The following is a 67,192-nucleotide window of genomic DNA, read 5'->3' on the forward strand; positions in this document are numbered from 1 at the left end:
AGAGGGAGAAGCAGGCTCCCTGCTGAGCAAGGAGCCCAATGCAACGCAGGGACTCCATCCCAGGACCCTGGGATCATGACCTGAGCCGAAGGCAAACACTTAGCCGACTGAGCCACCCAGGTGTCCCAAGATTTTATTTATTTATTTGTCAGAGAGAGAGAGTGCACAAGCAGGGGGAGCGTCAGGCAGAGGGAGAAGCAGGCTTCCCACTGAGCAAGGAACCCGATGTGGGACTCGATCCCAGGACCCTGGGATCACTACGGGAGCCCAAGGCAGATATTTAACCGACTAAACCACTCAGCCATCCCTATTTTTCAAGTTTTTAAGACTTAAAAATTGTCGACCATAGGGGCGCCTGGGTGGCTCAGTTGGTTGGGCGACTGCCTTCGGCTCAGGTCATGATCCTGGAGTCCCAGGATCGAGTCCCGCATCGGGCTCCCTGCTCGGCAGGGAGTCTGCTTCTCCCTCTGACCCTCCCCCTCTCATGCTCTCTCTATCTCATTCTCTCTCAAATGAATAAATAAAATCTTTAAAAAAAAAAAAATTGTCGACCATACTGTCTCCTATAGCTTTATACATTTTAGATCTGGATTTAAATTCAGATTTGCAATTTGCATTAGTATATCAAAAGCTATGAGAAGACTTGCAATAAAGCAGCAGTTTTCAAACTGATCTTGGAAACTTTGACACTATCAAAACTTTTTGAGGACCCCCCAAATCTTTTGCTTATCTGGATTATATCTATCAATGTTTACCATGTTAGAAATTAAAAGTGAGAAAATTAAATTACTGATATATGAGTCCATTTAAAAAAGACTTATTATATGTTATGTTAGCCAGGGTCTAGTCAAGGGACAGAGATCACACCAGTTATTTGAAGAGGGCAAATTTAATAGAAAGAATCATTAGCTAGTAGAAGGTAAGTAACTGCTACAGTGTGTAGAAGAGGACTCTAAGACATCCAAGAGTAGCAGGTGCAAAAAAAGCCTTTACTCCCTCCAGCTAGAGGGAGAGTTAACATTGAAAGAACCAGAAGAGGGACTTCCCTTTGGCTGAGATTCAGGCCTCCTTAAAGAGAGCATGGAGCACACAGCCTAACAGTGAAGCAGAAACTTGCAACAGGAAATGGGCCATTCATTGCTGGTCTATGAAGCCACTGACTGTGGGGTAAGCCTGGCCTGAGGGTGTGACTGGAGTTCATCTGCACTGAGTAATAGTAATAATGGAGTACCAGAATCTGTAAGCCAAGCGTCTACCTGCCATATGGCTCAGCAGTATCACTTCAGTGCCCTCTATTGACGAAGTGTAGCATGTCACCAGCTGGCAAAGGAGAAATGTTTTCAAAGTCAGTTCTATTATCACAAAAGAGGGCAAAGAAAGGTGGATTTGTGGCTGAGAGATAAGAGACTAGCACATGTATTAGTATAAATATTTTAAATAAAAAAACAACTATTTTTTTTTTAAACAGTGAATGTATAACATTGTTTTATATTTTTACAAATATCTTTAATGTCTGGCTTAATAGAAAACAGCTGGATTTTATATCTACTTTGTATTTAGTTTGCTCCAATATGTTATTTTGGTTCATGTCTATGAAGAAAATCTGGCCTCATACAGATAGGGAGTTGGAAAAGGGAAGAGTATTTTAATAGTCTTTTCAGATTGTTGGGGACATTCTTCTTTGATGCTGCATCAAACTTAACAAATAGCAGTTTTTAAAGTTCAGTTGCAATGTGGAAGTCAAAATCATATCAGTTAACTTCTCATACTTTCTTATAGTCAATTCCATTGATTGCATTGGACCTCTTCGAATGGATCTTTTACCTGTGTACCATGTTGCTATATTGTGCATGTCTTTGGAGAATATTGGTTCTTTGAGTTACTCAGATCTTCCAAATGTTGACATATTTCATTATACAATATCAAAAAGTCTTATTTCTCAATAACACCACCATCTCATCAGCTTTATGTATTGGGAAGCTGTCAATCTCTTAGTAGTGTATACAGGTCTTCCAAAATTCTAATTTTTGCTTGAAAGTTGAACTTTGTCATTGGCAATAAATGCTGTCAATTGTTTGTCTTGAAGTGACAGGTTTACTGTTTTCATTTTTGAGAAAATGGTTGCTAAATACCCAAGTCTGAAAAAAAAAAATAGTTTGCCAGTATGTTTCAGACAAAACACAGTTTGTTTGTAAAACATAGTTTCTTCCTCGAAAGAAATGACAGTCCATGAAAAAAAGTGGTTAGTTCAGCTGGCAATTCAAACAGTTGAACGAGTGCTTTTTCTCAAGTCAGTTATCTTACTTTGGTAAATAGCAGAAGTACTTTATGTGTAATTCTTACTTTATTACACAGAATATTTAAAAAACATGCAATTTTTACTGCTTCATCAAGAACATTCTTTTTAAAAAAATATATTATTTATTTATTTGAGAGAGAGCACAAGCCAGAGGGAGAGACAGAGGGAGAAGCAGACTCCCTGCTGATCAGGGAGCCCGACACGGGGCTCAATCCCAGGACCCTGGGATCATGACCTGAGCTGAAGGCAGACGCTTAACCCACTGAGCCACCCAGGCGCCCCTCATCAAGAACATTCTTAAGGGAAACTCCCTTGAAAAAAACAAAAGCAAAATGTAAGTGTATGGCAGTAAAGAATACAATGACTAGGTATAGTTTGGTTTCACTGCCCTGATTTGTAAATGCTTCAGCAGGTTTACCCACCACTACTTTTGAACCATCAGCAGAAATGTCCACACTGTGAAAAAAGCAAGCATTTTCTACTTCAATCAGGTTAAAATCTTTTTAGAGACTTTATTTAGTGATCATTAAATTTTGGCCCCAAACTGTAAAGTTACAGTTCTTAAGCCAGAGATGCTCACACTCTAGTAGAAGTTACAAGTATGAAACGATTACTGAACAGTATGAGACAGGTTGCAATAAAAAGCTATGGAAACACAGAGGTAGGTCTCTAATCAAGCCTTAGGAAGGGCTTCTTCGAGAGGACTACCTGTGGTAAGTCATAAGAAACTTCCAGTGTCAGCTCAATCAATGAAAAGGAGAAAGACAAAAGTCTTTTCAGTGAGCAGAAGCCTGTGTGTGCTACCCAAGCCAGTCTTGATGCTTATGGTGGTCACTGGTCTGAACAGTTACTCTTTGCAGTATTGAAATTGGGAACCTTGGAAAAGGAAGGGAAGTTAACTATGGAAGTTAAAGCTACAAGAGATCATAATTGAAGCGAATGCTAGAGAGGCCATAATGCGCATGTATAAGCTAGAAGTTATGAGGGAAAAGGAACCATGAGTTAACATAAGCAATGAGTTAAAGAAATAAAATGAGACTGAGAGACAAAAGAGGGAGAAGAACATAACAGTTGTGCAGAAAGGAACTGATCCACTTACTGCTTCAACATTAGAGTTAAGACCCAAAAGTTCTTGATGTGGACATTTCTAAGGCTGCCATTCCTAGGAGGCAAAGTGATGCTATTGTTCTGAGTTTGGTACTCCCCCATGAAAGCCCTAATTTCCTTGTATCCTTCTGGAGTGAATCTTTGTTTCTTTTAACCAAAATATCTCAGCTAAAATGGGCATAGACAAATCATGACACAATTGGCAAAATCCAAGTATCATGTTTGAATAAAGTGCCCTTGAATTATCCCTGAATTTCAGTGCAGCCAGGCCGACCTGAAATGAATGATACTCACATGTTATATGCATTTCAAAGACAGAATTGTAATTTACAAACAAATACATCATTTGGAGAGCTTTTCAAAATCTCTTTCTTGTTGTTTTATCCATTATCAATAAATATAACATTATGCTAGAATAAGATAATTTTAAAAATATATCATCTTAGCCAGTAGTTTCATTTATTTTTTAAGTAAGAAGCATGGAAACAGCTAGTAGTTGACTTGGGATTTTTTAAAAGACTTATTAATTTACTTTAGAGAGAGAGCGTGCACATGTGTGTGCGTGGGGGGAGAGAGGCAATAGTAGAGGGAGAGAGAAACCCAAACAGACTCTGCTGCTAAGCTCAGAGCCTGATGCAGGGCTCAGTTCCATGGCCCTGGGATCACAACCCAAGCCAAAACCAAGAGTTGGTTGCTCAACTGACTGAGCCATCCAGGAACCCCATTTGACTTGGGATTTTAAAGTTTTAATTTAAATGAATGGCTCTATACTATTTATTAAGTATTTATTAAGTACATATGATATGGCCAGCACTGTTATAGGCCCTGGCCATTTACCAATAATAAAACAGATGTGGAACTTACAATTTTAATGGGGAGGGGCAGTCAGTAAACATATACAAAACATATTTAATGTGTTGGGTTTTGGTGGATGGGTGTTCTATTTTATATGTGGTGGTGAGAAAATGCCTCTCTGAAAAAGGTGACATTTGTACAAGTGGAAGGACGTACAGAAGCAGGTCATGCCCATATAGGGTGGGGGTAAAGTGATCCAGGCAGAGGACCCAGTTAGTGCCAAGGCCCTGAGTCAGGAGCCTGCTCAGGGTATATGAGGAACAGCAGAGAGGCCAGTATGGCTACAGCTGAATGAGGGAGGACAGCAATGGCCCAAATGGCAAGAGATGAAGCAGAGAGGTGTGTGTGGGGTGAGGAGGGAGATCGCATAGGCTACATGTAGATTTTTCCTAAATATTAAGCTGATGGGACCTAATGAGTTCCTAGGTGATGCCAGTGCATCCTAGGCATCGCCTGGGAGTGTGACAGAAAAGACTCTTGGGCTCCACCCCAGACCTATTGAATCAGAGCCTGTGTGTGTGCATAACATATGTGCAACACACACAACATATACAACACACATGTAACACGTGTGGGTTTTTAACAACACATGTATATACATATAACATACATATAAATGTTAAAGTATGAGAAACACTTGTTCAGTTTATGTGAGTTAACTGTCTTCCTTAAGAAGAAATAAGAAGCCACAATTAGCGCTTTTTCTTTAATTTCCAGATAAGGTTGAATTTTTTTATTTCTGCAAAAAACATCATTGGGATTTTAATAGAGATTGCATTGAATCTGTAGCTAGCTTTGGGTAGTATTGACATCTTAGCAATATTAAGTCTTCCAGTCTATGAACACAGGTGACTTTCCATTTGTGTCTTCTTTAATTTTTTTCAGCAATATTTGGTAGTTCTCAGTGTGTAAACCTTTTGCCTTGTTGGTTAAATTTATTCCTAAGAATTTAATTCTTTTTGATGCTATTGTACATGGAATTTCTTAATTTTCTTTCTGGATTGTTTACTTTTAGTATATAAAACTCAACGAAATTTGTTTGTTGATTTTTTTATCCTACAACTTTTTTTGGTACTCTAAAGATTCCATAAGAAAAAACCAAAACTGTTAGAATAAACAAATATGTGCAAGCAGGGATAACTTTACTTCTTTCTTTCCAATTTGGATGCCTTTTATACCTTTTTTTTTTTCTTCTTGCCTAATTGCTTTGGCTAAGACTCCAATAAGCAATACTGTGTTAAATATAAGTTGTGAAAGTGGCATCCTTGTCTTTTTCCTGATCTTAGGGGAAAGCTTTCAGACTTTTACCACTGAGTATGATGTTAGCTTTGGGTTCTTCAAAAATGCCCTTCATCATGTTGAGGAAGTTCCCTTCTATTTCTAGTTTACTGAGTGTTGGCTTTTTTTGTTGTTGTTTGTTTGTTTTGTTTTTAATCACAATTGATCCCCCAAACTCTTTCCCTATTTGGTAGTTTAATGCAGATGGACACACAGAAATCTTGGGAATGTTTGAAAATGGCATTTTGGGGCACTTGGCTAGCTTAGTTGGAAGAACATGCGACTCTTGATCTCAGGGTCGTGAATTTGAGCCCCATGTTGGATTTAGAGATTACATAAACAAACAAACAAATCTTAAAAAGAAAATGGCATGTTGAAGGTGGCAAAGCCGGAAAATGGGAAGACTCTTGATTCCTAGATTTTTGCTTGGAGGATTGCTATCAGCAATGGGATTTTTTTTTTTTTTAAGATTTTATTTTTATTTTTAAGTAATCTCTACACCCAACATGGGGCTCAGACTTACAACCTTGAGATCAAGGGTCCCAAGCTCTACAGGCTGAGCCAGCCAGGCACCCCAAGCAATGAGATTTATCATTAAGAAATAAACTTCTACTGTGTGGATTCATCCGTTATAGCAGCCAGCATTGCCCTAACACATAAGCAAAAGGGTAATTTCCCAAATATATAGAAAGCTGTTACTAAAAGAATGAGGAAAAAAAACCCCAAAATCCATTGGAAAAATTAGGCAGCAGATATGAACAATCAATGGAAGGAAATTCAAAGGCCTTTAAATGAACATGAAGATGTTCAACATTGGGGCATCTGGGTGGCTTAGTCGTTAGGCATCTGCCTTTGGCTCGGGTCATGATCCCAGAGTCCTGGGATTGATCCCTGCATCGGGCTCCCTGCTCAGCAGGAAGCCTGCTTCTCCCTCTCCCACACACCCTGCTTGTGTTACCTCTCTTGCTATCTCTCTGTCAAACAAACAAACAAACAAATAAATAAAATATTAAAAAAAAAGATGTTTGAGGGGCGCCTGGGTGGCTCAGTCGTTCAGCGTCTGCCTTCGGCTCAGGTCATGATCCCAGGGTCCTGGGATCAAGCCCCGCATCGGGCTCCCTACTCCGCGGGAAGCCTGCTTCTCCCTCTCCCACTCCCCCTGCTTGTGTTCCTACTGTTGCTATCTCTCTCTGTCAAATAAATAAATAAAATCTTTAAAAAAAGATGTTTGGCATCATTCAAAATAAGAAAAATGCAAATAGAATATTGGGATTTTTTTTAAAGTAAAAATGCAGAAAGTATTGCAATTTCATCTACTTATTGGCAAAAAATGTTTGAAGCACTATTGTATCAGTTTAGGTTCAATTAAAGAAGCAAAACAACTATGATACAGAATTGGCAATTTTCTATATAAATTAGACCCCATGCAATTGTGGGAGTTGATAGAGAAGTCTATGCAAGGCTGTTGCCTCTGTGTTGGGCCTGAAAGCTCTCTGATCCGCTCAGCCTGGTAGTCAGGAAGGAAAGTTAGATGTGAAGAAGGGAGGGTGAGAATAAACTGTAACCCATGAAGGCAAATAGTACCCACATTTATCTTTCACCACCTGCACCCTTGTGATGCTTGTGACCTGCAGGAAAAGCTGGTGACCTTTGCCATGAAGCTGCATGCATGCCTTGCCCAGTTAGTTCCCAAAAAGTCTGAAGGAAAGAACCAGCAGGATCTGGAGGAACTCGAGTAGCTATGGTCCTGGATGCCTTCCCACACTAACAAAGTGGGCCAGTAAACCAGCATTCTTTGTGAGAGGCTACAATGCCTGGTGCTCTACATGGAGTGGCTTCCCTTCTGCCTTTCAAATTTTGTATAAATTTCTCTTGTGGCCAACTCAAGCTGGGAACCAGAAAGGAAAGAGAATTCTGGGAAACAGTTCCGGGTTAGCTGAGTTGACGCCATGCAAAGCCAGCACAACTACAATGGGAAGGTGTAGAAAAGGAGATTCTCACTCACTATTAGGAGAAAGATAAAATTGTAAAATTGTGTAGAATATCTTTGACCCTGCAGTTCCAATTCTAGTGATTTATCCTGTAAATATACTTCCACATATGTGAAATGACAAACAGAAGTTTATTCATTGTAGCATCTGCAATAGCAACACTATGAACAGTTCAACATTATGAACATGTTCATCAATAGAAGACTGGTTGGTTAATAATCTATTGTGACATCTATACATTGGAAAGAATGATCCTCACATGAGAAGATCCTCAAATATAAAGTGAAAAAAGCAAGATGTAGAACAATATATAGTATGGTACCATTTGCATTAAGAGATAGATTTGTTTGTATATGTATAATACATCAATAGAAGTATACTGAAAACATCAGTGGAAACATACTGATAATATGGTTGCCTCCAAGAAGACCTTAGTCACTGGGGGACAAAAATGAGATGGAATATTTGATGATACAATTAAAAAAATTATGTACTGTGTGAATGTATTATTTCTTCAGAGTAATAATTTAAAAGATCCTTTCAAGGAAATTATTACATGCATTTATTTCTTCATGTTGTTTCCGATATATGCCTTTTGAAATCAAGATTTTAAGAAAATTCTAGTCACTGTTGTCTCTATGATACATAAAACACAATGCACCTTTATAACCCTCTATTAAAAACGCAGTGAAAAACCTTGTAACTTTTAATCAGATGGGGCATTTTTCTAACCCCTCAATAACCACTGACAATTTATGTGGAGTTATGATAAAGTAATTGCTGGTACCAGTTCGTGTACCTTGTTCTCCTAACAGAAGTTGGGCTCCCACCAGAAGTACCATACTCCTTCACTGTCCTGAGTTTTGCAACAACCATTCCCTTGCTTTTCTTCAGTTTTACCTCAAATGTTATATCTTTTAAACACTATATTTTGCTTTGTAGGTCTTGAGGCTTTCTCTCTCTTTTTTTTTTAAGGTTTTATTTGTTTATTTATTTGACAGAGAGAGACACAGCAAGAGAGGCAACACAAGCAGGGGGAGTGGGAGAGGGGGAAGCAGGCTTCCCGCAGAGAAGGGAGTCCGATGCAGGGCTCGATCCCAGGACCCTGAGTTCATGACCTGAGCCAAAGGCAGACGCTTAATGACTGAGCCACCCAGGCGCCCCAGAGGCTTTCTATAAACATTACGTTGTGTATCTTTTCTCACAATTGGCTTTCGTTTTTGCTCAATGTGATGTTTTTAGGTCTACCCATATTGATGCATGTAGCTATAGTGACTTTTCCCCTGCTGTATGGTATGCTACCGTATGAATACAGCATAATTTATTCATTCATTTGTTGATGAACATTAGGTTACTTCATATATATATGTATATATATGTTGCTATCACAAACAACATATGATTATTTTTATGCACATATGCTAGAATTTCTGTAGGCTGTATGCCTTGGAGTGGCATTGCTGGCTAAAGGGCACATGCCTTTTTGACATTACTAGATCTTACTAACTTGCTGCCCAGAGTATCTGGCCTAGTCTACAGTCCTGATAGCAGTAGATAAGCATTCTTGTGGCTCCAGGTGCTCACCAGCATTTTATACAGTTATTTTTTTATACATTTTTAATTTTTGCCAGTCTGATGGCTGTAAAATAGTGTCTCACCATAGTTATTTTTTTTTAAGATTTTATTTATTTATTTGAGAGAGAGAATGAGATAGAGAGAGCATGAGAGAGGGGAGGGTCAGAGGGAGAAGCAGACTCCCTGCTGAGCAGGGAGCCTGATGCGGGACTCGATCCCAGGACTCCAGGATCATGACCTGAGCCGAAGGCAGTTGCTTAACCAACTGAGCCACCCAGGCGCCCACCATAGTTATTTTTTAAAAAAACTTAGGGATGCCTGGGGGGCTCAGTCAGTTAAGTGGCTGACTCTTGATTTGGGCTCAGGTCATGATCTCAGGGTGGTGGGATCAAGCCTCATGTCTGGCTCCATGCTCAGTGTGGACTCTGCTTCAGATTCTCTCTCTCCCTCTGCCCCTCCCCCTGCTCTCTCTCTCTCTCTCTGTCTCTCCAAATAAACTCTTAAAATTTTTTTTTATAGAGAGAGAGGGTGTGTGTGTGCATGAGAGGGGGTGTGGGGAGGGGCAGAGGAAGAGGGAGAGAATCTTAAGCAGGCTCCACCCATTTTTCTGATGTATTTTCATTCCTTTGAATCAAAAGTTCTTTATAAATTCCAGACACATAGCTTTTATCAGTTGTATGTATTACAAATGTCTTCTCTCATTTTTGGCCTATCTTTTCCTTAAGTGGTAGCACTTTTTGTATTTTGTTTAAAAAATCTATGGTTTTGTTTTTGCTTTTTGTTTTTTTTAGAGATTTTATTTATTTATTTGACAGAGACACAGCGAGAGAGGGAACACAAGCAGGGGGAGTGAGAGAGGGAGAAGCAGGCCTCCCGCCGAGCAGGGAGCCCGATGCGGGGCTCGATCCCAGGACCCTGGGATCGTGACCCGAGCCGAAGGCAGACGCTCAACGACTGAGCCACCCAGGCGCCCCTAGAAAATCTATGTTTATACCACCAAGGTCTTAGAGATATTTTCCTGTATTGTCTTCTAAAAATTTTATCTTTTATGTTTAGGTCTTTAATTAGTCTGGAATTTATTTTATTTTATTATTTATTTTTAAAGATTTTATTTATTTGATAGGGAGAGACACATCGAGAGAGGGAACACAAGCAGGGGGGAGTGGGAGGGGGAGAAGCAGGCTTCCCGCTGAGCAGAGAGCTGGATATGGGCTCGATCCTAGGACCCTGGGACCATGACCTGAGCCAAAGGCAGCCGCTTAACCGACTGAGCCACCCAGGCGCCCCAGTCTGGAATTGATTTTAATAGAATGAAGTAGAGGTCCAATTTTCTTTTCAAATGGATAACCAGTTGTCCTGTCACCATTTACTGAAGAACGTATCCCTTGCACACTGATGTGCAATACTGCCATAAACCAAGTACCCCAGTAAGGGTGGGTGTGTTTCTAGGCGCTCTGTTGCCTGATTCTTAGTTTGCTTTTATTCCTTATGCCAGTACACACAGGGCAGCACCAGCATCTATCAAAATGCCTTCTCTGATTTTCAGATCCCTTTCTGATTTTGGCCTCTAGGGATTTCCCTTGTGAGCTCAGCTATGCATTTAAAAGGATGTTTGTTAGATTTCATCCAGCATTTCTATGCCTGTAGTGGGAGATTTTTCAGACTGCCTAGTTAACCATAACCCAATGATGTAAAGTGAAGTTGCTTAGCTGATTCCTAAAATCAAATGTTTGTGATTATCTCATCTTGAGGATATGAGGCAGAAAAAACACAAAGTGCTTGCATGTCAGGGAACTTTCTCTCAATAAAAGAAGTAAAAATGACATTTTATTTATTTATTTATTATTTTTTTAAAGATTTTATTTATTTATTTATTTGACAGAGACAGAGATAGCGAGAGCAGGAATACAAGCAGCGGGAGTGGGAGAGGGAGAAGCAGGCTTCCCGCCGAGGAGGGAGCCCGATGTGGGACTCGATCCCAGAACCCTGGGATCATGACCTGAGCCTAAGGCAGACACTTAACGACTGAGCCACCCAGGCGCCCTAAAAATGACATTTTAAATAGCAAACATGTTGGAGTATGTTTTGGTTAAAACCTCACATTAAACAAAAAATTGCATTGTGCAGATCAGTGAAACCTGGTCAAAATAATACTTAGATTTCCAAAGTAATATAAAGCAATTGAGCCAAAACAATCAAGACCCTCATGCCTGTTACAGGAAGAATAAAACCAATGAGATACATACAAGTCCTGTCATGAAACAGCTTTGTGGGGGAGGGATGTGGGAAAATGTGTCCATTTTGATGGACAGCTGTGATGGCAAAGCACTGTAAGCATCAGCACTAAGGACATTGATTATATGTGTCTCATGAGAGTTGTTAAGAGAATTAAATGAGTTAGTGTTTGTAAAGAACTGAAAAGTGTCTCGTATATACTATTATGTGAGCACTTGTTAAATAAAAACAAGGGGTGGAATTACAACCATACCATTTGGATGATGTGTCCCTATCACCCCCAGTTAGGAAGCATGGAATCCACAGAGCTGAGCAGTGGTACAGAGAAGTCATTAACATTTTATCTATTTATAGCCAAATTCATCCAGAGGTATAGACTGTCCTGTCCTCAGATAGGAGGTAGAAATTGGGAGACAATGAGAGAGATCACCACCTTCTTTTGCTTTTAACACACAAAATAGATCTCATTTCCTTTTTAAAAGATCTGTTGGTATGTGCTACATTTACTGGGAAGATTTAAATAAATTACTCCGGAATCATCAGCAACATGCTTCATATTAAATTAACGGATTAGGGACGCCTGAGTGGCTCAGTTGGTTAAGCGTCTGCCTTTGGCTCAGGTCATGATCCCAGGGTCCTGGGATCGAGTCCTGCGTCGGGCTCCCTGCTCAGTGGGGAGCCTGCTTCTCCCTCTGCCTGCCGCTCCCACTGCTTGTGCTCTCTTTCTGACAAAGAAATAAAATCTTAAATAAATTCACAGATTATAAGGGAAATACACTTTTCATTATTCATATAACTTGTCAGAATGGGCTCAATTATTTGGCACTATGACCTCTTCAGTACAAGGACCATATCTTGTTCATTTCTGGTACCCGGCACAAAGGGAATGTTCAATTGGGCGTGAGTGGTTTGGGGAATGTAACTTCAAATTACTACACCTTCTAAAAGGCTTCCCAGGGCCATACTAACACATTCCTCTCTTCCTGAAGTCCTCCCATTTTTATTTCACCAGGGTTAGAATCCTTTCAGGGGCTCTGCCTGCAATACATTCATTGACTATGTGATGTCTTCCCATCACTGTAATGTTCAGCCAGGGACAAAGAAATGAGTAAATTGGCTTCTACACTAAGTGAGAAATTAGATGATTCCTCTCCCTACTCCCAATGTCTGATATTTGCAACAAAGTCTGCAAATTAACACAGTTCAGCAGGCATGTACTGAGTCTTAACCATGGAAAAAAAGATGAAAGAGAGGTAAATCCCAGCCCTCCCTTCCTGAAGAACTTCTAGTTTAGTAGGGAAAATAGACACAGAGCTGCACAGCATTAATCCCAATTGTAATTATAATTATTTTGGTTTAATTACCTGCCTTTTCACTGCATGGTAATGAGGACAAATCGAAGTCTACTCTTTACCACTATATCCCTAGCATATAACAGTGTCTGCCACTTAAAACACTCAGTATTTGTCAAGTATTTATTGTGAAATATTGTATCAAGAGCATCAAGGATTCACAGTGGGCTCACTGCAGGACAGTAGGGTAATGTGAACACCCTGACCTTTATGTTGTATGTTGGGTATGTGTGTGTGTTGAAAGAGATTCCTTCAGGGGGAGCTGATGATTGATTATCAAAGTTGTGGGGTTCTTTTTCCAAAGTGATAAAATTTTATTTAACAGGCCTTCTGCTTGGGATACACCTTTGCTTCTGGAAAGTTAAGAGGGGCCAGGAAGTGACAGGGAACAAGATATTTTTGATTCTAAGTTTTAAAGAGGAAGGGTTTAGTATGACTCAAAGTCAAGAATCATAGTACACCAAAACAAAACAAAGAGGAACATATAGGGAGCCACAAAATTCCATGGTTCCAAGGAAACTAGAAAGGCAGTCAGGGCATAAGTCAGAGTGGCATAGATTGTCCATCTGCCCTAGAAAATGCTCTGCAGTCTTTCTGTCTGAGGAAGTGAAATGCACCAGCAGCAGGACACAGGAATTTGGTACAAGATGAATACCAGCAAGGTGGCCTTGTTAAGGTCTTTGTATCTCTTAAAATTCTGACTCTGCTTTTTACTTTCCCCTTGCCTCAGAGCACTACAACCACCAATGGCTTAGATCTTCTTATGATAGCTATTTGTCCAAACTGATTCTTTTCTTTGCTATCTACCCTGAGCTTTTCATTCCTCTGCAAAAACTCAACCTCTCTCCTTCTTGTTTTCAAAAAGAACATTAAAAAAAGAGAAAAAAAACCCAAGGCTCTAAAATAGTAAGATATATAGGCTTTTGTTTTTATGCCTATTCATATCCTTTGTCTTCAAAAATATAACCTCATTACAGGCATTAAGCACATTCTTTTTGTGGGCCCTTTCTGTGGAAGGGATCACTTTTTATATTTCTTTTATTACTCCCAATAAGCCTAGTTCAATGCTAAGCACATAGTAAACCAAGGGAACAGCCAAGGGAACATGTGACAAACCTAACACACTGGACACTCTTAAGATAAAATAAAAATTGAAACTAAGAATTTTATGTATTCATTTCTCTTGTTTTCCTATATATAGTACCCTATTTGGATGCCCTTATAAGCTCTTACCATACTTTATTTTAACTGCCTATTTAGATTAGGTCTTTAATATTTGTTCCATGAAAAAATAATATGCTGCAACTTAAAAAATTACAAAGGTAAAATAAATATGATAAATGTTTAAAAATGAAGAAGGTTCTGATAAAATTTTGGCAATTCATCAATACAAGGATGTTTTTATCATTCATCTTAGAAGTACAACTCAAGATTCAGTTTATTTTGTAATAGCTATCTCTTTACCTGACAGTCAATACTCAAACATCAACAAATTATTAAATTTTATTTAAAATTTTTTTTTACAAATTATTTTCTTAAATTTACACAGATGAAGAAAAGTAACACATCAGACAAGTTATTAAGTATAGTCTCAGGCTTATGTGGAATTATGATTGCTTTCAACAATTACTGAAATTTCTTTTCAAAGAAAATCTTCATACTAAGATATGTTTGTCCATGTAGCAGACTGAAGACAGCCACAAATGTGGCATTCTCAAAACAGCACATAACTACTAAATGTAATGCCGCAAACCAACTTACTCCTTTAAAACTTCACTAAGTAATTCTAAGGAGTACAACAAAACATTATGGGCTCCTAATGTTCTTCCTAAGAATTAGGTAGTCTTCTTGGATTTTTTCTTCTCTGCTTCTTCCTTTTCCTTTTCTATTTCAGTTACTTGTAATTCAATTTCTTTGGCACTAAACATCTGAAAAGAAAATATTTTAAAAAGCAAATTTCAATTATACCAGTAATTTCTGAATATTTCCAATATGAAGGAACCACTTATATTTTATACATTTATATTTTCTCTTTAAACTTTAAAGTTAAGACTGGGTGGCTCAGTCGTTAAGCGACTGCCTTTGGCTCGGGTCGTGGTCCCAGGGTCCTGGGATTGAGCCCCGCATCGGGCTCCCTGCTCCTCCGGAAGCCTGCTTCCCCCTCTCCCACTCCCCCTGCTTGTGTTCCCTCTCTCGCTGGGTCTCTCTGTCAAATAAATAAAATAAATAAAATATCTTTAAAAAAAACCTTTGATTTTGTATCTTCAAATATATAATGAAATATATATAAGCAAAATACTTGTAACAAATATGGACAAAATCTGAACTCTATTATATTTCCACTATCACTGTGCTAAAAAAGTAGGGCAAAGTGTTATACTGCATTACATACCCTCTATCTGCATATAACTCTGAAAATATTTTAATGCAGGCTTATTCTATTCATGAGCAAGTAACTCATTACTGAACTCCCCCTCTCCACCCCACTGTGTGATTCTCTGATAGGATTTGCCTATTTTATCAGCCATTAGAATAGCCAAAGAGGTAGGGAAACGACGACTTAACACTGCTTTGTTTACAACTCCCTCACTAAGTGTAAAGCAAAAATAGCTTTTCTTTTATATCAATTTTATTATATTTAAAATTAAAGATGGGAGCAACTTGCTCAAGGTCATACAATTAAACATATCACTCTGCTGGAACTGAGGTCTATCCAACTCTAAACTTAAACCCAGGTCTATCCGATTCCAGAGGCCATGCCCTATTTGCCACACAGCATATCCTGAAACAGCGTGTGGGAGGGCAGTCTAACTTTGCTGCCAGGGCACGTACCATCCTAGCACGCGTCACATGACTGCGTGGGTCCATGCACGTGGGTATATATGTATGTGCTGGGGTTGGAGAGGTGACCCTGGCTTTGGTGGTTCTGTGCTCTTGTGGTGGTGGCATGTCTGTCCTGAGACCCTTGACAGCAGGGGTGACAACATGGCCCAGGGGCCATCTCCACACACTGTGCTCAGCACCATGGTAACTCTGAGGGGCCTGTGCAGGGGCGCAACCTATACCTCTCCCCCCATTTCTCTTATTCCTCATATGCCCATCTATTGGTTGGCTAATAAAAGGTGGGAATGTGGTGTCAAAACAGTGCAACAACACAACTCAAAAAACAAAAACCCCACTGCTCCCTCCAACACTGATTTTAACACTATTTCCTCTTGAAATATTTCCTTCAAAACAAATGTGTATGTAAAATAATCCTTTTTAGTATACTTTTCATATAGTTTCCCATGCTTTAAGTGCTTTTTACACTCTCAGCTAGAGAGCTGGTGAACTGCACTGTGTACAGTTCTACCTGAGGAACAATAGTGAGCCACATCTCAGATGTTCTTTAGCCAGTGAATCCTCCATCACAGTACTCTGGATGATTTATTTTGTGGTTCAGCAGTTTGAACCCATAATGACGAACAACGGGTACACAAAGAAAAATGCCAGTCTTGCCACAAAGAAATACGGAAAGGTTATCACACTACGTATTACAATTTAAGTCTTACAGAGGCTCAAGACACTTTTTTTTTTAAAGGTTTTTATTTATTTATTTGAGAAATAGCAAGAGAGAGAGAGAGAGAGAGACCGAGCACAGAGGGAGAGTGAGAGGGACAAGCAGACTCCCTGCTGCGCAGAGAGCCCGATGCGGGCTTGATCCGAGGACCCTGAGATCATGACCTGGGCTGAAGGCAGACGCTCAACCGACTGAGCCACCCAGGCGCCCCTCAAGGCACTTTTAAGTGAGAAGTACAGAAAATAGATAAAAACCAGTAAGCAAACAAGGGGTGGAGGTTTTTTTGACGTAATGAAGGATAATACCATGTTAGAAGCCCGGAGGCCCAATAATTATACACATGATAGCTGAACAACACTGGCTGGAAGCATATCTTGATTTCAGAAGTAGAAAGATAGGGAGATGAAATGCTCTCTATAGGAATACCTTGTTTTAATTGTGCTTTGCAAATACTGCATTTTTAATAAATTGCTGGGGATTTTCATTGTTGTTTTTGTTTAAGTAAAAACTCTATGCCCAACATGGGTCTTGAGCTCACCACCCCGAGATCAAGAGTTGCATGCTCTCCCTACTCAGCCAGCCAGGCGCCCCTGTGCTTTTTACAAATTGAAGGTCTGTGGCAACCCTACGTCGAGCAAGTATATTGACACCATTTTTCCAACGACATTTGCTTACTTTGTATCTGTGTCACAGTTTGGTAATGCTTGGAATACTTCAAATTTTTTCATTATATTTGTTATGGTGGTCTGTGATCAGTAATTATGACTCACTGACCACTCAAATGCTGGCTAACATTTTTTAGCACTGTATTTTTATTTATTTATTTATTTAAAAAATTTTATTTATTTGACAGAGAAAGACACAGCGAGAGAGGGAACACAAGCAGGGGGAGTGGGAGAGGGAGAAGCAGACTTCCCGTGGAGCAGGGAACCAGATGCGGGGCTCGATCCCAGGACTCTGGGATAATGACCTGAGCCAAAGGCAGACGCTTAATGAGTGAGCCACCCAGGTATCCCAGCACTGTATTTTTTTTTTAATTTTTAATTTTTTAAAAGTTTTTTTTATTTATTTGACAGAGAGAGACACACAGTGAGAGAGGGAACACAAGCAGGGGGAGTGGGAGAGGAGAAGCAGGCTTCCTGCGGAGCAGGGAACCACCCCCCACATCGGGGGGGGGTGGTGGGGAGATCAGGACCCTGGGATCATGACCCGAGCCGAAGGCAGAGGCTTGAGGAGTGACTGAGCCACCCAGGCGCCCCCCAGCACTGTATTTTTAAATTAAGATATGTACATTGTTTTTTTTAGACATAATTCACACTTAAGAGACTACAGTATAGTGTAAACATAAATTTTATATGCATTGGGAAACCTAAAAATTCATTTGACTTGCTTTATTGCAATATTGCCTTAATAGCGGTGGTTGGAACTGAATCCTCAATATCTCCAAGGTATGCTTGTATGCGGGGCTCGGGAATAAATCTCCATAAATAATATATTATACTAATCCCATATATGACTGATTCAGTAGGGGTTCCTACTTAGAAGAATATGTACTAAATGGGGTATGCCTACAAATAAATCTCATCTCCTCTAAGTCTTCACAAAGGACCAGGGAGAGGTAACTGCTTGCAATAAGCGCATAGAAATTAGTGAACGTTAGCCTACAGAAACAACAGATGTCATCATAATGTCAGTGGATGCAATGGGTGTTTCAGGCTTTTAATGAAGATTCACAGGTGTCAACATTTTGACAAGATTCAACTGTTGTCAAATTATATTATAGATGTTTTTTCCTCTTTGGTTAATGACTTACTTTCAAAGGCTGGTGTCTTCTTATTATAGCAAGTTCAATGTTTTTTCCACCAGACTGGACAACCTAATGTAGAACAAGCACAATATTAAAAATTATTTCAGCAAATTTTATTTTTAGTAAGGAAATAGATAAGAACAAATCCTCTCTCCCCATGTTCTTCTGAATATGCTTTATTAGATCACTTACTTCTAGCAAAGCTCTTATTGCTAATTTGATAGCCTCACTGTCGTTTGCTATAGCATCTTCCGTGTAATTCTTCTCTAGAAATTCTCGGACAGTTTTAGCACTTCGGCCTATTGCATTTGCCTTGAAAAATAAAAGACAATTATTAATATCATTGCAATATGAATGAATTTATGGTTAGTGAAGTTTAGAGTTTACTGAGCTATTTCTTAGTATAATTACTAAATAAAAATTATAGTTTTGAAAACTTAGCAAACATTTCAGCAGCTCATTTTGTTACTATGCGAATGACCCGTAATAGTGGCGTGACTTATCTTCAAAAATACCAAAGCCTCATCCTGGTCAATGCCTTCTACTACTTTAATGGCTCCCAAGTCCTTGATAACCAAGGAAGACTGAAAGGGTTGAAGTTCAAAAGAAGTAGAGAGGTAAGGAGGTAGGACTTTGCAATATAGTACCAAAGGAAGAAAGAAAAAAGGATAAAAAGGACATCAACCTGAAGAAGAAAGCTGTTTGCATGAATAGGACTGTGTGCATCATTTTCTTAGAACTTAGAAGAAAGTGGTCACCTAATTATTGATTCATTATCTTTGATTCTATAAGCGAGAAAAGATTCTTCTATTCCCCATTTTTCTTTGTTCTTTAGAAATTTTCATCAGATGAAGGAAAGAGGCAAATGACTGCCCTGGCTGCATAACCACGGGTGGTATACGGCATGTTCTTTTAATTCAGTCTAAATATCCAGGCAAGTATTACTGAAGATAATGAGGATGATAACAGTAATTCTTATGTAACAGAGCACTTATGTTCCAGGCACTATGATACGCATTTTACATGGATTATTTCCTTTAGCCTTCACAAAAATAATTGAATAGTTACTATTACAAACCCCAATTCATGAATGAAGAAATGGGGGCTTGGAAAGGTTAAAACAAGCTTTGTCAACCTCAGCACTATTAACATTTTGAGCTGAACAATTTTTGTGCTGGGTAGGGGGCACGTCCTGTGCATTGTAGGATGTTTAGCAGCCTCCATCCACTAGACGCTAGTAGCATCCCCCGCCCCAGTTGTGATAACCAAACATGTCTCTAGATAGTGCCAAATGTCTCTCAGGGGGTACAAAATCACCCCTATTTGTGAACCAGTGTCTTAAATAATCTTGCCCAAGATCACAGAGGGGATAAGTAGAAGAGCTGAGCTTTGAAACCAAGTAGTCTGAATTGACTCCGAACTCTGAACTCTATACACTATGCTGCCGCATGCCCCTTGGCTGTGATGACCTTAGAGAGAGGAAGGAACCAGGAGAAAGGCCCATCCTCTCACTCAAGGATCCCGGCACTGAATGAGGCAATGTCTCAGTTCTAACTGGTTGTGGTTTGTATTATGATTATAGGAAAGAGATCGCAAAAGAGATGTTAGGAAGTGAGCAGGAAGGCATACCTTTTGTACTGCATGACAGTATATTGTTCTGGTTAGCAGAAGATTATTTTTACTTCACAGAACTTTTTCTATTCCTTTATATTTCAGAGGATTAAAAAAACAGCTGTGAAACTTTAAATTTTGTGGCTTTGAAATTTCACTAAGATCAAAAGTAAAGACTTCAAACTGGTATGACTTTCAAGTATTATTTGCTACTAGTTTTTGGGGGGTAACTAGTTGTTGCCCAGAGAGAAAGAATATAAGGTAGGGGTTTATCCAAAAATCTCACCGAGCCCATAGAAGGTTACCTTATAAAGTCCTGGTGACTTTCCTGTCCAATTCTTCTAATTGGTGATGTAAAAATTCTTTAATTCTTACCTACTTGGCTGGTTTCCTAAAATCTTCTTGCTAAGCTTATATCCCCCATCCTTCCTCCAAATCCATCACCCACCCCAGCCCACTTGAACAGACTCTTTAAGTTTTGTGATGTTTGTTTCCTGCCTGTCTATAATGATTAATGATAATTTTCTATGGCAAAGATGATTAGCAGCCAACGCCAATATCCATTCTTCCTTTGTGACAGAACTCTAGGCAATGTGACTGCTGAGAAGTGTCATTTCCTAGCCTTGGTTACCAATAGGAATATACAGGTGGAAATAAATGGGTAGAACTTGTAGAAACCTTTGCTGCCTGGAATGCAGACAGGTTGGCTGGAGATCTAGCAGCCACTTTGAGAGCATGGGCAAAGACTAAGATAATGAAAGAGACAAATAACAGCAACTCTCTACCTTCAAACTTCTCATTATATGAGAAAAATAAATTATTATGTGTTAAGAATCATCATATCTCTGTTGTTAGAAGCCAAAAACAATACCTCACAGATAAATTTTTGTATATCTTAAAGATATACAGAACAAAAATGGATGGGGCACCTGGTGGCTCAATCTGTTAAGTGTCTGCCTTTGGCTCAGGTCATGATCTCAGGGTCCTGGGATAGCACAGGACTCCCTGCTGCTACTCCCTCTCCCTCTGCCCCTCCACCCGTTTCGTGCTCTCTCTCTCTCAAATAAATAAATAAAATCTTTTTTAAAAAAAGATTAAAAATTGATAAACAAGATCATTTTGGCAGGAATACTTTATTTACTATTAGAATTTCTTAGCTGATGAATAATATAATAGTTATATCCTTTGTGTGGTCTTCTACAGAAAGTATGAAAGCCTGATGATTCTTGATCTTTCCTATCTCTTTTAAATCCACTCCAATCAGGCTCTCATCACTATGAGATATTCTTATCAAGGTCAGCCATGACCTGCCCATTGCCATATCTAATCATTTCACTTTTTACCTGACCCATGAGTGGCTCTGGCTCAGCTGATCAACTCTTCTTGGGATACCATTTTCACTTGTGATCCAGGATACCCCTCTCTGGGTTTTCCTTCTTCATAGACTATGCTGGATCCTTCCCCACCTTCCCCTGGTCCAATACTCCTGATCTATATCAGGTCTTGCCTGGATTATTATTGGACAGCCTCTCAACTTGTTTGCCTGCTTCTATTCTACCATACAATCTATTCTCACTACAGCAGCCACACAGATCCTTTAAAAATATGAATCAGATCATGTTATTCTAACATGCCAGAACCTCAAATGGCTTTCTACATCACTCTCCTTATTTTTATTATTATTTTTTAAGATTTTATTTATTTATTTGAGAGAGCACAAGTGAGGGTGGGCATGGGAGGGGGAGGCAGAGAGAGAAGCAGACTCCCCACTGACCAGGGAGCCTGATGTGGGGCTCAATCTCAGGACCCTGGGATCATGACCTGAGCCAAAGGCAGACAGATACTTAACTGACTGAGCCACCCAGGCACCCCTACATCACTCTCTTTAATATCCAAGTCCTATCCATGGCCTTCAGACTCTACAAGATCTAGCCCGCTCCTACCTCTGTTACTCATCCCTCACATCTCTGTTGTTAGGAGCCAAAAACAATATCTCACAGATAAATCTTTGTATATCTTAAAGATATACAGAACAAAAATTAATGGGGTACCTAGGTGGCTCAATCAGTTAAGCGTCTGCCTTTGGCTCAGGTCTTTCTGGATTCACCACAGTGCAGTCATATGCTCCGCATAGAGCTTGGAATCTCATAGATATGGAACATACTGCCACCTTGGAATTTTGCCTTGATTGGTTCCTCTGTTCAGAATACCACAGAAATAACTACCTGGCCTGCTCCTTCACTTTCTTCAGGCCTCTGTTCAAATATCACCTTTTCAAAGGTGCTTTCCCTGACTACCTTACCTACCAATCACACTCTATCCTCCCAACCTTATTCTCGCCCCGCCCCCTCCCCTGGACTTATATTACATGTACACCATCTGTATACTTTTTTGTTACCTCTATATCCCCAAACCTAGAATAATATTTGATATGTAATTCAAATACACATAGACTGAATATTTGTTAAATTATGAATTGTTAATATATTTTACTTTGTAACTTTTGATGGTAATTATCTTTGGGAATCCTACACTATAATATCCCTAAGTACAGTGATTTTAACTCACATGCTTACTGCTCTGGTACTCAATTCTTTCTTCATTTCTGGCCCCTTAGGATTTTGTGTCTTTTTTGTGAGTTCAGCTATGCATTAAAAACATGTTAATGATCATTCTAGCTTTCTGCATGGTTATAGCAGGAGAATTTTTGATTAGTTCAATTTAATATAATGTGCAAAACCCCAGAACATGTTACTCCACATAAAAAAAATACTTTCTGCAATATAAAAATATATTAAGAAGAAAAAAATATTTCAAATAGGGTGTCCCCTCACCACTGGTCTGGATATTGCCAGAACTACTGGGCTGATTTTTTTTTTAAGATTTTATTTATTTATTTGAGATAGAGAGCGAGAGAGAGAGAGAAAGAGAGAAAACGATGGGGGTGAGGGGCAGAGGGAGAGGAAGAAGCAAGACCCTGGGATCATGACCTGAGCCGAAGGCAGATGCTTAACTGACTAAGCCACCGAGGCATCCCTGGGCTAACTGATTTCTTGAGACTCTTCTGTTATGGAAGGGGCATCTGTATGCCCTCACTGGAAGAGAAACTGACGCTGGATATGAGTTTCCCTTCCCTGTACCAAATGCCCCACCTTCTGTGAACTTGCTGAATGCTTTCTTCACCATGATGGTATCTTAGAAAACATTAGTGGTGACCAAGGAGGAACTGAGAGAATACACTTATGCCCATGGGATTCACTGGTCTTATCATGTTCTCTGATCCTAAAGAAGCCAGCCTGATAAAAACGGAATAGCCAACTGAAGACTCAGCTATAGCACTAGCATCTTAGGGAGCCAAGATTCCTGTACGTGCCCTGACGTGGGAGCCAGTAACTAATTTCTTTCATAGCCACAAACCTAGGAATCAAGGGATAGCTGTCTCATTAAACCCCTAATGGGCCACTAATAAAATTTTTGCTTCTTGGATTGTATTAGTTTAAAGGTCCTAATTCCCAAGTTCGCAGAGTAATGGGGAAGGGAGAAGAGGCAGTGTTCTACTAGGGGATATAACAATTTCACTGAACTAGAAGCTGAGACTGCCAGTTGGCAATTTTGGACACCTCATGCCTTTGAACCAATAGGCAAATAATGGGTTACTGTGAGGATGGTATGATTTATCCTGATTATCAAGGGAAATAAAGTTACTATTATACAATGGGACCAGGGAGGAGATGTCTAGAACTCTCATAATATTCTCATGTAAAGTGAAAAAAGCTAATGGAAGGCTCTATAATCCATTAAGGCAGGGTCATTAATGGACCATAATCTTAAAAAAAAAAAAAAGTTTGTGTTAAGTGCCAGATAACCCCAACAAACCAAAGTGCTGGTATCAGCGATTTCTGTTCTCATTTCTGCTACAGGTCATGTGGCCTGTTTATATTTTGAATTTTCTATTTCTCCTGCCCATTTCACATGTCCTTTATCTGCACTATGTAAAACTACATCCTAGCACTGCAAAGTGTTGTCACAACATGGTACCAGAGCTGTGTCCTCAATAGCCTATTGTATCACTTTATCAGGCTACTGGTATAGTAGGTCAGAATAAAAAACAAAACATAGAAATGAAAGAAAAACCAAAGACCTTATCTCATGGCTAAAGTGCTATATATAGTCTCCCCAAAACAGAAATTAAACCAGAAGATTTTATTCTATTTTTCAAGACTAGATATCAGAATTTATGTAACACACATAGAGAACCACTTGGCCTAAGCATGATGTAATGGAAGGAACACTGTACTAATAAAGCAGAAGACCCTGAGTTCTAATGACAGTTTTGTTATTAACTAGTGGTGTGAACTTAAAAAAAAAAATCACTTAACTCCTGAGTCTCACTTACCAAATGTGTAAAATAAAAAAGTTTTCAAATGTCTTTTGTTATATATATTTTTTAAAGCTGCATTTGATTTCAACCAAAATCTTACAAGAAAGTACAATATGTGAAATCAGTTAAATGATGATATATGGCCTTCAGACACCACTGCAATGCATAGTTTCAGACCTAGATGATAAACAAATTCCCAACAATGTAAAAATTCCCTAATTTTGGGGTGGCTGGGGGACTCAGTCGGGTAAGTGTCTGCCTTCAGCTCAGGTCATGATCTCAGACCCCTAGGTTTGAGCCCCATGTTGGGCTCCCTGTTCAGCGGGGAGTCTGCTTCTCCCTCTCTGTCTGTGGCTCCCCCTGCTTATGCTCTCTCTCTCTCAAATAAATAATAAATAAAAATTAAAAAAATTAAAAAAAATAAAAATTCCATAATTTTCCTAACTAGTTGACTTTACAATAAAATAAAAATGCTTCTCTGTATGACCCTAGGGAGCAACCAAATTAAAATGGAAAATTATGTAAACTTGGAAATTGCTATGTTATGATATTGAAATGAAGTATAATGATGTAATGATTAATACAAACAGAAGATGGCACACTTTATTTTATTTTTTTTTAAAGATTTTATTTATTTATTTGACAGAGAGAGACACAGCGAGAGAGGGAACAGAAGCACCGGGAGTGGGAAAGGGAGAAGCAGGCTTCCCGCTGAGCAGGGAGCCCGATGCGGGGCCCGATCCCAGGACCCTGGGACCATGACCTGAGCTGAAGGCAGACGCCCAACGACTGAGCCACCCAGGCGCCCCGAAGATGGCACACTTTAAAATATTTAGAGAAAGACTGAGGGTAGTAACTTGTTTTGTGTGAGGTATAGATTTGGGAGGCATAAGAAATCTATGACATGTAAAAGATATCTTAAATTGGCACAAAAAAGTCTGGTACTTGCAGTAGGTAAATTCATAGTTTCTGATTACCAATTAGTTTGTCTAGTTAGCTTAAAAGAAGATGTACAGCTAACACAGTATCCAGGTCTTGATGGTAAGAATATAATCCACTGTTTTACTAGCCTGGTTAATTGGTTTATAAAACAGTATGAGTGTGGTCAGCTCAAATCAATTCCTTTAGTTAAAATAGGCATAAAGACCAAGGCGATATTTCCCATTAATTTATTTGGCTTTTAATAACAGTAAAATAAACACTTCATGAAATTATTTAAAGCCTAGGTATTTAAACTTTTTTTTTAAGATTTTATTTATATATTTGAGAGAGAGAGAGAGAGAAAATGAGTGAGGGGGAGGGGCAGAGGGAGAGGAAGAAGCAGGCTCTCCACTGAGCAGGGAACTCGATGCAGGGCTCTATCCCAGGACTCCGGGATCATGACCTGAGCCAAAGGCAGAGGCTTAAGAGATTGAGCCGCCCAGGCACCCCTTTACACTTCTAATAAAGTAAAAATTATTTAGATTCTATAATGTACTTCTATTTTTATATATTAAAATATACAAAAATTTGTTTCTGGAAATTGCTACTAGTTTCCCTAGACCCTAGACTTTTGTATTAGATTTGAATGTACCATTAAACAAAGTATTGGGGTAATGAAAGAAGAATAACAACTTACCCAGAAAACAAACTATATTTCAGGAATTATGTAGAGACAATTGTAATGTACTGCCATATAAATAGAGAGTCATAGTTTGGGGTACTCCAACTCTCTTAGAATAGAGAATGCGTTCAATATTTCACTATGGGGTTTAAATGCTCATTTAATTCTATATTAAAAGCAAAGACTAGGGCGCCTGGGTGGCTCAGTTGGTTAAGCGACTGCCTTTGGCTCAGGTCATGATTCTGGAGTCCCGGGATGGAGTCCCGCATCGGGCTCCCTGCTCAGCAGGGGGTCTGCTTCTCCCTCTGCCCTCTTCCCTCTCTGTCTCTCATTCTCTCTCTCAAATAAATAAATAAAATCTTTAAAAAAAATAAATAAATAAAATAAAATAAAAGCAAAGACTATTTCTACTCAAAGCAAGTATCTGTATGATGCAGTACTTATTTGGAAGAATGAATGATGAATAGGAATTGGATATATCTCTTATTTGGCCACTTATATATACTTAGGTTTGTCACATCTTTTCAAAGTAAGGAAAAGACCCTTTGATTAATAAACCCAAGTGTTGGGGTGCCTGGGTGGCTCAGTCGGTTAAGCATCTGCCTCAGCTCAGGCCATGATCCCAGCGTCCTGGAATTGAGTCCCGCATCGGGCTCTCTGCTCCTCAGGGAACCTGCCTCTCCCTCTGTCTGCTGCTTCCCCTGCTTGTGTTCTCTCTGTCTCTGTCAAATAAATAAATAAAATCTTAAAAAAAATAAAGTGTTTTTCTATCCATCAAAAGTCATCATAGTTGCTGACTAGCTAAATGGTTACATAAAGGTTGTACCACCATCAATACTTTAATGCAACATAATTTTTGTCATGTCCCTGAAAGTGATAAAACATTTACTGTGAATACATGTATTCAACTTCTAAAATATATTAACAAATTCAAGACTTACCTTCCAAGCATGGTAAGTACCAGAGGGATCAGTCTGATATAATCTTGGGATACCATCGTCATCAAAACCTACAATTAAGGCAGAAATGCCAAAAGGCCTTCGTCCATTGCTTTGTGTATATTTCTGAAAAATAAAATGTTTTTATAACTACTTTCTGTATGAGGCCATACAAAGAATAGTACTATTATTTATCAACTAAGAAATTTTAATAGCAGGGGCGCCTGGGTGGCTCAGTTAGTTGAGTGTTTGCTTTCGGCTCAGGTTATGATCTCGGGGTCCTGGGATCACGACCTGAGCCGAAGGCAGACGCTTAACGACTGAGCCACCCAGGTGCCCCAATCTTAAAAAAATTTTTAAGAGCAAAGCATTCCTGCTAAAATGTTATCAAGATCCTCTTCCTCACTTTTTCTGAACTTCAATCCATGATGAAATTTTAATGAAATTAATGTATAGTGTTTAAAATAAAATAGTAGGGCGCCTGGGTGGCTCAGTTGGTTAAGCGACTGCCTTCGGCTCAGGTCATGATCCTGGAGTCCCGGGATCGAGTCCCGCATTGGGCTCCCTGCTCGGCAGGGAGTCTGCTTCTCCCGCTGGCCCTCCCCCCTCTCATGCTCTCTCTATCTCATTCTCTCTCAAATAAATGAATAAAATCTTTAAAAAAAAAAAATAAAATAAAATAGTAAGTTTGCTTATATATGGTCTTAACTGTTTTCTTGTTGCTTTATATATCTATTGGTAACATAATTGGATTATAATCTTGTTAATATAGCAGAGAACTGTAGATGTACACCATTTTGGTTCCTACCTAGTAAAGCTGATTTTAGTGAGCTGTACTTTGGAAGCAAGTTCTTGATGTTTACTTTGAGAGACACTACAATTGTTACTATTATAATCAATATTCTTACTTGATACTATTATTATCAAGTACATTCTGTTCACTGTATACTGAGTTATCTCTACATAAAACCCAACTAAGACACTTCTTTCAATCACCAAACAAGGAAACCTTTGTCTCTCTGGAAGAAAAAGCATGTTTTTTCTTCCCAGACAGCAGGGCACTGGAAACCAATTGTATTTCTTTTTACTTTAGTGCCAAGAACTTCCCGGATTGTGCTCCAACAAGTGGAATTCACACTAATTCTGAGACTGGTGCTCCTAGAAGTTGTGCAGAGGGCAGCCCTGACAGAAAGCTCAAGCTCATGCCTCTTTTTTCATTTTTATATTTTATTATTATGTATTTTTATTAGCCACCTCCAATTTTGAATGCAAATAGTTGGGCTACAAATGTAAACAAACTCTTAAAGAATGTGGATCACTACATCAAAAAACTAATGATGTATTGGTGACTAACATAACATAATAAAATTAAATTAAATTAAAAAAAAAAGAACAGGGTTTATGTCTTCATTCTTCTGTATTTCCTAATATTCCTAGTTCACACAGAGGTATGAAGTAGATGCTTTTTAAACATACCTCAGAGGAGAGACCCTTTTATTTGTTTAATCAACCATGTTTTTTTTTCTTTAATGAAAAAGTACAGGCACAGGGTTAAAATAATTTAAAAGTACAAAAGGTGTACATTTTAAAGGATCTCTTTTGTTGCAGAGCCCCAGACCCCTTCCTAGTAGCAACCACACTGTTACCGGTTTACAATATTAAATGTTCTATGCGGAGCCTTTATACTTCTAGAAGACAAACTAAAAACTACGATTGGGAACCTTGTATACCCAATGTCCTACACCTTGCTTTTTTGGTGGATACAGTGTGGAGCTCAGCAGGAAGCTTGAACTCAGGACCTTGAGATCAAGACCTGAGCTGAGATCAAGAGCTGGATGCTTAGCCGACTAAACCATGCAGGCACCCCAGTGGATACCCTTTTAACTACTAAGAAAATCAAAGCAAATAAAAAAGTAAAGTAGAATAATATAAAAATGTTGAACTAACTTGCAACATAAATTAAATGGAAAAAAAAACAAAACAACACCAAGGTATCTTTTTGTAAGTATGTAATTTAAAACTTTAATATCTAGAATATATAGTTTATTAAAAAAAATCTCTACATGGACAAATGGCAAAATCCATGCCAGAAGGTGTTCTAAATACTTTAAATGTATTAAGTCATTTAATCCATAATGCAACTCAACAAAGTAGGTATTATTGAAATGTTTATTCTATAAATAAGAAAATTAAGACAAAACAGGCTAAATAGTATGCTCACGGCACTAACTAGGATGTAACAAAGCCAGGATTCAAAACGCCCAAATTCTGGCTCCTGAAGGCACATTCTTTTTTTTTTTTTTTTTAAAGATTTTATTTATTTGAGAGAGAGAGAGAGAGAGCATGAGGGGGGGAGGGTCAGAGGGAGAAGCAGACTCCCTGCCGAGCAGGGAGCCCGATGCGGGACTTGATCCCGGGACTCCAGGATCATGACCTGAGCCGAAGGCAGTCGCTTAACCGACTGAGCCACCCAGGCGCCCCTGAAGGCACATTCTTAATCACCAGAGTGCCTGTCAAAGGGAAAGATAGTTTACACTAGAAGAAATGAAAATAGCAAACCAACATGTGGGAAAAAAATCAGCCTCACTACTAATTATAAAATACAAATTAAAACAACTATTATAGTACTATGTTATACTTATTTGCAAAATAAAAGAAAAATGAAAACCCAAGGCTGATGATCCTTCAGGGATACATTTATGCATTGCTGGCTGCACAATAAAAATTGGTTCAATCTTTTTAGCAAGTAATTTAGCTACATATAACAAGAGTCTTAAAACCAATTACAATCTCTAATCTAGTAATCTCATACTGAAAATTAATTTAACAATATAATTCAAAAAAGAAAAATAAAGGCTGTGACAGACAGTGTAATGTTATTAAAGTACTAAACCGAGAAAGACAATGAGAAAGGGAAAGAAACTGGAAACAATCTAAATAATTACCAGTAAGCAACTGGAAACAGTATTATATGGTTAGTAAGAATGGTAAGTATGCATAAGGATTATGCTGACATACATAAAGGACACATAAAATGATAGAGAACAAACACTTATATACATAGTGACTATACTTAATGTCAAACCATGCATCTATATGTATGAATTCAGAAATCATATCCAGAGGTGCCCGGGTGGCTCAGTAGGTGCAACATCAGACTCTTGATTTCAGCTCAGGTCATGATCTCCGGGTTGTGAGATTGAGCCCTGTGTTGGGCTGTGCTGAGCGTGGAGCCTAGTTAAGATTCTCTCTCTCCTTCTCCTTCTGTCCCTCCCCATTGCACTCTCTGTCTCCCTCTAAAATAATCAATCAATCAATCTTAAAAAACAAAACATGTCATATCCAAACCTGATCAGTTGTGTTTAGGTTTGTAGGTGAAAGAACCATGGGTATTTCTTTAGTAAACGTGTAAAAAAAAAAAGTTTTCATTACTGTATCTCTAGAGGTATAGAAATCCTCTTAAAATATGAGATTTACTGCCTTTGAAATTTTAAAGATTTTATTTATTTATTTTGAGAGAGAGAGAGAGAACCTGAGAGGGGAGAGGGTCAGAAGGAGAAGCAGACTCCCCACTGAGTGGGGAGCCCGATGTGGGACTCGATCCTAGGACTCCAGGATCATGACCTGAGCTGAAGGCAGTTGCTTAACCAACTGAGCCACCCAGGCACCCCTGCCTTTGAAATATTAATATGATTCTTAGAACTGATAGTAATTGAGATTTCTAATGCTCAAATCAATGTAGTCCACTGGAATAAGAGTGTATGAAGTAAGTGTGAGAAGGAATAAGGAGTTTAGTAGACTTAACAGATTAAATGACTGGAGTTATTGTAGTATTCCCATGGTAGGAACCATAATGATGGCAAAAGAAGAAAACCTTCCAAAATCTGTTGGAATAGTGTCTTACCTGCTTTAAGGTTGCTATGAAGCGAGTTATATATTCTACAGTGACTGGGTCCTCAACTGTGAGCTTATAACTCTGGCACTCCACACGGGATCTGTTTATTACTACTCTAGCATCAGCAGTCAGTCCTATAAAAGTAGGCAATACATTACAAAAAAGAATGACTCTTTTCTTGTCCAAAGGGTTTTTTTTTTAGCTACCATGAAATCTTTCTTATAATGTCCATTTGTTTTTTTCAATATCTGTCCATTATAAATAATTTATAAAACAGAATATCACTTGTCCAACATTTAATACTTAATCTGATGCATTCTTATTTACTTTTTAAAGAAATGGTTTTAGGGGCGCCTGGGTGGCTCCGTCGGTTAAGTGACTGCCTTCGGCTCAGGTCATGATCCTGGAGTCCCAGGATCGAGTCCCACATCAGGCTCCCTACTCAGTGGGAAGTCTGCTTCTCCCTCTGACCAACCCCCTCCCTGTGCTCACTCTCTCTCAAATAAATAAATAAAATCTTAAAAAAAGAAAGAAATGGTTTTAAAGAGTAATAGTTAAACACTAAGTTAAGTAAATTATTTTCCCAAAGATCAAAATGGTTTAACTCACAGTGGTTGGTCTGGTTATGAGATTTTATTAAACATTTTCTAAAAATCTCTGTAGTCATATTTTTTAAAACTATTTTTGGGGAAGATATCAAAGGCAGACTGATCAAAGGCTGATCGTTTATCCTGGTTCCAAAATCAATATTATTTATATTATGAATATTATTATTCATTACCTAAATCATTAAGTAAGCTGTATTTCTCCTTATGAAGACAGTATTACTTCATTATCAAACACATATCCATTGAATTCAAACTGCATTCAATGTAACTGTGACATGTAATTTCTCTCAGCTTTTCGTCCAAGATTAAGGGTTTGAAAATCAAGAATGTTAAAACAGAAAAAGAAAAGTCTTCCTTTTGCCATACCAAAACATCATGTAATTAATTTTCAACATTTCCATAAGGAAATAGAATGATTCTATAAAAACAACAACTGACCCAAAACTTAAATACAACAGTTGCGAACATTTCTATTAAAGACTTCTCTGGCATTTGACCTTTACATGGCCATTTTGTTTCTTTCCCCACTCTCTTAATAGCACACTGCCAGGAAAATGCATTCACAAAATCTCTGTAACAGTCATTTCTCACATAACCATCAGTCTTTTCACAAACTCATCTTCCACTTCCACACCATTTCAAATTGTGTTTCTACAAATGGAAGAATTGTCAGTCCCTGAAGATAATGGTAGTCAACAATGAAGAACCTGTCACAATATGCCCCTAAGAATCACCGTAACACTCATGGGTCAGGGGCAAATTTTAATCAGATAGTTAAAGAGGGAGAAACTGATTCTATTCTCTCTGCAAAATATGAGAAGCACCTGGCTGGCTCAGTTGGTAGAGCATGTGACTCTTGATCTTGGGGTTGTGAGTTCGAGCCCCATGTTGGGGGTAGAGTCTACTTTAAGAAATAGTTTTAAAAAGTTATTTAAAAAATGTTATATGAGAGAAAGAAATGGAAAGAGATTAACTTTACCTATCCTATGGATTAAAAGCTATACTCAATTAGAAAATGTGATCAGAAAGGAGATTTCTAAGTTATATCCCCTTTACAATGTAAATATGATCCCAAACTACAGAAACATGAAAGTATATTTAAAAAGTAGTGACATAGGGGCACCTGGGTGGCTCAGTCGTTAAGCGGCTGCCTTCGGCTCAGGTCATGATCCCAGGGTCCTGGGATCGAGCCCCACATCAGGCTCCCTGCTCCGCGGGAAGCCTGCTTCTCCCTCTCCCACTCCCTCTGCTTGTGTTCCCTCTCTAGCTGTCTCTCTGTCAAATAAATAAATAAAATTTAAAAAAAAAAAAAAAAAAAGATTTGCCATGGGTTGATAACTAAAAAAAAAAAAATAAAAATAAATAAAAAGTAGTGACATAACTGATTCAAGAAAAAAAGTCATAAATTTGCCAAACCATATAAGTAATACATTTGTGTGATTGTGTTTGTTTTTAACATAAGAAATAGCAATTACACTAATCAATACTAAATAGCTAGGAAAAAAAGAACAAGTTCAATTTACAGATAGCATTGAAAATTGCAATTTCACATTCCATAGGTTACCATTTAGTTTTGTTGTTTCCTTTGCTGGCAGAAGCTTTTTATTTTGTTTTTTTAAAGATTTTATTTATTTGTCAAAGAGGGAGAGAGAGAGCACATAAGCAGGGGGAGCTGCAGATAGAGGGAGAAGAAGGCTCCCCGCTGAGCAAGGAGCCTGATGTGAAACTCGATCTCAGGACCCTGGGATCATGACCTGAGCCAAAGGCAGATGCTTAACTGACTGAGCCACCCAGGTGTCCCTAGAAGCTTTTTATTTTGATGAAGCCCGAACAGTTTAGGTTTGCTTTTGTTTCCCTTGGCTAAGGAGACATATCTAGAAAGAAGTTACTACAGCCGATGTCAAAGAAGTTACTGCCTGTGTTCTCCTCTAGGATTTTTATGGTTTCAGATCTCACATTTAGGTCTTTAATCCATTTTGAATTTATTTTTGTGTATGGTGTAAGAAAGTGGTCCAATTTCATTCTTCTGCACGTTGCTGCCCAGTTTTCCCAATACCATTTGTTGAAGAAACTGATGTCTTTTTTGTTTTTGAAGGCAGTCTTTTCCCCATTGGTTATTCTTCCCTACTTTGCCAAAGATTAATTGACCATATAGTTGTGGGCTCATTTCTGGGTTTTCTATTTCGTTCGACTGATCTGTATGTCCGTTTTTGTGCTGGTACCATACTGTTTTGATCACTACAGCTTTGTAATATAACTTGAAGTCCAGAATTGTGATGCCTGCTTTTCTTCTTCAAGGTTTCTTTGGTTATACAGGGTGTTTTGTGGTTCATACAAATTTTAGGATTCTTTGTTCTAGCTCTGTAAAAAATGCTGTTGGTATTTTGATAGGAATTGCACTAAATGTATGGATTGCTTTGGGTAGTATAGACATTTTATTTTTTTATTTTTTTAATTTTTTATTTTTTTAAAGATTTTATTTATTTATTTGAGAGAGAGAATGAGAGACAGAGAGCATGAGAGGGAGGAGGGTCAGAGGGAGAAGCAGACTCCCTGCCGAGCAGAGAGCCTGATGCGGGACTCGATCCCGGGACTCCAGGATCATGACCTGAGCTGAAGGCAGACGCTTAACCAACTGAGCCACCCAGGTGCCCCATTATAGACATTTTAAATATATTTATTCTTCCTACAGAATGGAAGATATTTGCAAATGACCTATCTGATAATGGTTAGTATCCAAAATAAAGAACTTATAAAACTCAACACCCCAAAAATGAATAATGCAACTAAAAAATGGGCAGAAGACATGAATAGACATTTTTCCAAAGAAGACATACAGATGGCCAACACACACATGAAGAGATGCTCAACATCACTCATCATCAAGGAAATACAAATAAAAACTACAATGAGCTATCATCTTACACCTGTCAGAATGGCTAAAATCAACAACATAAGAAAGAGTAGGTGTTGGCGAGGATGTGGAGAAAGGGGAACCCTTTTGCACTGTTGGTGGGAATGCAAACTGGTACAGCCACTCTGGAAAACAGTATGGAGGTTCCTCAAAAAGTTAAAAATACAACTACCCTATGATCCAGGAATCGCACTACTAGGTATTTACCCAAAGAATACCAATTCAAAGGGATACATGCACCTTGATGTTTATAGCAGCATTATCTATAATAGCCAAATTATGGAAATAGCCCAAGTCCCATCAACTGATGAATGGATAAAGAAGATGTGGTATATATATATACACAATACAATATTACTCAGCCATAAAAAGAATGAAATCTTGCCATGTGTAATGACATGGATGGAGCTAGAGAATATTATGCTAAGTAAAATAATTTAAGTCAGTCAGAGAAGACAAGTGTCATATGATTTCAATCATATGTGGAACTTAAGAACAAAACAAACAAGCAAAGGGAAAAAAAGAGGGGCAATCCAAGAAACAGACTTTTAACTACAGGGAACAAACTGATGGTTAGCAGAGAGGTCAGGGGATGGGTGAAATAGGGATGGGGATTAAGAAGTGCACTTGTGATTAGCACTGGGTGTTGTTAGAAAGTCATTGTTAGTCAACAATGAAGTCAACAATGAAAAACCTGTCACAATATTGTATACCCGACACTAATAATACACTGTATGTTAACTAACTGGAATTTAAATAAAAACTTTAAAAAAATTGCAATTTCACTTTGTTTATAAATAAGCAATCTATAGAAGAAATAAGTTCTCCATCTAGTGCTTTTATTTTTTAAAAGATTTTATTTATTTATTTGAGAGAGAGAGAGAGCAAAAGAGAGAGAGAGCACAAGCAGGGGGGAGGGGCAGTGGGAGAGGGAGAAGCAGACTTCCTGCTGAGCAGGGAGCCTGCCTAGGGGCTTGATCCCAGGACCCTCAGATCAAGACCTGAGCCAAAGGCAGATGCCTAACTGACTGAGCCACCCAGGTGCCCCTCTAGTGCTTTTGAATTCATACCACAACATTATCTTGAAAATCTTGAAAATACTTACACAATGTAAAATTTCTACTTTAAACTGGAATTCTACATGGCACATGAAAGAATTATTTTTTTCAAATTCTTTGATTTTTTTTCCTAAGGGCTGTTTTCTAAACATTAGAAGTACAATATAGCAACAACATTGACAAAAGAATGTGATTTTTTTCAAGATGAAACTATGTATTTTTTTCTGATATGTACTCATTGTAAAATATTCCAACAGAGGGAATAAAAGCTACCATATAATTCCAAAAGTTATAAACAAAACAATATTATACATATTATTCAGTAACCTACTATTTTTATTTTTTTTTATTTATTTTTATTTTTATTTATTTATTTTAAAGATTTTATTCATTTATTCATGAGAGACAGAGAGAGAGAGAGAGGCAGAGGGAGAAGCAGGCTCCGGGAGCCCGATGCGGGACTAGATCCCAGGACGCCGGGATCATGACCTGAGCCGAAGGCAGACGCTTAACCATCTGAGCCACCCAGGTGCCCCCTACTATTTTTAATATATATTGTGAATACTTTGCCGTGTCAATACGTATAGATTCTATGACCTTTTTTTTAATCTAAATTTAATTAGTTAACATACAGTGTAGTATTGGTTTCAGATGTATAATTTAGTGATTCATCACTTACATATAACACCCAGTGCTTATCCCAACAAGTGCCCTCCTTAATGCTCATCACCCATTTAGTCCATCCCCCCACCCCTTCCCCTCCAGCAACCCTGTTTGTTTTCTTAACTATAGAGTCTCTTATGGTTTGCCTCCCTCTGTGTTTTTATCTTTATTTTTCCTTTCTTTCCCCTATGTTCATCTGTTTTGTTTCTTAAATTCCACATGAGTGAAATCATATATTTGTCTTTCTCTGACTGACTTATTTCACTTAGCATAATACACTCTGGTTCCATCCACATCGTTGCAAATGGCAAGACTTGTTTTTGATGGCTGAGTAAAATTTATATATACATATATAATCACTCTCCTTTATCCATTCATCAGTCAATGGACAATTTGGGCTCTTTCCATAATGTGGCTATTGTTGACAGTGCTGCTATAAACACTGGAGTGTGTTTGCCCCTTGGAATCAGCATTTTTGTATCCTTTGGATAAATAACTAGTAGTGCAACTGCAATTTTGAGAAACCTCCATACTGTTTTCCAGAGTGACTATACCAGTTTGCATTCCAACCAACAGTGCAAAAGGGTTCCCCTTTCTCTGCATCCTCGCCAACATCTGTTGTTTTCTCAGTTAATTTTAACCATTTTGACAGGTGTGAGGTGGTATCTTATTGTGGTTTTGATTTGTATTTCCCTAATGATGAGTGATGTTGAGCATTTTTTCATGTATCTGCTGGCCATCTGTATGTCTTCTTTGGAGAAATATCTGTTTAGTCTTCTGCCCATTTCTTAACTGGATTATTTATTGTTTGAATGTTGATTTTGATGAGTTTTTTATAGATTCTGGATACTAGCCCTTTATCTGATAGGTCATTTACAATATCTTCTCCCATGCCATCAGTTGCCTTTTAGTTTTATTGATTGTTTCCTTCACAGTGCAGAAGCTTTTTATCTTGACAATGTCCCAATAGTTCATTTTTGCTTTTGTTTCCCTTGCCTCCAGTGATATGTCTAGTGAGAAGGTGCTGAGGCTGAGGTCAAAGAGGTTGCTACCTGTTTTCTCCTCTAGGATTTTGATGGTTTCCTGTCTTACATTTAGGTTTTTTATCCACTTTGAATTTATTTTTGTGTATGGTATAAGAAAGTGGTCCACTTTCATTCTTCTGCATGTCGCTGTCCAGTTTTCCCAACACCATTTGTTGAAAAGACTTTTTTCCATCAAATATTCTTTCCTGTTTTGTTGAAGATTAGTTGACTATATAGTTGTGGGCTATGCCTCCTTTTTTAACTGCTACTAAATAATAAGAATGGTAACATGGTGGTAGTAGTAATTGTAGTGGTAATATTAATAATATATGCCAGACATTGTTATAAATGCTTCTTATCTATTAACTCATTTAATTCTTGTAACAAATCAATAAGGTACACACTATCATTAGCCTCATGTTAAAGAAGACTAAACTGAGGCAAAGAGCAGTTAAGTACCTTGCCCATAGTCACAGGTGTAGTGGGCAAGGGAGTCTGGCTTAGAACCCAGTTGGTATGGTTCTAGAGCCTATACTTTTAAGCAGCTGCTTGGATATGCCATGGTTGATTATGCTAGTTCCCCAATATTAGACATTTAGGCATTTTCCAATTACAAAAATAAATTAACATGTGGGGAAGTGTATTAGTAAATGCTTATTTTGCTCTGCTAAAAGGTCATATTCATATTTTAAAATTATTTTTAAAGTCATAAAAGTATGCATACTAGAAGTTAAAGCATTCCATATCATTTATACTAAGATGATTTCTTTAAAAATTTTTTATTGTAGTAAAATGTACATAACATAAAATTTATCATTTTAACCATTTCTAAGTTTAAAAACAGTTCAGTGGAGTTAAGAACATTTACACTGTTGGAAAAATCATCACCATCCATCTCTAGGACTTTATTTTCCCGAACTGAACTATGAGCCCATGAAATAACCTTCCATTCCCCCTCCACCACAGCCTCTGGCAAACACCATTCTACTTCCTGTGTCTGTGAATTTGACTAGTCCAGGTATTCTCATATAAGTGGAACCATACAGTAATTATCCCATTATGACTGCTTATTTCACTTACCATAATGTCCTCAAGATTCATCCATGTTGTAGTATGCGTCAGATTTTCCTTCCTTTTTTAGGGCTGAATTATGTTCCATTGTATGTATACAACACATTATGTTTACCCATTCATCCACTGATGGATACATGGGCTTTTCCATCTTTTACCTATTGTGATTAATACTGTTATAAATATGGGTATACAAATATCTCTTTGAGTCCCTGCTTTCAGTTCTTTTAGATATATACCCAGAAGTGGAATGGTTGAATCACATGGTAATTCTATGTTTAATTTTTTAAGAAATCACTATATTGTTTTCAATAGTGACTATACCATTTTACATTCTCACCCACAGTGCACAAAGTTTGGAATTCTCCACAGTCTTGTTAATCCTTATTTTGTTTTCTTGATAACAGCCATCCTAATGGATGTGAAGTGGTAATTTATTGTGGTTTTGACTTGCATTTCTCTAATGATTAGTGACATTGAGTATTTTTTCATGCATTTATCAGCCATTTGTATATCTTCTCTGGAGAAATATCTATTTAAATTCTTTGCTCATTTTTGAATTGGGGTGTCTGCTTCTTTGCTGTTGTGTTCTAAGCATTCTTTATATATTCTGGTAATTAATCCCTTATCAGATATAGTTTTGCAAATATTTTCCTCCTATTCCACAGACTCAGCTGAAGCCAAGAGTTGGGACACTTAACTGACTGAGCTGCATAAGGAGCTAAATGGGAAGCGCTGGGTATATGATGTTGCTAAAATTCTTATGAGTGGAACTTAACCTAAAAAGGTATTTTGAGATTTTAAATAAATGTGGCATTTACATTTATTTGTGTCTTCTTCAGTTTCTTTCAGCAACATTTTATAGTTTTCAGTGTACAAGTCTTTTGCCTCCTTGGTTAAGTTTATTCCTAAGTATTTTATTCTTTTTGATGCTACTATAAATAGAATTATTTCTCTTAATTTCCTTTTCAGATTGTTCACTGTCAGTGTATAGAAACACAACTGATTTTTTTTGTGTTGACACTATTTCCTCCAACTTTGTTCAATTTAATTACTACCTCTAACAGTTTTGTGTGTGTGTGTGTGTGTGTGTGTGGAATCTTTAGGGTTTTCTATATGCAAGATCATGTCATCTGTAAACAGATTTTATTTTATTTCTTCCTTTCCAATTTGGATGCCTTTTTTTTTTCTTGCCTAATTGCTCAGGCTAGGACTTTCACTATTATGTTAAATAGAAGTGACAAAAGTAGGCATCCTTGACTTCTTGATCTTAGAGGAAAAGCTTTCAGTCTTTTGTAACTATGATGTTCTCTGTGAGTTTTTCATAAATGGCCTTTATTATGTGGAGATCTTTTCCTTCTATTCCTAGTTTGTTGAGTGTTTTCATCATTAAAGGGTATTGAATGTTGTTAAATTCTTCTTCTGAATCAATTGATATGATCGTGAAGTTTTGTCTGTCATTTTGTTAGTATGGTATATTATATTGATTTTCATGTGTTGAATTATCTTTGCACTCCAGAAATAAATCCTAGTTGGTCATGGTATATAATTCCTTTAATATGCTGAATTTGGTATGCTAGTACTATGGTGAGGATTTTTACATCAATATTTATAAGGGATATTGGTCTATAGTTTTCTTGTTGTGTCTTTGGTTTTGGTATCATGGTAATGCTGGTCTCATAGAATGAGTTTGGAAGCATTCCTTCTTCAATTCATTGAAGAGTTTGAGAGTTGGTGTTAATTCTTTAAAAGTTTGGTAGAATTCACCAGAGAAAGCATCTAGTCATGGAGTTTTTTTATTGGGAGGTTTTTGATCACTGATTCACTCTTTACTTATTATACATCTGTTGAGATTTTCCATTTCTTCTTGAGTAACAGGTAATTTGTATGTTTCAAGAAATGTGTCAGTTTCTTCTCATTTGTTGGTTTATGACTGTTCACAGTACTCTGATAATCCTTTTTATTTCTTTAAAATCATTAGTAATGTCTCCTTTTTCATTTCTGCTTTTAGTTGAGTCTTCTTTTGTTCTTAGGCAACCTAATGTTTTGTCAATATTGATAATATTTTCAAAGAATAAAACTACTGGTTTTATTGATTTTTGTTTCTTGTTCTCCTATTTTTTATATCTCTAATCTTTATTACTTCCTTCCTTGTGCTGGCCTTAGGTTTAGTTTGCTCTTCTTTTCTAGTTCTTAAGGTATAACGTTAGGCTATTGAATTGACATTTTCCTTCTTCTTTTTTTTAAATTAAGCAGTTACGACCACAAATTTTCCTCTTAGCACTGCATTTGCTACATTCCATAAGTTTCATATGATGTGTTTTCATTTTCATTTGTCTCAAGATATTTTCTAATTTCTCTTCCGATGCCTTTTTTTTTAAGATTTTATTTATTTATTTGACACAGAGAGAGAGAGAGAGAGAGCACAAACAGTGGGAGCAGCAGAGGGAGAGGGAGAAGCAGGTTCCCTGCTGAGCAGGGAACCCAATGTGGGGCTTGATCCCAGGACTCTGAGATCATGACCTGAGCCAAAGGCAGACGCCTAACTGACTGAGCCATCCAGGTGCTTCTCTTCTGATGTCTTTTTTGACCCATGGGTTTTTTAGGAGTACAGTTGACCCTTAAACAACACAAGGGTTGGGGTGCCAATCCCTTCCCCCCACTGAAATCTGCATATAACTTTTGACTCCTCAAAAACTTAACTACTGATAGCCTACTGTTGCCTGAAAGCCTTATTGATAACATAGTCAATTAACATATATTTTGTATATGTATTATATACTGTATTATTACAATGAGGTAAGCTAGAGAAAAGAAAATGTTATTAAGAAAGTCATAAGGAGGGGCGCCTGGGTGGCTCAGTTGGTTGAGCGACTGCCTTCAGCTCAGGTCATGATCCCAGAGTCCTGGGATCGAGTCCCGCATCGGGCTCCCTGCTCTGCGGGGAGCCTGCTTCTCCCTCTCCCACTCCCCCTGCTTGTGTTCCCTCTCTCGCTGTGTCTCTCTCTGTCAAATAAATAAAATCTTTAAAAAAAAAAGAAAGTCATAAGGAAAATAAATTTACAGTACTATATGTAAAAAATCCACATATAACTGGACCTGTGTAGTTCAACCTGTGTGTTCAAGGGTCAGCTGTATTAATTCCTACACATCTATGGATTTTTTTCAGTTTTCCTTCTGCTGTTGATTTCTAGTTTTATTCCATTTTGATTGGAAATGATACTTTGTCTGATTTCAATCTTTTAAAAATTTATTAGAACTTGTTTTTTGGCAAGATGATTACTTTTTAAAGACAGATAAAGGCTATTTTTTGTTCAATAAGGCTTTTAAACATCAATAAAAAATCCTGGTTTGAAAAAACATCATTAGAAAATGGGTGTGTGTGGCTGTCTACATGTGCCCAGGTGCTGGATGGCTGTTGCCCATCTAGGTGCAACCTGCTGGTACAACGCTAGGGGCGTGGGGGAGGCCCCGGAAGATAAAAGTCCAGTGGTTTGCTGATGGCCAGTCCCCAGAAAACTCCACTAGCCCTTCCTCAGACAGAAGGGGTCAAAGCAGCTGCTGTGGTGCCCATCCTGTTGTGCAGCCCGAAGGGCAGTTGCTTCAACCATCCTCTGCACCAGGGGCTCCTCCACCCCACCTGGTACCACTGCAGTCCTACCTCAGCTCCAACTCACAACTCGTCAAAGAAGCCCAAGGTGCATGCAGCCAGGGACACGTTCCCCACTGACTGGAGCCCACTGCCTGTAGAGTTCCTGAACCTGAGGGTACTGTAGGCTGGCAAGGGGGCCAGAGCCCAGAGGTGGGTGGGTGCAATGGGGCCTTAAGGCCTGAGGACATGGGCCCACCTGAGGAGTTACAGCAGGAGCCGCAGGACTCGGACCCCCAGGGGAGCCTGGACTCACTGGAGGAGCTGTTCTGGAACATGGCAGGCCCAAGTCAGAAGGCTGCAGCTCCAGGGGTGGACACCCATAGCTTGCTCCAGTTCGCCTCTGAAGCCTCAGAGAGCTACACCAACAGCTTAGATTACTTACTGCAGAAGCGGGAACAGGCCCTGGAGCAGGAGCTGGAGGAGCTGCTTCTGCATGACTTTTCCGACCTCAGTCCCTTGGATCTGGATGAAGATGAAGTGCCTCTCATACCTGAGCACAGGATGCTGGTGGAGAGGTTATCTGTGTCACCAGTACATCCCAGTGAGGCTGTGTTTCTACCCAGGTGTCACCTCCTGCATTGTATCCTGGATTGTTCACACCTGAAGCCACACCTGGAGGGGCTGTTCTTCAGATGCCCCTGGCCCAGCAGCTGTCCTTCCTGCACAGTGGCCTCGTGAGCAACCTCTACCTACGCACCCCTGCTCCACTGGCTCTTCCAGCTGCTGACATGGCCTCCAGAAATTTCTTCAGGAGCGTTTGGCTTCCTATGGGATCTCAGCATGGATGGGCTCTTCCGTCAGTCTGATGGAGATAAGCACTGGTGGTGCCCCTCACTGCAAGAGGTCATGGAAGCATTTTATAGCCTGGGAGCCCATAGTCCTGCTCTGGGACTGCAGGGGCCCTGTCAGCACAGTGGGAAAGTGTTTATAAATAAATGACACCAGGCTGAGCTGGAGTGAGCAGCAGAACACACCCCTGGAGACTGCCTTAGACATTAGCCTGAGCTATATCTATAAGTTCCTGACACTGTGTACCCTCGCACAGCCAGGGGCCTACACCCATGGGGACCTCTCGGGCCTAACTGAGCTGCTGTGCTGAGCTGGCCTGGAAGGGCAGCTCTGCCTGCCATGCAAGACCAATCTCCAGCAGTTTCTGCTCCTGCTCCTCAAGAACATCCAGGAGTGGCCAGGGAAACTCCAGCAGCTGTGCTGTACCCTGAGCAAGGTGTCGGATCACCATTACCACTCATGCAGTTCTTCCTGGACGTGACCTTCTGGAGCAGACAGCTTCGAAGCCAGCCCAGCCTTGTGGTCTTTGAGCAGATGCTGGACCAGCAAGAGACATTCCGTCTCTGGCATGAGAAGGCCCAGCTGTCTTTGCTTAGCCAGGTCCTGAGCCTCATGAGGCCATCATCCCTCTGGTAATAGCTGGGCTCTGAGACCTTGCCACCTTGCCAGGAGCAACAGCAAAGGCCAGTGCCAAACCAGATCACAAGGTCTGCTACCTGTGCCACAGCTTTCTGACCCTGCCTGGGTGGGGGTCAGCTGCCAGAACATTCTTCCAGACCAATGGTGAGAGCTGCAGCTTGCTGTGCATGCAGTTGGGCCTCCATATTAGCACCAATATCCAGGAGAGCTTCCAGGCCGTGTACTGGACCAGACTCAAGGACCTGGTTGCCCAGACCTACATCTGCTGGCAGCAGGTCTATATGTGCCTTACTGGACAAAAAATAGCCTTTATCTGTCTTAAAAAAGTAATCATCTTGCCACCGCCAGCCCCAGGCCCTGTAGAAGACTAGAAAGACTAAAGGAGGCCGTGGAAAGACTAAAGTTGCAAGGCAGGGCTGGCCCCAGGCTCTTGGCTCTGGTGAGAAGCGAAAAGGGCTCAGGGAACAGGAAGGAGCAAAGACAGAGGCCAGAGGAGGACAAGTGTGATGAAGCAAGAGCCTGCCTTGACACTGCCCCTGACCTGCACCAGGCAACGGATGGGGCCTCTCCCTGCCTGGCCCACCCCTCAGCTCTCCTTCTCTCCCAGCTGTCTCCTCTGCCGTAAGGCCTTTATCTCCATACCCCCCGGTTTCCCTGGGCCACCTACGCGCCCCACCCTCCTTCCTCTCTCTGTCACTAATGTGAGCTTTCTTTGTGCACACTAAAGTCTTATTTCAGGAAAAAAAGAAAAGAAAAAATAAAAAGAAAATGGGTGCATGTGCATGCACACATGACAAGAAACATGCCTTGTTTGCTATAATACAGAGGCAAGGGGCGCCTGGGTGGCTCAGTCGTTAAGCGTCTGCCTTCGGCTCGGGTCATGATCCCCGGGTCCTGGGATCAAGCCCCACATCGGGCTCCCTGCTCAGTGGGGAGCCTGCTTCTCCCTCTCCCACTCCCCCTGCTTGTGTTCCCTCTCTCGCTGTGTCTCTCTGTGTCAAATAAATAAATAAAATCTTAAAAAAAAAATACAGAGGCAAATAAGCACATGAAAATCTGTTCCACATCACTAGCCATGAGTCAAATGCAAATTAAACCCACAATGAGATAGCACTACACACTTATAAAAATGTCTAAAATTAAAAATAGTAACAACACCAAAGACTGCTGAGGATGCAGAGAAAATGAATCATTTATACATTGCTAGTAGGAATGCAAAATAGTTCAGGCACTCTGGAAAACAATTTGCCAGCTTTTTATAAAACTAAGCATGCATTACCATATGACCCAGCAACTGTACTCTTGAGCATTTATCACAAAAAAAGGGAAAACCTATGTTCACACAAAAACCTGTACACAAATGTTCGCACCAGCTTTATTTGTACTGGGCAAAAACTAGAAATAATCCAAATGTCCTTCAACCAGTGAGTTGTTAACAAAAGTGTGGTACATCCCTATCATGGAACACTATTCAGCAATAAAAAGCAAGCAATTATTGATATATGCAACAACTTGGATGAATGGCAAGGGAATTATGTTGAACAAGAAAAGCTAAGATGAAAAGGTTATATATCACAGGATTCTATTCACATAACATTCTCAAAATGACAAAATTGTAGAGATGGAGAAGAGAATGGATGAGTGGCTACCAGAGGTTAGAGATGAGGAAGAATAGCATGAGGTAGTCTTCGGTTGATGGAAGAGTTGTGTATCTTGATTGTGGTGATGATTACATGAACTTACACATGTGATAAGTCTAATAAAACTACACACACACACACACACACATGCAAATGAATGCATATAAAACTGTTTAAATCTGAATAAACTCTGTGGCTTGTAACAACGTCAATTTACTGGTTTTTGAAGATGTTACCACTGGGGGAAACTCGGTAAAGGAGACTTCCCTGTGTTTTGTTTTGTTTTGAAAGATTATTTATTTTAGAGAGAGAGAGCGCACAAGCAGAAGGGGTAGGGAGAAGGAGAGAGAATCTCAAGCAGACTCCACGCTAAGGACCGGGACCGGAGCTGAAACCAAGAGTCGGATGCTCAACCCACTGTGCCACCCAGGGGCCCCCCCCTCCGTTTTTTTTTAATGACTTCCTGAATATCTATAATTATTTAAAAATAAAAGTTTAAAAAGAAAACACAGCTACCTGAAGTTATAATTAGGGTACTATAATATGTATCTTTTAATATTTCTGTTTTATCAAAACTAATTATCAGAAATCCATGTTTATAGAGATGTGATCTTCCGGAAAAGACAGGGTATACTGTTTGTGTTAAGAAATGGAGCATATTTCCATGTGTCGCATAAATGTAGCAGGATAATTGTAGGAGGGGCCAACTGTGTTACCCTACTACACTATGATACTCTGTATTATTACTGTAGTTCCATAAGTACCTGCAAAAGCCATGCAAACATGGTCATCAAGGGCACAAATTTTCCTCACAGTTCTTTCATCTTGAAGCTTGGCAACAGATTTTTTTTCTACTCCAAGCACAACTATATCAGTACCTCGGATTCCAACCTGTCAAATGATTGAAAAAAAAACATAATTAATGTCAGTTTTAACATTAAAATGAAGTTATTCTAACACATGACTTAGAGGAAAAGGCTTTGCCTTAACTATTCAATAAAGCTGAGAAGAGTCGACTGCCAAGAAAACAGCTGCATAGGTACGGGATTACTAGAAGTCCCATTCTCCAAACCCAAAGCAAAGAAGACAAATACGTAGAAATTGGAAGAATATACCACCAACGCTGAAACTACAAGAGTGTCCTAAACTCAAGCAATACACCTGAAGAAGTGCTAACTAGATAGGGAACAATTTTAATCAAAATGAAAGAAAATGCTGGGAATCTGTATGGATTCCTTGTAGAATGGGCAATACTAGTGGTGGTAGCAGAAGTAGTATAGAAAATTAAGTAGATAAAATTCTGAAAGCTCTCCCATGTATCTCACAATCTGGGGGGATAATGCTTGGGGGCTATAAGCAGCCAAGAGAAAGACCAAATGCCTTCACTCCAGTTCACTGATCAATAAAACCTCCATTCAAACATGAATACAAGAAGAATCACTATTGTTCTTCCCTCTATCCCTTCCCTTGGGAGTGAAGTGGGAAAATGTCTAAAGAATAATGTATAAGGATAGTAGTTCTCAAACTGGGACTTCCGTGGAAACACGTCTATATTCTCAGGGGTTCAAGAGTAATAGATGAGAAGTTTAATTCTGTATTACACTGGTGATCTAAATATTTTGATACAGGTATTTGTGTTTATTGCCTTGTAGCCAAGTGTGATATTAGTACTACTTATGCAAATAGGTGGGCTCTGAATTAGTATCATTGAAGTAGAAATACACAACAGTTTAAATACAGAACTAGACCTGAGATTACATCTTTATTTTTTTTTTTAAAGATTTTATTTATTTGTTTGACACAGAGACACAGCGAGAGAGGGAACACAAGCAGGGGGAGTGGGAGAGGGAGAAGCAGGCTTCCCACAGAGCAGGGAGCCTGATGACGGGCTCAATCCCAGGACCTTGGGATCATGACCCGAGCCGAAGGCAGATGCTTAATGACTGAGCCACCCAGGTGCCCCACATCTTTCAATTAAATAAAACTTAAGACAATTTATCAAGGCTTTTGCTCTTACTGTTCCCTCACTTCATTCCAGTCTGTCAATTTATCTGACAGGCCTTTACCTAATCATCCTATCTAAAATCAACAACCCTCCCTCGACATTCCCACCTTCATCTAAGAGACTCACGTTGACTTTATATCCTACAGGAATTATGCCTTCTTATCAAGCCAAGGGACATTATAACAATATAACATATATTATGACTCAAGAAAATCTCAATATTTTCCCCAAATTGTAATAAATGAAATTAAATTAATCGATCACCACATATAATAAGTTTTATAATTCTCACCTAAACAGTTTTGACTTAATAAAGAAATTAAAACTTCCAACACAGACTATCTAGAAAATGTTTATTTATGTATTTATTAAATATATTTTATTTATTTGAGAGAGAGAGAGAAAGAGAGCACAAGCAGGGAGGAGGAACAGAGGAAGAGGGAGAAGCAGACTCTCCGCTGAGCAGGGAGCCTGATGCGGGGCTCGATCCCAGGACCCTGAGATTATGACCTGAGCCGAAGGCAGACCCTACACCAATTGAGCTACCCAGGCACCCCTAGAAAATGTTTATAATGAAAATCCTAATATCAAAGTCTTTTGTATGTGGGTAAAATTATTCTCACAAGAAAATTCATAATCACATTTTATAAAATCAAATAAAAAATAATTATGAATTCATTCAAGAAGTTCAAGAAGGAATAAAAGTATTTAAGCTAAGCTTACAAGGTGAATAAGGAAAAAGCAGAAATTAATGATTAGGGAGAAAAAAATAAAATTGATAAGTAATACCAAGAGATAGTTTTTTAAATAATAATGAAGAGATGTCTCAGTTAATCTAGCCAAGAGGGTCAAAGTGTAAAAATTATATACAATTGTGAGAAACCAAGAATTTAAAAATTACAACCCTAAGCTAACCAATGTGAAAAGGATGACAAACTAGAAAAATTTAAAACTGCCCATGCGGACTCAAGAAAATATAGAAAACACAGTCTCTCAAACAAACATGGGATAATTTCAAAAACAAGTGTCATGCCCAGAAGGTTCATGGATGAATTTTTCCTGATTATCTGTTATGGGTAATTCCTATGCTATTTAAATTATTCCATGAATGGGACACCTGGGTGGCTCAGTCAGTTAAACCTCTGCCTTCAGCTCAGGTCATAATCCCAGGACCCTGGAATTGAGTCCCACATCAGGCTCCTTACTCAGTGAGGAGCCTGCTTTTCCCTCGGCCTGGTGCTTCCCCTGCTTGTGTGCTTGCTCTCTCTCTGACAAATAAAAACATAAATCTTAAAAAAATCTTAAAAAAAAAATAAATTATTCCATGGTACAGATCAAAATGGAAATGTTCCTAACTCTGTTTTGGAAAGCTATGTAACAATGTTAAAATCTGGCAAATAAAACATTTTCTAAATAAAGAAAAGTACTAATGATTTTCACTTAGGAAAGCTCATGTCAAAAAAAAGAAAAGAAAAACTGATGTCAAAAAATTCTTTTTCTGGGGCGCCTGGGTGGCTCAGATGGTTGGGCGTCTGCCTTCGGCTCAGGTCATGATTCCGGGGTCCTGGGATCGAGCCCCACATTGGGCTCCTGGCTCAGCGGGGAGCCTGCTTCTCCTTCTCCCTCTGCCTCTCTCCCTGCTCGTGCTCTCTCTCTCTCTGTATCTCTGTGTCTCAAATGAATAAATCTTTAAAAAAAAAAAAATTCTTTTTCTTTTTTAGCTGATGTCAAAAGTTCTAAACAAGATATTTACAAATAGAATCTATGAATACAGAAAAACAGTAATATTCCATAAACAATTATGGTTCATTCCAGGAATTTTAGGAATGTCAATAAAAGTAAATCTTTTAATATAAATGTTACAGGGGATAGTGAAGATCTGTTATTTTTGCCCTTCTGATAATAACAGCACTTCAATTTTTCTTGGAGAAATACTGAGTCTTTAGCTGGGGCTGTAATGCACCCCAGCCTCATCAAACAGTAAATCCTTGAAGTTTTACTGAGGGGCGCCTCGGTGGCGCTCAGTCGTTAAGTGTCTGCCTTGGGCTCCGGTCATAATCCCAGGGTCCTGGGATCGAGCCCCGCATTGAGCCCCGCATCGGGCTCCCTGCTCCGCAGGAAGCCTGCTTCTCCCTCTCCCACTCCCCCTGCTTGTGTTCCCTCTCTCACCATGTCTCTCTCTGTCAAATAAATAAATAAAATCTTAAAAAAAAAAAAAGAAGTTTTACTGCAAATGTTTGGAAGACAGGATAATTCTTTACCTATTGATAGGAGCCTGGAACCCAGGACTATCTAGGAGCCACTTCTTAGGGAGGTCATGTCTGAGAGTGAAAGTAATACGTAGAGGAAGCAAGAGATGGAGAGGAAGACAGAAAAGAGGAAAGGAGGGAAAGAGAGACAGAGACATACCAGTTCTGGGGATATCATTAAGACCCTAGTAGCGGGCTCAGATGGTTAAGACCCTAGTAGCCATATAATTGAGACTAAAAGGAAGGTTTACCCCTGCTCCCTTTGGGTACTTGATTCAATACAGTTGACCCTTGAACAATGCAGGGGTTAAGGGTGCCAACCCTATCCCTTTGTACAGTTGAAAATTCGTGTATAACTTTTGACTCCCCAAAACTTAACTACTAATAGCCTATTGTTGACTGGCAGCCTTACCGGTATAAACAGTTGATTAACACATATTTTGTACATCATATACTGTATTCTTACAATAAAGAAAGCTAGAGAAAAGAAAATACTAAGAAAATCATAAGGAAGAGATATACATTTATAATACTATATTGTAAAAAATTCGAGTATAAGTGAACTCATGCAGTTCAAACTCATCCTCAGTTTTTGTTTAAATCAGTTTGAGTTGTGTTTCTGATGCTTGCAACTGAAATAGTTCTAACTAAAACAAATAGTATAAAGTCAATGACAAAAGCTACAACAGCATTTGATAAAATTCAACATCCACACCTACTTTAAAAACACTAGAAAAGCAGGAAGACTATTTGTGAAAACTATTTCATAACTTGTTAAAAGTATCACAAACTTGTGGTATCTCTCCCGATCAGATGGGGGTTCCCAAATGTGGGGTGACGATTGAATAGAAGCCGGTGGCGCAGGTGGTGAAAGAATTCACCTGAAGCGGAACAAAGGAGATAGAATTTTACTGAATACACCACAAGGGAGAAGCAGCAGGACAGCAAAGAAGAGGCTGTCTGCCAGAAGGCAGTGGGTGGGGGCTGGATTTAAAGGGGGAAGGGAGGGGGCACCTGGGGGGCTCAGTCTGTTATGTGTCCAACTCTCGATCTCAGTTCAGGTCTTATCTCAGGGTTCAAGCCCCACGTTGGGCTCCACACTGGGCCTGGAGCCTACTTAAAAAGTAAGTAAAATAAATAAAATAAGGGTTCCTGGGGTGGCTCAGTCGATTAAGCATACAACTCTTGATTTCAGCTCAGCTCATGATCTCAGGATGGTGGGTTTGAGCCCTGCATCAAGCTTCACAGTCAGCACAGAGTCTGCTGGAGAGTCTCTCCCTCTGCCCCTCCTCCCTGCTTGAGCTCTCTTTCTCTCTCTCTCTCTCAAATACATACATAAATAAAATATTTTAATAAATAAAATAAATAGGAACAAAAAAATAAAGGGGGAAGGTGAGGAGGTATGGGGACATATGGAATTTTCCCTTTTTTGGTAACTGTGCCTGGTTTTAAGTAGCCCATTGGTTAGTTATGGCCTATGGATATTTAGAGATGGGTTGCCTGATGGGCCTATCTGTATTCAGCCAGGGGGCTGGAAGTCACTATGGACCCTTTTGCCTTGGTTAAGTTTCCATTGCTCAAGTCTGTTGGTTGGACTCTACAAAACTGGCAGCCAGAATCATCTGAGAAAATGAGTTACCATCCATTCCACTTGTTAAGCCAAAAACCCAGTTGTTATCCTTTATAGCTCCTCCTCTCACACCATCCATTTCCAACCAATTACCTTGCTTTTGTCCATTTTACCTACACAAATTATCCAACTTCCCATCAACACTCTAATACAAGCAACCATCATTTCTTGCCTGGACTATACAGGACTGCATAGCCTACTAGGTTTTCCACTTTCTACCTTTGCTCCCCACCTCTCCATCCTCCCACCCCCATCCTGTACTGCCACCTAGTCTCTACAAGGCTGCCAGGGTGAGCATTTAAAAACATCAGTAGGGTCAGATTACTCTTCATTTGAATATCCTTCCACAGCACTCCTCTGCACTTAGAAAATCTTTTTAAACTCTTTAGTCTTGCTTATAAAGTTGGGAAAGGTCTAGCTCATGCCTATTTCTCCAATAGTATGTCATTGTTATTCACCAAACTCCAGCCACATTACCTTATTTCGAGACTTTTTCAAGCACAATTCTGTTTCCCTCCTCTGAACTTTCACATGTAATATTCCCTCTGCCTGGAATGCTTCTCTTCCTATTTCAAGTCTCAATTTCAATTTCACCTCAAGGAGTCCTTCTCTATTATTCTTTAAACAACAACCCATTCTGTCCTTTCAGTCAGCACATTTATAATTATTTATTTATTCATTATACTTGTCTCTCCAAATAGTATCTCTGAGGGCAAGGAAACAATCAGAGGAATCTAGAAAGTGGGACGCTCCACTGAACAATTAACCCAGTCTCTTCAAGAAGTCAAAGCCATGAAAAAAGAGGAGATGCTGTTCAAGAATAAAACAGATACCTAAGGGCTAAGCACAGTACACAGACTTTAGATTCAGACTCAACACAATTACAAAAAGACATTTTGTAAGCAATGAGGAAAATCAGAATGTAGACTATTACAAAATATTAAGGAGTTTTTGTCAATTTCATTAGGAATGATAATGGTCTTAAGAGACAACTTTATTTAAATGATGAAATATCTTGTTATCAGGGATTTATTTTATTTTATTTTTATTTTTTTAAAGATTTTATTTATTTATTTGAGACAGAGAATGAGAGACAGGGAGCATGAGAGGGAGGAGGGTCAGAGGGAGAAGCAGACTCCCTGCTGAGCAGGGAACCCGATGCGGGACTCGATCCCGGGACTCCAGGATCATGACCTGAGCCGAAGGCAGTCGCTTAACCAACTGAGCCACCCAGGTGCCCCAGGGATTTATTTTAAAATAGTAATAGATTTAAATGTAAAATGCAAAATTATAAACTTTTAGGGAAAAATTTTGGGATCTGGGCAAAGGGTTTTTAGACTTGGCACCCAAAAATATGAACCATAAGAGGAAAAATTGTTAAATTGGGTCTCATCAAAATTATAAATTTTTGCTCTATGAAAGTCCATGAGAAAAGGATGAAAAGACGAGCTACAGAGACAGAGGAAATATTTGGAAACCCCATATCTGAGGAAGGACTGGAATCTAGAATATATAAAGAACTGTCAGAACTCAATAGTAGAAAAACCAATCCAGTTAGAAAATGGATAAAAGACATGAAAGACATTTCACTGAAGAAGACATACAGATGGCAAATGAGCACATGAAAATCTGCTTGACATCATTAGCCATTTAATGGCTAATTTAAAACCACAATGAGGTATCACTATACACTTATCAGAATGAACAAAATGAAAAATAGTAACACCAAATGCTGGCAAGGATGTATGGAAGCTGGATCACTCACTGCTAGTGGGGATATAAAATGATATAGCTACTCTGGGAAACAATTTAGCAGTTTCTTATAAAACCAAACCTGCAATTACCATATGATCCAGTAATTGCACAGCTGGAGATTTATATCAGAGAAAAAACACTTATGTTTACACAAAAAACTGCTACAAATGTTCATAACATATCTATAAATAATAGCTCCAAACTGTAAACAACCCAAATGTTTTTCAAAAGAGAATAAATACTGTGGTACATCCATACTGTGGGATACTACTCAGCAATAAAACGCTGATACATTCAACAACTTAGATGAACCTCAAGGGAAAAAAAAAGCAAATCCCAAAGGTTTCATACTGTATGATACCATTTATATAATACTTTGAAATGAAAACATTTTAGAAATGGAGGACAGATGACTGCTTTGAGAGATGAGGGCTATGGAGAGGAGGGTGTGTGGGCAGGGGAAGGAGGTGGGTGTGGTAATAAAAGAGCAGCATAAGGAATCCTTGTGGAGTTGGGACTGTTCAATATCTTCACTGTGGATACAAGAAAGTACACAGGCAATAAAATCTGACAGAACTTAATATCCACATGAATTAGTACAAGGGTTACTGGAGAAATCTGAATAAAATAGGTGGGCTTATATCAATGTCAATAACCTGGTTGTAATATTGTGCTATACTTTTGCAAATGCTACCATTGGCAGAAAATGGGAAAAGTACACAAGGAATCCCTATGTATGGTTTCTTTTTTTTTTTTTAAGTTTATATATTTAAGTAATCTCTACACCCAATATGAAGCTTGAACTCATGACCCTGAGATCAAGAGCTGCGTACTCTACCAACTGAACCAGCCAGGTGCCCTCAAATCTCTATGTATTATTTCTTACAACTGCATGTGAATCTACAATTATCTCAATAAAAAATTCAATTAAAATAATTCTATTGGAAAGAGGGAAAAGTTGGGGAAAGATAAAACAGATTCGTAGAATGTTGGTAATTGTTGGAGCTGGGTAATGGGTATACAGAGGTTCATTATGGTATTCCCTTTATATCTTTGTGTGTTCAAAATATTCCATAATAAAAAGTTAAAAATAAATAAACATAAAAACAAACAAACCTTGAATTTCTCTACTGGCTTTTTCTCACCAACAATTTAAACACATGCTAAAGTCTCCCTTATCTTAAACAAAGTCTTAAACACCACTTCACTTCAATCCCACCCCTCTTTCAAACTCTTCAAAGCCAAATATTGTCATCATCCTTCAGCTGATGGCAACATGGTTTCCACCCCCACTCCTCCCAGAGTTTAGTCAAGGTAGACTACACACAGGTCATTAACGTCCCTCATGGTTGTAGGTTATCCTCTACATAGTCCATTAGTCTATAGTCTACATTTCATCTTTTCAAGAGAAGAAGAGTACTCAACAATACTCATTTACTCTACCTTCAACATATATTTTAAGCAGGGGAGAGAAATGATGCACTTCAAAATTACTATCTCCAGTCCATATCAATCCCCTGAGTTCCAAACATGTATATTTATATATACTCACGCCTCACAGTCTCTGTAGGTCAGGAATCTGGACACAGTTTATCCTCTAGCTTAGGGTCTCTCACAAGGGCCTGCAATCAAATTGCCTTCCAGGGCTGCACTCACCTCAAGGCTCATGAGGGAGGATCCATTTCCAAGCTCACTCACATGGTTGTTAGATTCAATTCCTCACACACTGTTGGGACTAAGGATCTCAGTTCCTTGCTACATTGGACCCTCCATAGAGCAACTAAAAATGGCAGCTATGTTCCACAAGAATAAGCAAGTGAGAATGAAAGAGGATGAGCAAGACATAAGTCACCATCTCTTTGTAACTTAACCTCTGAAGTGACATCCCATCACTTTTGCCTATCCAAATTCCTAGAAACAAGTCACTAGATTCAGCCCACACCCAAGGGGAGAGGATTACACAAGGGTATGAGCACCAGAAAGTGGGGATCACTGTAGGTCATTTTAGAGGCTACCTATAAGGCTTCCATAAGCATCTCAACCTCAACAAGTCCAAACCTCAATCCTTCAGTCAAACTTAGAGCTTCATATTCAACTATACCATTAAAGTTTCTCTGGAATCTGCCTTATTCTCCTTTCTGCCCCAACCCTTGTAAAAACTATTATTTTTCAATGTGGATTGCTTCATAGACTCCTATGTGGTTTCCCTGCTTCCAGTCTTGATATTATCCAATCCACTGACGACATTGGAGTCTGAGAAATCTTTGAAAAATAAAAACATGAAAAAAAGAAAAAAGAAAATCTGAAGTGGCATTCCTTTACTTAAACACTTGTACGAGTAAGGACCATTTCTCACTAAGCAAACTGAGACAGCACAGAACTGGAATTGAAACAGAAAGATCTAGGGACTGTAATATTTACTCTGCATATTGGCCTTTCACTCTCTTAATACAGAGAAGCTGTATTTACAGAAAAAAAAAAAAAAAGATGGCCACTGGCAATCTTGGACACACATCCCAACAGTTGTCCCAGAGGAAAAAAGCTACCACTATCTCTAGTTTAAAAAGTCCTAAGGATGGATTTGAGTCACATGCTTATCACTGTGTTCAGGAGGATAGAAACTAAGAATGATTCTACCTGGGTCATATAAGTACCTCTGTGGTTGGACAAATGCAGTCTGTTACTAGAAGGACTGATCAGTGATAATCTAGAGAATGACAACAGGCACATTAAAACCCTTCAAGGCCTCTTATTTCCTTAAAGACATTCTATGATCCAGCCTCCCTTTCTAGCTTTATCTCTTCCTGGTTTTACATTGCTTCAGCAATCTGGAATGCCTTCCAATTCATAGAATATAGTTGTCTTTTGCTAACTGGTCTTCACATGCTATTTCCTTTGTCTAAAATACTCTTCCTTCTTCCCACTTTTCAACATATCATTCATCTTTTAGGTGTCTACTTAAATATTACTTCCTCAGGAGAACCTTCCTAACACCTAGAGTTCCCATACTGCCCCCTCTTCTCTCCCCATTATAATACTCATTTAGGCCTTGTTAGGACTATTAATCATCTAATGTGCCTGCTAGATAGTAAGCTCTCTGAGGACAGGAAGTGAGTCTATCTGATTCATTCTGAAACCCTAGAACCCAGCACCATGTTTGGCATACATAAATGTTCAACAAAAATGTCTTGAAATAATAAATGAAAGCACTAGAAGAATCACAGACAAAAGTGAAGGGAAAAGTGAAAATGAAGGAATAGTAAATAATAATAGCTATCTTTTATTAAATACCTGCTGTGAACCAGATACTGTGCAAGATGTTTAACATGTATTATTACCTCATTTAACTCTCTCATCAACCCTATGAAGCAGGTGCTATTTTGGTACCTATTTTACTATTAAAGAAACTATAGCTTAGAGAAGTTAGTTGCTTTGCATGATATATACCTGACTTCCATATTCATGATATAATGGCTAATTATATACAAATATTTATTTAAGAAACTGCATGATACAATGCAAAGAGCAGAGGCTCTGGAACTAGAAAAAATTAAGTGTGAATGTGGGCTCCATCACTTTCTAGCTGGTTACCTTCAGCAAGCTATCAAAGTTTCTGAATCAGTTTCCACATATATAAAAAGGGGATTAAATACTATACTTAACATTACATAACATACATAAAATACTTGGTACAAAAGAAATATTACTTAAAGGCTTACTTTTTACCTTGCCCCTCCACTGTAATATATCATGTGGTAGAAATACAAGAGGAATTATGCTACCTAGATTCTTTTTTTTAAAAAAATTTTTATTTATTTATTTGTCAGAGAGGAGAGAAGCAGCACAAGCAGGGGGAGCTGCAGGCAGAGGGAGAAGCAGCTCCCCGCTGAGCAAGGAGCCTAACGTGATACTCAATCCCAGGACCCTGGGATCACGACCTGAGCCGAAGGCAGATACTTAATGGACTGAGCCACCCAGGCATCCCTATGCTACCTAGGTTCTTGAAGATCTTACTATCCAGTTGGTGTGAGAAGACTATTAAATATACTTGAAATTAAAGTGAAAACGAGGCCGAATAGTAGACACTCTATAATGCTATGTGGTACAGATTGTTAAGTTCAGAAAAAGAGTAAGAGTCAGTATGGCTGGAGCAGATCAGAGAAGGCTTCATCAAGAAGAAGAAATGTGCAGAGATTCTCAGAGGATACATAAGAGGGAGTGCGGCATAAATAAAGGTGTTTTTCTCCTCTACCCACAAACATATATGAGTAAAACCATGAAGCTGCCCCTTTAATTAAAGAGGGTGGATAAGGATTATGGAAGACAGTGATGGCCAGAATGTGAAGCTAAGATTTGTAAAAGCAGGAAACATAGAGCTAGTAACAGTTTGGGGTCAGGGAAAGGACAGAATGAGGAATGGTAATAAATCTTACATTTTTCATGGGAATACTGTAAAGGAGTCATTGTTTTTTTTTTTTCTAAGAAGAAAGGTATTACCGCTCCAAAATGTTATTCAAACATATTTTTCATTTATAGAAAAGGGAACTAAAGCAAAAAGAAAACAGGCCTCTTGCCTCACTTCATGCTATAAGATAATCACCAAAGAAGGAAGTAGAACCCAAGCCTCTAATTGTGATCCCTATAACTTCTTGTATTACTAAATAATATTGCATCCACATACTGGTCAAAACTGGTCAACCTTGGCTTATTTGCAACTCATCATAACAAATGTTGTTTATAGACAGAATATTTTGAGACATATTTTAATAAGCAAGTGCCATTATAAACTTCACCCCACATAAAAGGTCATAGCACCCTCAAGGAAACACAATGAACAACTCCATACAAAGATGCAAATTATAATTTCAGAATCCTGAGACAAAAACTGTCTCATCCTTCCAATGATTCTTTAAAAATGACCATTATAGGTATTTTTATATCCTTACCCTTTTACAGCTGATTACAAAGGAACTATCAATCAGTTCTATAGCATTCTTAAAACATTTTAAATGAGCCAATGTGGCTTCTTATTACACCCCAGTCTTCTCCCATTACTTTCTTTATTTTAGGCTCTAAAACTTGGGCATTATTTTCTAACCATATGCTTCATGCCTTACTGGGGATTATATAACTTTTTGTTTTTATCAAAATGGTACCCTTTTGGTTTAAGCTACATCAGGCTTTTCTTAAATTTACAATTCTAAAAAAATTACTTATAAAACAGAAGCAAAACTAGAGGGCCCAATTAAATAGAAGAATACAAGATTCTTTCTAGTGTTATTTTTTTTTTTACCACTTTACATTTGATAGATTTACAATAAAAGTGAATTATTTCCTTCCATAACTAAGTTGGTATGGACAGTGAGGAAAAATAGAGACACTGCTGGACTTAGAAATGTGTATTGTCATACCTGGTGTCTCAATTTCCAAAATGCATAACAAACATGCTCATGAAATTCGAGAGATTTAAAAGAAATTGTAACCTTTAGGTACGCCTGGGTGGCTTGGCTAAGTCAGTTAAGTGTCTGCCTTCCGCTCAGGTCATGATCCAAGGATCCTGGGATTGAGCCTAGCATCAGGCTCCCTGCTCAGCAGGGAGTCTGCTTCTCCCTCTCCCTCTGCCCCTCCTCCCTGCTCGTGAGCGCGCTCTCTCTCTCTCTCTCTCCCCTGAGCGCTCTCTCAAATAAATAAAATCTTCAAATAAATAAATAAATAAATAAATAAATAAATAGTATCATTCTGAATTCATACGTTAGGACTTAGAGGATTTGGAGTAATAGATTCTTGCTCACCATGGCAATTTTGTCCTTTTTAAGTTTTATAAATCACTATGAGATTAATGTCATTAAAACTTGTCAGCGGGGCGCCTGGGTGGCTCAGTCGTTAAGCGTCTGCCTTCGGCTCAGGTCATGATCCCGGGGTCCTGGGATCGAGCCCCGCATCGGGCTCCCTGTTCCGCGGGAAGCCTGCCTCTCCCTCTCCCATTCCCCCTGCTTGTATTCCCTCTCTCGCTGTGTCTCTCTCTCAAATAAATAAATAAAATCTTTAAAAAAAAAACAAAACTTGTCAGGAGTATTACTGCTACCCTGAGTACTTAAGTTTTTCAGAAATGTGGATACTTAAATATAAAGTAGGGTATAATCTCTCAAAAAATTTCAGCATTATTTGAACAACAAACAAAAAAGTGGCAAAAGAATGGAGATTCTTGGGGCTCAGAGCCTCTAAAAGGCTGCCAAATATTCCGGTGAAAATTTTAGGACAATTACTTTTAACAGGTGGAAGTGTGTGATAACTGGCTTAGCGTTTTTGACCATTTCCTCGCCAACAGATTCAATTTTACATTGATTTGTCCCTATTTCAGGGAACAGGCATGGCCTATTTTTAATGTAATTATTATTAAACAACAGTACCCACAAGAAGGAACTGTTACTTTTCCATGCATCTGTCGATTCCTGAGGAAGCAGATCATGTGCATCCAGGAAGGCTGTTACTGGCTGGAGGAAGTTTTTTCTTCTCTGTTAGACACAGCATTAATATCTCTTCTAAAATCAAAGCTTCAACTCACACCCCAGTTTTGTGTCTGTAGCTATCGTTCTTCAAAAGCAGCTGCCCACCTATGAAATCTACTTTTATCCCGTCACTTCCAGCCCAAATTTCAGAAAAGGCATCTCTCTCGATTAAAAAAACGAAGCACGGGGCGCCTGGGTGGCTCAGTTGGTTAAGCGACTGCCTTCGGCTCAGGTCATGATCCTGGAGTCCCGGGATCGAGTCCCGCATCGGGCTCCCTGCTCGTCAGGGAGTCTGCTTCTCCCTCAGACCCTCCCCCCTCTCCTGCTCTCTCTCTCTCTCAAATAAATAAATAAATAAAATTAAAAAAAAAAACGAAGCAATTCTTACAAGTGGGAGACTCCTTTTCTGACCCGCTACACCAGGGCCTTGGGCTGGGGCAGCGGGGTGAGGAAGACATGGCGGGGGCCGGGGGCGGGGGGCAGTGGTGGAGAAACTGATCGCTCACCGCCGTGGATCCTTTCTTCACTGCTTCCTGAGCATATTCCACTTGGAAAAGGTGTCCATCTGGGGAGAAGACAGTGATTGCCCGGTCATACCGAGATGCCATGGCATAGGCCTACGCCAGCTCCTGCGGTGCCAACGACGCTACCGCCGGAAAAACGCGCGGAAGTGTCTCAGCTGCTGACACGTGCCACCCGGAAGTGCTTGCCTAGAGCCATGCGATGCCTCCCGGAAGTGCTCGCACATGCACCGCGAGTTGCCCTCTGGCTGTCCTGGAGCCCACTGCCAGGATGCCGCCCAAAAGTCCTTGTTCCGCCTGCCTGTGTACGGCTGTGCCTGTGAGATGGCAGAGTTCCTCTGCTACCATTAGTGCTTGGTGCACACTTCCCGGTTTTTCCACTACGGGTGTTGTCCTAGGGGTGGTGTCAAATCTATCCGGGTGTAAAAAGGACAGCTAAGACTAGGGCTTCATGAAGAGAAAATCGAAGATATTTTGGTTTTCTCAAACCTGTCAGAGCACCAGTGGTAAGTTAAATTTCAACCTCTTCATTTAGCTCCAAATTGCAAATTTCATTTCGCTCTCTCACTTATCTTACGTCGTTTTAAGTCAAGGAAAGCAGTAATTTTCAAAATAGTGTTTTTTCATTTTCTGCCTTGTGAATGGCAGAAAATTTTTATTTTCTGCTAATGACAGGAATTAAGATGGTACTATTTTAATCAAATAAATTTTTTAAAAGCCCAACTTAACAGTGTGGCTTTGGGTAGGTATATTTCACTTCCCTAAAAGTGACCTATAAAAAGAGGATAATAAGCCCGACCTCACAAGTTTGTTGTAAAAAGCAAATGAAATAACGTATCACTGTATGAAGGCATTACTTATCACAGATAAGTACTTGAAAAATGTTAACTTTTGTTATTAATCATTGAGCTAACTAAAAAGTTAAGATTATTCTGTAAGAGAGAAATTAGGAAGAGTAAAAATGTAGCATGAGTCCACTTACATGTTTGTTACATCATATGTTACATCAAGTTGACAAGAGTGGTTTTCTTTGCAGGAGTCCAGGGATTGGAAACAGAATGAGGAGACATGGTAAGGAGAAAGAAGTTATTGTTCTAAACTTTACATCTGTATTTTAAAATTTTTACAGTAAGCATAGTTTACCTTTATACTTAATAAAAACAGTATAATATAACTGTTTAATGCCTAGAGACTTCTGCAAAGGCAGTCTTGATAGTTTGACCCAGATCTCCTATTGAGAACAACTAGAAATACTGGACAAATTATTTTCTTAAAATATATATTCTGACTCCAAATAGCTAACAAGGAATGAGGAGTTGTGGTGCCAAGATTCAGAAGAGAAGGAACACTGTCAGGGGTAAACCTAGCATTTTTCCCTTGAGATATTTGCCTATATGTAATGCCTAGGTGAATAGTGAAGCAGATTTTTGATAGACAAAAACTGGATTTCAAAGCCTGTCAAAGTATAGGGGTTATGGTAAAGATGACCTAGGCTTTTGTTTGGGACCCAAAGAACCACACCCCAGAAATAAGAGTAAACCAAAAGCAGACGTCTTCTTACAAAGACTAACACCAAGTTTTGCATCATCTCAGTTGAGGATTGGACTAAAGCCGTTGATGAAGAGAACAAAGGAAAGAGAAATGTAGCTAAAATTAAATCTCCTTACAACTTGCAGCCCACTGGAATACCTGAGATGTGCAGAGCGTGACATTCCTCAAGGAACTCATGGCTGCCTTAATATTGTTGTTTTATTAGAGACTAAAAGCCACCTTATCTTAACAATAGCTAGCCCTCCAAGGTCCTGGAGACCTGGCTTTCAACATGCACAAATTCCTTAGAGACTTATGTTACCCATAATCCCCACTAACTAAAAGTATATAATCAGTCACTCCTCACAATCCCAGTGCAGCTCTTTCTGCCCATGGGTCCTGTCCCCATGCTATAATAAAAACACCCTTTTGCACCAAAAATGCCTCAAGAATTCTTTCTTGACCATTCACTTGGCGGCTCCACATTAGTAGCATTTCTCAAACTGTGGTCCACAGATCTTTGGAATTATTCAAAAACCTTTCAAGGGATTCGCAACGTCAAAACTATAATGATAATACTAAAATGGTTTTTGTCCTTCCGTTGTATGAATATTTACATTTGCAGTGCAAAAGAAATAGGTAAAACTGCTGGAGCCTTAGTATGAATCAAGGCAGTAGCATCAATCTGTACTAGTATACACTGTATTCTTTACCACTAAGCACTCATTAAAAAAAAACCAATTTCATTTAAGAATGTTATTGAATAAGCAATAAATTATTAAATTTATCAAGTCTTCCTCAGGAGTACTTGTATGTTTAATATCCAGAATGGAAAGTACACATAAGGTACTTCTGCTGCCTTCAAAGTAAGGTGGTTAGCTTGAGAAAAAGCACTTTTGTAAATCTTTGAGTTGCTAGCTGAACCAACCTCGTTTCTCATGGAATATCATTTATACCTGAAAGAGTGACTGACATTGTGGTTATTCAGAGTTAGATATTTGGGCAGACATTTCTGAAAATGAATAAAATTAGCCTGTCACTTCAAGAAAAACAACAGACAGTATGTGTTTCCAAAGATAAAATTCAAGGTTTTGGGGCGCCTGGATGGCTCAGTCAGTTAAGCGCCTGCCTCAGGTCATGGGATCCTGGGATTGAGCCCTGTGTTGGGCTCCCTGCTTAGCAGGGAGCCTGCTTCTCCCTCTCCCTCTGCCCTCCCTCCCACTTGTGCTCTCTCTCTCTCCCTCTTTCAAATAAATAAATAAATAATCTTTAAATAAAATTCAAGCTTTTGAAGCAAAAATTAGAATTTTGAAAAACTTGTATCCATCACCATGAACTTGACAATTTCTCCATAATAATTGACTTTATTGATGAGACTGGTGGTCATATTAAAATGTGATTTTTTATATAGTACTACATTTGGAAAATATGCATAACTCAGCCAGGATTTTTCTAGTGACCAAAGCATAAATCATGCACAATCATGCATAAATAAAAAAGACATTCAAATTCCTACACAGACTAGCCGATTTAATGTAAAAGAGTACTAAAAGTTCATTGGTGTGATTTTAGATGACAAATTTCAACTAAGAAACTACCACCTTTTGAATGTTTGTCTAGTAACAAAGAATATCCAATGATTGAAATCACTGTAATTGATCTGGAGTGATCTGAAAAGGCTATACAAATACTTTATTTTCCAATATATATCTTTGTGAGGTTGTTTCCCCCCTATATTTCAATCTAAATAACATATGGCAACAGTTTGAATGTAGAAGCAGATCTAAGAATCCAGCTGTATTCTATTAAGCTGGGTATTAAAAAAGATTTATAATTTCATTCTTTTTTTAAAAAATATTTTATTTATTTATTCGACAGATAGATGGAGAGAGGGCACACGTAGGCAGAGTGGCAGGCAGAGGGAGAGGGAGAAGCAGGCTTCCTGCTGAGCAGGGAGCTGGATGTGGGGCTCAATCCCAGGACCCCAGGATCATGACCTGAGCCGAAGGCAGATGCTTAACCAACTGAGCCACCCAGGAACCCCATATAATTTCATTCTTCTCACTAATGTTTTTAAATTTTGGAAAATATAGGTTTTTCATTTATTGAAAAGGTTTATTTATTTTAGAGCGAGAGAGCAAGCGAGCGAGAGAGCACTCACGTGTGTGAGCGAGGGGAAGGGACATAGGGAAAGAGAGAGAGAATCTCAAGCAAACTCTCCACTGAGTGCAGAGCCTGATGCAGGCTCAATGCCACAACCCTGAGATCATGACGGGAGCCTAAAGCAAGAGTCCGATGCTTAACTGACTGAGTCACCTAGGCACCCCAGAAAATGCAGGTGTTTTAATAGAAATATATGAAAAGTGTAAATATGTAATGGGTTTAACTTTTTAATGAATTAATAAATAAAATGTTTTAATTTTAATATGGTAAATATAGACATAACCCACATAAACAAAAGCTCTTCAGGGTCCTCAATAATTTTTAAGTGGGTATTCCTAAGGTCAAAAAGTTGGGAACCACTAGAATAAAGCATTGCTAGTACCCCTAGAAGATTAGTTGCCTGCCAGAAGCAAAGTAAATCCTCTGTAGAGGAAGATAACATCATGCAGAACCTCAAATTGTTGCAGTTTTTTTGTTTTTTAAATATTTTATTTATTTATTTATTTGAGAGAGAGAGAGCACAAGCAGGTGGAGGGGAGAGGGAAAGGGAGAAACAGACTCACTTCTGAGCAGGGTGCCTGATGCAGGACTTGATCCCAGGACCCTGGGATCATGACCTGAGCTGAAGGCAGATGCTTAACTGACTGAGCTACCTAGGTGCCCCTGTTGCAGTTTGTAATATGCAGTATCCTGTGCTCTATTAAAAGTAACCTTGCACACACAAAAAAGTGGTGTGACTAAAGAACAAGAAAAACAACAGGCAATAGAAAGACATATAAGATCCAGATAATGAAGTTATCAAATATAGATTTTTAAAACAAATATGATAATTATATGCAGAGGATTAAAAACAAGATCAAGACTTTTAGCCAGGGACTAGAGCTATTGATGAAGCATGTGCTGGAAAATATAGAAATGCATACTACATTAACTGAGATTAAGGACTTAAAATTGGACTTAATATCAGTAATTGGACTTAAAATCAGACCTAGTTGACTTAAAATTGGACTTAAGTCAATAATTGGACTTAAATCAGACCTAGTTGAAGAGAGAATTAGGGAATTAGAAGATAATTAAATATATATATATATAAAATTTCCACATCAAAGCAGAGAGAGATAAGAGGATAAAGAACACTGAAAAAGAATCTAAAACACAGTGGGTATGTTAAAAAAACCAAATGTAGGTATAGTTAGAGTACCAGACAATAGGAGGTAAAAAAATAGGGCAGAAACAACATATAAAGATACTTTGTTTAGAAATTTTCAAGCTGACAAAAGAATCAAGCAACAGATTTAAGAAAAACTATTAACAGCAAGAAGGATAAATAAAAGAAATTCACACTTAGAAAAGTCATAATAGGGGCGCCTGGGTGGCTCAGTTGGTTAAACGGCTGCCTTCAGCTCAGGTCAGGATCCCAGGGTCCTGGGATCGAGCCCTGCATCGGGCTCCCTGCTCAGCGGGGAGCCTGCTTCTCCCTCTCCTGCTCCCCCTGCTCGCTCTCTCTCTCTGTCAAAAAAAAAAAAAAAGTCACAATAAATCCAATGTAAATCAAAGACATTGAGAAAAATCTTAAAGCTATCTAAAGAAAAAAATAGGTAAATTACCAAAAAGAAGATAATACCGCTGTCAGCTGACTTCTATACTAACATGGAATTCTACCTTCAACATGCTAAAATACATGCAAAGCTAGTATGATGATTTCTAGTGAAAATAACCTTTAAAATTGAAGGCAAAATTAAGGTATTTTTCACACAAAACCATAAAGGATTAGTTACCAGCAAACACCCACTGAAGGAAATACTAAAGAATGTTCTTCAGACAGAAGAAAATTATCACAGATGAAATTTGGAGATGGAGAAAGAAATAAAAAGCATCAAGGATAAACATATGCATAAGCTCAAATAAATATTAACTGAACAAAACAATTGCTATGGGCTTATAAATACATATAATATTAAAATATTGAGAAAATAACATAATTTGGGTAGGAAGACAAATGAAGTTAAAGTGTTCTACACTTCCCTTTATTGCTTCAGAAAGTAGTAAAATTTCAAAAAAAGTAAATTTCTAGTTTATATTAGACTAACTGATCCAAAATGCATATTGTAATAGCTGAGGAGAGCACTAAGAGAACCATATAAAAATATATAACCATGTATATTGTAATACTTTATTATAATGAAATAATAATAAATAACAAAAAGAACACCAAAAAAAAGAAAAAGGAACATATAACAGGATGGAAAATAGAAAGCAAATCGTATTTTAGTAGGTTTCAAGAAAACTACATTAATACTTATGTTCTTTATAATGAAATAAGTATTTCAATTATAAGATAAATCTGGCTGGATAAAAAGAAATGTACTATATGCTGCTTACATGAGATAAACATTAAACTAAAGGGTAGAGAAAATTTGAAAGTAAAAGGATGAAAAAGATGTCATGCAAACACTAAGCAGAAAGAGCTAGTATATAGTATAACAAAGTATAGTTCAGCTCAAGATACATAGCAAGAGATATTAATGGATATTTTGTAATGATAAAAGGTCTAATTTACTAGGAATACTTAATTCTAAAATTTGTACCTAATGCCAACCACATATTCAAGATAAGGTAAAAATTGTTGGTATTAAAGAAGAAATAGAGAAACCCACAATTATAGTCAGATTTTTTTTTAAAGATTTTATTTATTTATTTGACAGAGAGAGAGACAGCAAGAGAGGGAACACGAGCAGGGGGAGTGGGAGAGGGAGAAGCAGGCCTCCCGCTGAGCAGGGAGCCCCCGATGTAGGGCTCTATCCCAGGACCCTGGGATCATGACCGGAGCCAAAGGCAGACACCTAGCGACTGAGCCACCCAGGCACCCCTATAGTCAGAGATTTTAACATAATTTTCTTGGTGATTGATAAAATAAAGCAGATAAAAAAATTGAAAACAATATAAAATATTCAAGGAACACAATCTTTGTTTAATATATATACACACACATATAAACACTATGCCTAGCAACTGTAGACTACACATACATTTTGAGCAAACACTGAACACTTATAAAAATTGACTATATGGTGGGCTGACAAGCCAGTTTTACAAATTTCAAAGGGGTAAAAGCATAGAAAATATATCCTCTGGCCCCACAGAATTAAGCTAGAAATCAGTAACAACAACATAATTAGAAAACACCCATGTATTTGAAAATTGAGAAATTTATTTCTAAATAACATGGGTCAAAGAAGAATCTACAATGGAAATTAGAAAATGTTTTCAATGGAATCATATTAATATGATTATTAATATGAAATATAAAAATATTAAAATGTGACAAATTTATAATAAATATTATACATAAATATATAATATATAAAGATATAAATTTGAATATATTAAAAATATAAATATAATAAATATAACAAATCCAACATGTGATGCAGCCAAAGCAGTATCTAAGGGGGAAATTATAACATTAATGTACACATTAGAGAAGGAGAAAGACTAAGAATCATTACCTAAGCATCAAAGTTAAGATGTTACATTAAAAAACAGCTTATTAAACCCATGGAAAGTAGAAGGAAGGAAATACAAAGATAAGAATAGAAATCAATGAAATACAAAATATATAATAGGGAATGTAAAGAAAGCTGAAAACCATTGAAAAGGCTAAAAATTGATAAATGGTTGGCAGAAGTAATCAAGAAAAAAGAAGTCAAAATATGAGGAATGAAAAGAGGACCTTATTAAAGATTGTAATGACATTAAAAAGTTATGAGTAACTTTATGCCAGTAAGTTGGAAAATTTAGACTAAAAGGGCAAATTTTTTGAAAACATAATAAAAATAATGCAGGAAAAAAGAGAAATGTCTTGATGGTCCCAAATCTGTTAAGAAATTAAATCCATAAATAAAACATTGCCACAATGAAGACCCTTGGCCCAGGGGTATCACTGGTGAATCCTATGGAACATTTAAGAAGGAAATAACACCCATCTTACATAAAGTCATCACAGAAATAGAAGAGAGACTGCTTCCATACTTGTACTATGAAAGAGCATAACCTTTTTTTTTTTTTTTAAATAAGCTGAATGCCCAACATGGGGCTCAAACTCATGACCTGGAGATTAAAAGTCGCATGCTCTGCTGACAGCCAGCCAGACGCCCCATGAAGCAGCATAATCTTTTTTTTTTTTTATTCTTATGTTAATCCCCATACATTACATCATTAGTTTTAGATGAAGTGTTCCATGATTCATTGTTTGTGCATAACACCCAGTGCTCCATGCAGAATG

The 67,192-nt window shown here is 38.5% G+C and overlaps 1 protein-coding gene and 1 pseudogene across 1 annotated transcript; one reads left to right on the forward strand and one right to left on the reverse strand.

Moving 5' to 3' along the window:
- Positions 1–14,221: 14,221 nt before the first annotated feature.
- Positions 14,222–59,377, reverse strand: PSMA8 (proteasome 20S subunit alpha 8). The gene is made up of 7 exons (XM_006745566.3): positions 59,200–59,377; positions 45,310–45,436; positions 30,496–30,620; positions 26,595–26,717; positions 18,251–18,370; positions 18,065–18,127; positions 14,222–14,620 (listed from the first exon to the last, which is right to left on the reverse strand). Exons 1-7 carry the CDS (start codon positions 59,299–59,301, stop codon positions 14,528–14,530), a joined length of 753 nt encoding a protein of 250 aa, XP_006745629.1. The 5' UTR covers positions 59,302–59,377; the 3' UTR covers positions 14,222–14,527.
- Positions 37,044–43,853, forward strand: LOC102745556 (protein FAM178B pseudogene; annotated as a pseudogene).
- Positions 59,378–67,192: the final 7,815 nt, after the last annotated feature.

The sequence above is a fragment of the Leptonychotes weddellii genome, chromosome 13 (genome assembly GCF_054177405.1).
Source record: "Leptonychotes weddellii isolate Sample4059 chromosome 13, ASM5417740v2, whole genome shotgun sequence".
Lineage (NCBI taxonomy): Eukaryota > Metazoa > Chordata > Mammalia > Carnivora > Phocidae > Leptonychotes > Leptonychotes weddellii.

Bases quoted from the DNA above. Each gene is read 5' to 3' on its own strand.
- PSMA8 (XM_006745566.3), bottom strand. From the start codon at position 59,301: ATGGCATCTCGGTATGACCGGGCAATCACTGTCTTCTCCCCAGATGGA. The intron at 45,437-59,199 runs GTGAGCGATCAG...ATCATTTGACAG, and splicing joins TGAAGAAAGGATCCACGGCG to GTTGGAATCCGAGGTACTGA. The intron at 18,371-26,594 runs GTAAGTCTTGAA...TTATTTTTCAAG, and splicing joins GTACTTACCATGCTTGGAAG to GCAAATGCAATAGGCCGAAG.